Genomic DNA, 72,089 nt, shown 5'->3' with positions numbered 1-72,089 from the left:
AGAAAATTTTACTCTAACTAGATTATCTGGGTTTGATTAACGCAAATCAATGTTGATAGAAAAATATGCAAAATCACACCGCTTTGAAAACGAGTAAAATGTCTAACCAGCTCAAAAAAAAAAGAAAAAAAAATTATATATAATATATATATATATATATATATATATATATATATATATATATATATATATATATCTACACACACACACACGCACGCACACGCACACAAGAAAACACAAAAATTTTACATGCTTCCACTTCAGTTGGATAAAGACTCTCGATCTACTTATATCGATCCTAAGAAGGCAGGGGAATAATATCATTCTATAGTATTATTATTGCATTGATTACTCAAGGAGTTATGTATTTTTTTGCAAGAAATGAAAGTTTTGAGAAAATTTTCAAAGGCATAGTTTATCATTTGCAGATGAAACAAAAACCCAGCTTTAATGCTTCAAGATATTTCTATAAGATGTTAGTTGGGAATAGAAACAACCACTGTTAAAATTTGAATCAATAATTAATGAAAAGCTATGGTCATAAAGGTTCGTTTGTCACTGTTTGTACGAATTCTGGAGTTCGCAGAGATTCGTAGATGGGGCACAGATTCTTACGGCCTTCTTCGTACGAACGCTGTTTAATTCGCAAGATCAACTTAAGACCTCATAGAGAAACGAAATAATTTTTAGTTATACAATGACCCTAGAATTCATACGTTTTTCGTAAAGAATGCCTTGAGTTATTCTTTCGTCAGACTTATGGCCATCTTACGATTTTCTTTTTGTCGTAAGATGGTCGTACGTGCAACTCACGGCACTCTTAAGTAATTCGTAAGAAGATTTTACGATTTTGTACATTTTGTAGGGTTGATAAAAAGACGCTGTCGTGCCCTGTCTCGATGGCTCTCCCTCCTCCTCCTCCTCTTACTCGTAATCTTCCACCGCCTCCTCCCTGTCAATTCCGATGTCCATCTCTTGAGGTTGTTGCTCCAACTCTCCCCCTCTTGCTCCTTCCTCCTCATCTCCATCCTTTCTTTTCTTCCCCCTTTTCCCTTTGATTGCCTTCCCTTTTGGTCCCATCATTATTTAACAGAGATGGTTTCTGGTCGAACACCTAGAACAGAGTGAGGATTTGAACTTCGCGCGTCTGGCTTTACACCCCCTAAAATTCAACAGTTGCCCAAATTGTGTACCTACGCCTTACGAGTCCCTTACGAACGCCTTACAAACTCGAAGAGTTGTTCGTAAGAACATCGACTAGGCCACGAACTTGCGAACAGTCTAATACGAACGCTGGTCTCGTACGGCCTTCTTAAGAAGATCTACGAAATTGTCTACAAATCGTTCGTATCAGATCTTAATGGTATATTAGTGACCGAGCCATTAAATATTGTTTAATATACTAAATGTGTACAATAGTTAATTATAATAAGATTGTTTCTAGACTAAACCGTATATGATTAAACAGTTATGGTTCATTGAGAAAGATTGTGATATCGAGTTATATTTCAGGCTTTATTGCAATTTTTTTTACACGGTAGGATGTTTTGTGATATAACTAACCCACACATATGCATCAAAAGTTTAATGTATGTGATATATGTATCTCAACCTTCTTTTTTTTTTATAAATCACTGCCCCCTATGGTAAGCAGTACCTTTAAGAGACATGTTTTATTTTCATTGTTTCAATGCTGCATGTGACATCACGAATTCCTGTATCATTTTTGTCTAGCTACGAAGAGACATGATTTGAAACAGATTGTTAGAAATATATAACTTTTGAAGGGATCGTTCACTGAAGTTATCTACAGATATACTGTATTCACTGAATCCACATTATGTTTAAGGGTGAATTTCTTTTTAATTCTGGCAAAGATTCGACTGGCTAATATGACACCTGTGTGTCTTCACAATTATTCAATTTTATCGTCTTGTCGCAGTCAAATCCATCAGGATATACATAGTTCATGATACCTCTCATTACCATTGAATGTTTCTATGTCTACCCTTCAAACAGCATGAAGAGATTTCTCCCTTTACACTCCGCGCTCAGCCCCGGCTATACCGCCTTGCCATCATCACGTAGTCTGCTGAATCAACAAACACATACAAAATACCTGTATATGCTGTTATTTTTGCGCACAGATATTCTCGCGAATGGCGAGGTGACAGACATTGTGCGAGATGTTGTTTTCGCGAATTGACACCGATGTTGATTTTAATGTACTATTACTCTATAGCGTCTGGCGACATTTTCCCGTGTTGTTAAATTCGCGGTCCAACAGTGATTCGCAAAATTCGCGAAAATCAAACCTTCGCGAAAATAACAGCTTATACAGAGTAACACAAAACATGTATACGTAGGCAAAACTGACAAGCAGATTTTACAGTGAAGAAATCTGTAGGACTTTGGTCCCACATAATCCGGGGCTGTCAACCAAAGTCACTTAAGACGCTTTTCTATATTTTCATAGAATCATATATAGATATCATATACGATTTTGTTTTAAAGTATCGTTCCTTCCCAGTTCCAATTTCTTTGAGCCATTGTCCCCCCATAATGTCTGACTTTTATTGTGCAACCAATGATAACAAGATAACAAGAGCGTAGACAAGATAACGAGAGTTTTTGTCTGCGTTGGATCATCGCCCTTCCCAGAATTTGCCCTCATATCTTTTCAAAGTTGTGTCACTATTTTCATGTTTTGGTAGCGTTTTCCCCGCCATGTCCCTCTCTACGCACAGCGAGGCTTGACGCGGGATCGCGGGGAAAATCCCGCCCAGAATAGTCAGTAACATGATACACTGTAACTCTGGGTAGGAATTCAAAAGCTGAGAGAACAATCGGTTGGAAAAGGATATCGCTAATTTCCATTCTGTCATTAAGTAGCCGGAAACATCGCAGGGACATTGTTGGTGAATGTCTGTTAATCAGAAAAATATAGAAATAACAGTTTAGTAATGACAAAAAAGAAAGAAAAAGAAAACGACCTACTGCAAGGCCACTGTGAACTTAATAAGAGCAATTATGGTATTCATAAGATTTTAAACGATGACCAACCAAAAATCCAGCAATCATGACTCCTATCTTTAATTTTGATGATAATCTTATCGTCAAAACATCATGGCTCTGAACAAAGTTATAAAGAGTTTGTATGACCCGTATGTATGCATCTTGTCCTATCCAGTCGTTTCACGTCTTGCATAGGCCTAAACAGACGAAGAGAATTATAGAAGTTCGGGCATGAATTGAGGTAGTTACGGTATTTGCAAGTGTCGTATGTCAAATACAGGTAAATTGGAAGAAGCGATGAGTTTTGAGCACAGAAATACGAAATCCTGTGTTTGTTTGTTTGTTTATTTTATTTTATTTTTTTTTGGGGGGGGGGGTGATGTGCTCACGGGTGTTTCTGCGACATCTTTACTCCTGTGAAAATCGGTGTTGTTAATGTTATTACAAATTCAATGATTTGACGTAAAATATATGACCTTTTTTCGTTCTTTTTAACTTCATTTCAAATGAATGTTTAGTTACGACTTGCAACTTGCAAACGGCACTGTGATAAAACTTGTGACTTGATGACGTTATTATCACTACCTGTTTGAGTATATGTTGGTCGTAACTATTGAAGATATGTACTGATTCGTAATACCATGATTACTACCACTTTTATGGCCAATAGAGAATCTCAGCATGTGCCATGTACCTTATAATGATTTTCTACTATATTTCTTGAAAATAAAAACTTCAGAACTAAGGTTCTGTCAGTGACATCATCTGTAAATAATTGCTAAGACATTGGCATGCATGCCCCTTCCCCTCTCCCTACACTGGGCTTATTAAAAGTATACATCACCATGTTACTAATGATCGTTATTATTTTGATAGCAAAAGACATTCATGCAGGGAAACCAGCAAATTATACCCAGTTCCCATAGGGAAAGGTGCATTCCATTGTCTTTTGTTAGTCATAATCAGTATTTTACCAATGATTGACAGATGATGTCACTGACAGTGACAAGAAATCTGAAGAAAACAGAGTCGGAAAGTTGTTTTGATATATGACACGTATTTGGATATTCTTTTGGCCACAAAAGCGATGATGAAGGTACTATATGAACAACACAAGTCAACATGCACTTGCATTGCATAGTTCCTTTAACAGAGCAGAGCTTACCCACAATGCGCTTATAGCTTAAATCCTTATTGTTGTAACTATGGTTATCATGATTATTATGATGGCTACCACCATCATCATCGTCATTTTTATTTTCATCATCATCTCTTCCATCAGTAATTTCTTCAGTTCTTTTATGCCCTCTGATGGGCAGGCAACTCTGACAGCTCATAAATATTTTCCCGCCGTTATTACTTTGCGTTTCGTTTTCGGTACATTTTTGCTTCTTCTTTTTTTTTCCTTCCATGACAATTCCGTTCTTCAAGGGTACGCACCGGCGTCACTTTTATTCGATGGTTAAAGATTGCAGTCGCAATCGGAAGCAAGAATATCGGTCATGTTGCAACATATATTCCATCACCACATGTGGTTAGATTTTTGTTTGTCATGCGCCTTGTGGGAAGTGTAAAAAAAATGAATGATATTCATATGCAACATTTAGGTACTATTTTCATCCGAGCTTATCCTTCGAGGCACTCATGGATTTTCTGCAGGACGTTGCAGAGAATAGGTTTTTCTTTTTTCCGATCTAGCTGACTATTTCATTCCTCGCATTAGGATCTAAATGTTATCCCAGCTTTCCTCGGCTTCCACATCAGACAACACTGGCGGTTGGCAACCAAAGCTTGGTGATTTATAGGGAAACTCTACTTTTAAGAGGAAGTTGATTATGATAAATGTTATGAGATCAAACAAAGAGAGCAATGGTATACAGTTTCAATAAGATATTTAGATAAGAGGAAAGTAATACAACTGTGAACTTTCACATTGTTTCCCGAAATATGATGATGGGCCCCGTTAAGGTATGCAAACGAGAAGTGGCGAGAATGTCATGCTTTCATAATTCTACCGCTCGTCTGTACCTGGAATATCAACATCAATTAAAAGATAATTCGTTATAAATCATTACCCCTTCCCTATTCATATCTTACAAAAGTGCAACATCTCCAAACTGTAATTACTCGATGTATTTTTTGTTCTTTGTTCCCTTCAGAAAGTAAAGATAATGTATATGATTACGTAAATCATAGATATAAGGAGATGACATCACAACCTCATTTTAGTTTCAATTTTGATTTTGACCAATAGGAACATTTCTTGAAAATATGTGAAAGAAAAGATACTCAATTTAATCATGCCAACTTTTTATTCGTGGTCTAACTCTCTGGCAACACGAGGAGGAGGAGGAGGAGGAGGGCGGAGGTGGGGCTTGACCTGATATGAAGTCATCGTTTCTTGAAATAACATCCCTTGAACAACGGCGACATGTCAATTTTTGTGCTTATAGGTAACATTCACAAGAGGAGATTAAGTTCCTTTTGTCTTCGGAGAACGAAAAGGCGCCTCAAGCATTGACAGGACGGAAGAATGTCAAAGAACGTTTTCATTCAATATAGTTTGCGTTATTCTTGCTTCTTTGTAATGGAATTATAGACGCCAGCTCTGACTGTAGTTTATACTAGATGCCACCTGCGAAACGAGTTCGGCAGATGAAGGTGAAGGATTTTCCAGAGGGCCGCAATCTTTTTTCAAGATAAGATCGTGTTTCCATCATTCCTTCGGGCTGCATGGGCGTAATATGAGATAAAATTATTTTCTATTAAGTAAACTGACAATGGCGACATGAGAAACTTTAGTATACATCTATCGTGACATAGAAAATGTATTCGGATTGCAATTTAAGCCGCCCAACAACCCCGGCTTGTGGTGAAATTTAAAACAAATTTGATTTATCTCTACAAGCGTTATCCATGTCAGTGACCTTTACCCGCACTTGATCAGAAAAGTTTTGCCCTGCAGTTGAATTTTCGCGTAGGCGTAAAAAATTGAGGTAAATGCTAAATCAGTGTACGCTTCTTCTGACGTGATATCACAAATGCACAGGTACTAAGTGTTGATTTTCTTTTCCGTCTATCATTCGACGCCTAGAAGAGTCGTGATATGTATAGTCAAAATGTCCGCATGACATCACTGCAATGATGACCATTGTATTTATGACAGAACACCCGTTGTTCGTAATGCTGTACGTATACTTATCGTAGTTGAGTAACGGAATATTTGCCACTGCTCAACGAAAGTTCATTTAAGTCTTCTAAATATTTGTGATGTCGCCAAAGACGTTCACTACTGAGGAGTGCATATTATTTCAAACCAATGTAATTAATGACGATGATATGGTTCTTGATGTAAAACATCGAACGCAATATTCGAACCGGAGGACCTCCTTTGATATGCAGGTGTTCGAAAAAGTCCCTCTTTATTTGAAGCATGAATACGATTTTTTTTTTTAATACTAATACTCGGTTAAAGACAATTCTATTATTCTACGAGAATTACGTTTTTTATGTTGGTGCTAAGTTTTTGATGTTTCGTCCTTGTATCGTCGAAAAAGTCCCTCTTTATTTGAAGCATGATATGATTTCCCTTTTCAATACAATAGTACTCGGTAAAAGACAACTGAATTATTCTACGAGAATGACGTTTCTTCTGTTGGTGTAAGTTTTTGATGTATCGTCCTTGTTACTTTTCATGTCTAAATCTGACACGATGGACTCCCGAGGATGTTTATCGATAGTTTATCCTCCTTGACTGCTGGCGATTGATTCCTCCTATTCAAGAAACATTGCTAGGATCCGGGTGGGCAGGCATGTGGCGTATTCCATTACCAGCCTCCCTTTACTCCACCGGGGAGTCACACTTCTTGACTCCTTCTTGTAATCATATGGACAAAAACAGCTTTATGGTGTGATAAATCCTTGACTCCAGCCAAGGAGGTACTAAGTACACCGTTATACTGTACCTCCTTGCTCCGGCTTGTATCGAAAGCAAAAAGTATGGGTAGAGCGCCGCGTCGCGTTGACTGGAGTCCCATCACAACTCATTAAAAGCCCCCCCCCCCCCCCCCCCCCCCCCCGCCACCACCACATTTATTCCAAAGGGTGTGGAGCGCGCCGGCTTTCAAGTAAATTTTCATGTTAATGATAAGAACGATGACTGACGACAATAAGAATACCATAAGATCATACAAGTCAAAAAAAGAAAGAAAGGAAAGAAAGGAAGATGAACTAAAAAGAGAGAAACTAATTTCACACTAGTAATTATATGCACTTTTTTTTCTTTCTTTTTTTGATTAGGGAATTAACCTTCAGGAAGCAAATCTTATTTAATTTTCGGATTAACGAGCCTTCGAATCATGACCGGAAACTGGATAGGGGAGAGTTGTGAGGCCTCGGCTAACTCATGTGTACAATGTCAACGTAATGCTAGACTAAAACTGGAACCCAAAGCAGCGCCTCTCCAGTTTACAATTTGAAATGAAAGGAGTTTCTACATTGACACGCATTTTGTGGCCAAGCCAATATCCCCAAGAGGAAGAAGTTGGGGTGCTGCTTGTCGCTTGTCTACACATAAATATCGTGGACGCAGGCATAGTACAGGCAGCGATCAAGAGTTTAATGAAATATGTCAAAGGGACGAGTTTTTTGTCAGCCTATATACAACGATATAGATATTACATCCCCCACCCCACTCCAACCTCAACCCCCCCCCAAAAAAAAAAGTTCTCGACGTACAGTGCATTCACAGAGCGATGAAGAAATCCTTCTCCTCACCTTTTTTTTCCAATTTCTTCTCTTTTAGTTGATGGATATCAAATAACACTGTCATTATTATGTGTGATGGAACGTTATCGCTATTGTTTGTCGTTGTTATTTTCAAGAAAGACATCTGAAAGGCATCGCACTTCCAATGCACCCTTTTCGGCAAACTCAGGGGGGGGGGGGGGGACGAACGAAGATGGGGTTCCAGTAATTTTTTGAAAACATAGAAAATGCTCTTCCATGTTACGAAGTTCATTTTCAGGGTACTGATGCACCTGAAGGTATGGAAACAAGTGTTCGAGCTTTAACTCCAGTAGGAGCGTTCAAAGTTGTCCCCGCTCTTCACACCCCACGTAATCACCCATCCATTTGATTTAATTGTTATTTTCTATAAGATCATGATATCCCATGTTTAGATAGACGTTTTGATATCTACAAGTGCAAACGCAACCTGGACAGCAAAATCAAATATAAAATAAGATCGTCATGGCATTTTGGAGTTTCATATTATTTTTTTCTCCAGTTCATTATATCGGTCGCAACCACGTATGCAATTAGCTAGGTTGTTATCCATTCACAAGTCTCTATCAGTTTTCATTCCAAAGCATTATTGAAAAGATATCATCTACCATCGTTATCCGATTTCCTCTAAAAGTTCATAAGTGCCAAATTATTATAACATTATACATAACTTTACAGGAATGATACATATATTATCCATTCGTGTGAGTTCACTTCAAGAAGAATTTAGAGAAGAACTTGGTTATCTTTGACGTCAACGAGAAACTTGCCAGGTGACGATATTATCATAAGATCTTACGCTAATTCGCGTAAATGATTATGGTTGTGACCAATCATTATGAGGCATGTAAAATTGAAAATACCTAACTAATCTTAATTATTTCCTGTCCAAGTTCAGTGGAAACTTAATATCATTCTTGTTGTCTGATTTTTACTATATGCATTAAGGTCACTGTGGATATGTACAGGAATAGCGCTTAAAAAGGTCGCCAGTCTGTCGGTAAGCTGCTAGTACGGGATATATAAGCAACGCACCGTATCATGATTCGTTAATGAGCCATTCCCTTACTCAAATTCTCCGGTCCAATAATGTTTACAATCGTTATTATCAGTATCAACTCTCTGTCAAGTTTGTCTTTCATTGTTCCATGTGTATTTTCCCACGATGCTTGATCCAGACTCGAGGCGAACTACTTCTGAAGACTTGGCAGACCTTTTTTTTTTCAATGTCATATTATTTATCTATTTTTTTTACCCTTTTGGTGATTAAATTCACCCCAGTTTCCAGGCTATGCCAAGAGAACGGAGACTCCGTTTAAAGGACTTACGCAACACAAATGCATATTGACTTGTGTTGATTTATAATACCGTGATCATGACCTAGATAAAAGGCCATGAGAATGTCTAACCAGTTATACGCTATACTTTATGGTAATTTTCTGCTATTTTTTTCGCACATTACTTGGATACGACCATAAACGATTCCAAACCATGATTCTGTCGGTGACGTCATCTGCGAATCATTGCTACAATATTAGTAACATTAACAAAAGATATTGGAAAACACCTGGCCCTAAACTTAGCCCTTCTAGCATGTATTTCATACTACTTTGATTAACAAAAGAAATTGCATGGAAATAGGGATAGTATGCTCAGTTTGGGGAAAGGTGCAGTTATTTTTTTTTTTGGTTAATCATATTAGTAATTCATCAGCGATTGACTAGTTATGTCATCGTCAGAATCTAGGTGTGGAAGTTTTTGTTTTTGTTTGTTTGTTTGTTTGTTTGTTTTTTGTTGTTGCAGGCGAATATTTACCCAAGTAGTTTAGAAGAAAAATAGAAGACAAATTATCATAAAATATAATATGGCACATAATTAGACATTATTTTGTTCAAAGAGGTGGAATCGCTGAAAGAGAAGACACATATACCGACATACACATACACTCACACTCACACACACACACACACACACACGCACACACACACACAGAAATATATGTGTTTTCGAGGAATAAGACAGAGTAAATCTCTATATTTGTCATAGAGGAAGGAAGTTTACTTTGAAGCTTCCGATGTCACTTTTACAGACGCAATAAAAAAAAAAATGATATAGAATAATATTAAGTAATGTTATGTCCGCTATAGATTGGTTTCTTTAAGATCTCATGTTTGACAAGTGAAAAATGACTGCTTTGATTTACACATCCGCCAGACGAAAAATGAGACGAATGATTGACTTTAATGGAGGATACGACTTCCTCATCACGTCCGCTATTGCTAAACTATATGTTGTTACCATGTTCTCTCACTGTTTCTATTCTTGACGACGTTCTCTTTGAGGTACACTGTAATTTGATTGTACTCTTTATAAGTGCAGTTCCATCACCGCTGGCAATATGACTCTTACAAATAGGCCTACAGTTATCAACGAGATGAATAGTATAGTTTCATGAAAACCAAACATTAATGCATAGAAAGCTGTGTATGAAGAGCTTTCAACCAAAAGGCGCTAAATCCATTGGAAAATGATGGATTTAGCGCCTTTTAGAATCAAGCTCTCCATATTTTCACTATCTATTTAGCGTTTAACATTTTCACTGATTAGTCATGATTATCATGGTTATACAATTTGTTATTCCGATCCAAGATGCGTTATTCCGGAGGTTCGTTAATCTAAAAATGAAATAAGGCGTTATTCCGGAGGTTCGTTTTTCCGAAGGTTGCGTCATTCCGAAAATGTAACGTTCTTTATGCCGAAGATTTGTTATTCCCAAAGTGAAATAGGACTTGTCATTCCAAACACTGCCAAAGGTCCGTTAGTACGTACTTTTCTTTCCTTGTTAGAATAAAGAGCCTCATGCACGTCCGGATTTACGAACCCTCTTTTCATTTTCGCATAAGCAAACATTTAGGTATAGGGAATTTGTGTGTTTCCGAACAACGAACTGTTGGAATAACGAACCTTATTTTCATTTCGGACTAACGAACCTCCAAAATAACGATCATCATCCATAAAGCTATAAAGTATGAAAAAGACCCATGTGAGGAAATGACATCATTTCTTGATGTACATCATGTGTTTGCTTGCCAGTAGTACCGTTTAGTACCGCGGTGCACATCAAGAGTTCAACACCCACGAGTTATACAGTTGCTCACGACTCATACAGTCCACGAGTCATACAGCCCATGCGCTCGGCACTAGGTAAAATAGGTCCACGAGTTCAACACTCAGCAACAACAACAACAACAACAAAAGGCCCATGAGACCGACACATTAAGCCCTGTAATGTAATGTCCGTCTAGTGGGCCTTTTCTTTTCTTTCTTTCTTTTTTTTTTTTTTTTTTTTTTTGCCTACACCTTTAGTGTCGAACTCGTAAACAGTAGGTGCAGACCGCACGTGAGCTCGTCTGGTGACAATAATTGTCGGCCATGGTAATGATCGACCTTCATGAGATCCTGCTAACATTTGGTACAAACCGGAATCGCCACCATGACAAGGCCTAACCTTCGAACTGCTCATCAGTAGGCCTATGAAAGCCACAAACATCTTTGACGTTTTCCTCCATGTCACCTCAATAATATGACTTAAATAGGTCGTTACTTGGCAAAATGTACTCTGTGGTATAATGGAGAGCGTGAGAAATAGAGAGGGGAGGGGGGCAGAGAGAGACTGCAAAATTAAATGTCCCAATGAGCATTATATATATTTAAAAAAATGCACAACCATACACTGTGAGATTGATAAATGAAAACCAGTTGATAGTCATTGGTGACAGTGTGTAATTTGGAGTAATTGCAAGTAGACATCTGATTATAAACTGATTTTATACATTCAAGTCATTTTATGAGAAAATACCTTTTATTGTTTTAAGTATAGAATTTCATAGCTAAAAATTATTTTTCAGTTACATTCATCCAGTGCATACAATATCCTCACCTATATTGAATTTTTGCGCAATAAATTGATTAGCAATGGCAAACTATGTATAGGGATGTGCATTAGTATCATGATTTTAGTAAAATTTGAATCTATATTTTCTTCATTTCATTTCATATCAAAATGAGTAGAAGCATTAAAGTCTGAGTAATAGGCCTATGGTATATATGATATCATTTACAACTAATTTTTTTTTTCCCAAGTGTAATTATGTTACATTTTAATTGTGGATTTATCGTATAGATCCTCAAGAACTGTTGATTAATTTAGGTGTTTAGTTAAATTGTTATCTACATTTTTAGTTTGTGATATTATTCAAAACTGTAATTATTTGCAATGTTGATTAATCAGACTTTTATATTATGCATATCTACAAAGATAAATTGAATATTGTTTCATATGATTTGTGTTTAATCGACTGTTAATAAAGCGTTATATTGTATGTCACTTTACAACTTACAAATATGGAATTTCAGCTAATCAGCTGCGAAGATAATTGAATACACCATGAATTAATCAAAATTGAATTGAATTGAATTGAATCGAATTGAAAGGAGGAGGAGAGAGAGAGAGAGAGAAAGAAAGAGAGAGAGAGAGAGAAAGAAATAAGACTTTGTAATGGCTCGAACTGCTTGAGCCACTTGTGCGTTTCTTTCTCTCTCACATGCGTGAATACTGATCCCACAATCCATCAAACTGTTCCTATAGCAGGTTGCTTGGTAAATCAAAGTGAGTTCAAATTTCCGCGTCTTGGTCCCATAACAATCCATCTGAAGCCTGATTGAAAGACGGAACGCAAAATTTAAGATTTTGTCTTCTTTTTCCTGCCTCCTAGACCAAAAGGCACAAGGATCTAGAACTTGAAAAATGCTATTCAGCTGACAGTATTAGATAAAGGAGGGAATATATACAGACATAGAGAGGGGGAGGGGGGGGGGGACATGAAAATTGGGCGGGATCAAAAGAGGGTCATCATAGTCTTGGGATTTGTCAAATATTTGTAAAGACGGGTCGTGAGGTCGTGAATCGTTCTTGCTCGACCAGCTTCTGTACCTTTTATTACCTGAATAAGCACTTTTCTTCTCTTTAAAGGAAAATTCCGTTCCATGTTCAAGTGTTATCGAAACAAGAAGTATCAAAGGCATTACTGAACATGTATTTACCATTGGCAGATGAAACAAAAACCCAGCTTTAGTGCTTCAAAATAGTTTTACAATGGGATTTAGGGATAGAAACAACCAATCTCAAAATGTTAATGAGTATAATCAATTAAGTTTTATTAAATAGCCAAAATGTTAACAATAGTCAAAATAAAATTGTTTCTAGAATAGACCGTTTACAGTTACGGTATATTGAGAAAAATAGTGATATCTTCTCATATTTTAGGCTTTATTGCAAAAGTGTCATATGGTAGGATGTTTTGTGATACAACTGACCTACACATATGCAGCAAATGTGATAACTTGATTTTTTTTTAATAATCACTGCTCCCAATGGTAAATAATACCTGTCACTGCCTGAAATGTCATGAAGTTTCCAATAAGATGTGTAAAAATAATATCCGGGACACATACACACTCGATTGTAAGGGGTAATATCAACCTCCCTGCCGAGGGAACTTTTGCACATGATAATTAAGATTCAAGAATCTAGTGCACATTTTGTGTGGAATATTTGGGAAAGTTTCCATTAAAAAAAAATGACACAATACATTGACTATTCATCTTAGAAAACAAAACAAAATAAATTCTGAAATCGTTGCTTGATTATCTCATTTACAAATAAAGTCATTTCAAAATCTCTATGTCTCATTAATAAACACCGGTCATGCCAGTGTGGTGGGAGTGGGTTCAACCTATCAAGGTTGTTCCTACGGAGTTGGAATTTATTGTGAAATTTAAACATTACTCTTCTGTTGCATTTAATTGGATCTTTTGAGAGAAGTTTGCACCATATTTGTTTGTATTGTTCAAGCGGACCTGGTTGTTACTACCATGGATTTTTATCAATAAGTCTGGAGCTGTAGCTCCTCTGGAAAAGAATCTTCCTCAAATGCTCACCACAAATAGTGAGAATAATTATTGTTCCGAGGGATGGATGTAATTGTGATATTGCCTTTTTCTTCTTGACACTGAAGGAAGAGCCGTCAAGCGTGGCTGCCTGTGGGAGAGCCGATGGCATGAAGCCACGTCATCAGCAGATCAGGATTGTGATTGTGATTGGATAGATGTCTAACCGCTCGAGAACTAATGTTGTGTATTTGGAGGTTCGCTTTTTCATTCCAATCCTCAAAAAGAGCCGCTCATGACACGCCGATAATGCATTCCAATACAAACATAAAACCTTCCAAAGTACTTGCTGGGTTGTTGCCAATCTATTCAGGACTTACCTAAATATATTCTGTGTTCTCTGTAGCATGGAGGCGAGTCTCACCTCCCTGTCTGTAGTAAGTGCTCTCTACTCCCTATATATGTTACTTGGGGTCATTTAATGAGTAACGGGATCTCAGACTTAATTCTCCCATGTGGATGCATCAATCACTAAAGTAGGCCTAGACATGAATCCAGCTAACAAGGGAATGATAATCGCCGGGAACCAGGGAAGCTAGACTGAAACCTAAGTGCGCAACAATCATTCTTGAAGAGGTCAAAAGGATATAGGACACAACATGCAGGCACAAGCTGTCCTTCAACTACCATTATGCGACATCATATTATACCGATAGGATGTCCATCAGGGGTCATACGAAGTGGGATGACTACGAAGACCAATTTCAACGTCTGGTCTTCTGATGCCTCCTTAAAGAGGAAATCCACTCCAAGAATAAAGAAACACACACAAAGAGAAAATAAAATCTACTGAACATTCCAAAAATGACAGAAATCGGATCAGAAATAAGGAATATATTGATTCTGATATGTCACATTTCTTGAAAACGTTTCTTGAAAACATTTCTGACTATATACTGTATGTATATAGTACATGAGACTGTTGTTTCAGGTTATATATTAGGAGTAGGACAAGTTATTAGGTAGGGCCATGTTGGTCCTGAAATCCATCAGGTAAATTCGATTTTCCCAGATTTTTTTTTTTTTTTTTTTTTTTTTTTTGCGACTGTGGTTAATAGCACAGAGTGAAAGACTGTATAGACAACACAGTGTGAGACTGTGAGAGGCTGTGGTAGATGTAAGATCTACTGTGATAGATAACACAAATATGGGATGCTTCAGTTTGACATATACCGTGCTATACCTACCACAGTCTATTACAATGTGATATTTGTGTGGGCAGTACTGTGGGGGATTATGTGAATGTGACACACTGTGACATTTTCAGATATGTGGTAATGACACCCGTTACGACAGAATCCACTCTGTGATTTTCCTCAGTGTGACAATAACACAGCAGTACCACATGTCCGAATTTCACAGGTTACCATAGTGTGACACAACTCACTGTGTTTCACACAGCAAATGACAGTGTGTTTTACAAGGTGGCAACACTATGTCTTTTCCGTAAGAGTAGTCCTTATATATTCAAATGAGCAAGTTGATGATGTCATGCCCTCACAATTTTTCGTGTAGTCCTAAATCATATAAAATTCAGAAAAAAAAAATGTTATCTTAAGCTAATACATGTAAAAGCATATTCCCATACAAAAATATATCAGAGGTAACATTTTTTATTCTTTTTTATTTTGGGTGGTTTTAAGGCTTGTAACACATTTCTACAACTCAAATGTGAGAATTTTGTTCTTTCCGTATATGAAATAAATAGGAAACTGTGTGAGCATGACATCATCAACTTGGTGATTTGAATATTCATAACGACTGGTCAAGAAGTTTTTTCCGAAAAAAATGAAAGTCCAGAATAACCTCATTATTCTTATCTCATTTTGATCACATTTACACTGTTCTGCAGGGAATTTTGTCCCCTTTCTTACGAAATTAATGAAATCTTAAAGTGGATTTCTTCTTAAAGGACAAGTTCACCTTCATAAACATAAGGATTGAGAGAATGTAGCAATATTAGTAGAACACATCAGTGAAAGTTTGAGGAAAATTTGACAATCCGTTCAAAAGTTATGAATGTTTGAAGTTTTTTTGCAGTACCCGCTGGATGAGAAGACTACTGCAGTGTATGAATAACTTAGATGTCACATGCGTACAACAATATAAGGAAAATATAAAGAGAATTTCACAAAATTCCATCTTTTGAAAAAAGTACACATTCCCCTGACTCGTTACCGATAAATGTTATGGGTAATATTATTCCCTCTGCCTTTAGAAAGAGGCAAGTCAATTGCTCTTTTATTATGCGAAAAAAGTGAAAATATGTTGAATTTTCTTTTATATTTTCTTTGTACTGTTGTACGCATATGACTCACAAGCTGTAGTAGTCTCCTCATCCAGCGGTTCCAACACAAAAATTAAACAAATTCATAACTTTTGAACGGATTGTCAAATTTTCCTCAAACTTTCACTGATGTGTTCTACTAATATTGTTGCATTTTCTCAATCCTTATGTTTATGAAGGTGAACTTGTCCTTTAAATTGTCTGTCATAGGACAGTGCAGTTCTTCTTTCTTTCTGAGCGGAATCGTTCTTTAACATTAAGTGCCTGCTTTGATACTCATGTTCCTTGGATCAGTGTAGGGACGAACTGCTCTCGCATGATTTCATCATTCAAATAATTTTCATTTCATTCATCAAATACATTGTAAACTTTAAATTACCTTTAGAAATGCTCTTTAATATGCCATATAAGTGGTTTCTAATCATCTTGCAAAAAGTTAAAACCTGAATCCCCATCTTAACCAAAACAGAACCATGCCTTTAAATGTCCTATCAACAACGTACCAGATTTTTTACAATTCCTCCTGATTTCTATCATAATTTTGTCGAAGATGACACTGACTTTATAATCAACGCACGTACCAGCAATTTCAGCTCTAATTTCTGATGCATTATGCCTTGAAAATTCTGTGAAAGATTTGCAGCCCAAGCCTTGCAACGTGCCTGTAGAGGGCGTCCTTTCTAGCTTCCTTTCCGACGCAAGGGGAGAAGAATCTTGGAAATGTCACGTTTACACCATGAATTGGAATATTGCAATTGTTTACTTATGCGTTGTAATTTTGGATAATAACCTTAGACTTATGTTCCGTTTATACGCCTATGACCTCTGTAGCAGCCACGCGCAACTCATTCACGTTTTGTATACCTCCAATAAGAAGATGCAAGTAGCAAACAATTCTTCCATATATAGTCATAACCACAGTCAGGCAAGGTCTCTGAATTCATGGACTAACCACACATACACACACACACACACACACACACACACACACACACACACACACAAACCCGTCAATTTTCGAAATATTTCTTACCAAATTGTAATTTATACAACGTCATCCAACTTCACGATCAACATAGTACAAAGGACTCTGTACTTGACATTGAAAATCTTAATCACCTCAATCGAAAAAGAAAAGTTATTGCCTGATACCTTGTATTTCTGTGAAAACAAAACACCAAAACCCTGCAGACAGCCGTCAATTAACTGGTGTGATATTGTCTGAACTGCTGAGTCATTCTTCAGCACAACTATTGAATAATCTTTGAAAGTCTCTGTGTCTAAAAGGAAGATATAAGATTTAATATTGCATGAGACCATTTAGCAGCCTACGAAGGCAACACAGACGTAAACATTGGAGCAAAACGGCACCAAAAGGATGGACTGAGAGATCATATGAATGCTGGCCAATTATCAATATATATATATATATATATATATATATATATATATATATATATGGATTAAAAAGCCACGATGAAACAATTCCCCATCCCCCTCCCCCTCCTCCCCCCCCCGTCTTGATATGCTTACGCCTCTACACGGAGCATGCTATTGATAGCGTTACGTCATGTCTGTGGAAATACACATTATACAAGTCAAAGAATACAGATTTCCTCAAACAACTGGAAACGGTACAGAAGGATTGGACTTCCTTTCTTTTTTATTTATCTATTGTGTATGTGTGTGTGTGTGTGTGTGTGTGTGTGTGTGCCGATAAAACAAGGAAAGATATACATCTGTATCTACGTCACGTGACGTGATCGAGACAACCGTTGTTCCGAAACCCCGAAGAGACGCCATGTTCATGACGTTGGATGGCTTTCTGACCTCGACACTGTCGCTACTTTCTTAACATTTTGTCTAACTTCGCTTACAGGGATGGTATAGTACTCCATGTAGTGGAGATGAAGATTTGATTATAACTTTTGCGAGATACCAAGAACTCACTTATGAAATAGTACAGAGTATAAATACCATTCTAGGAAGTACTTAAGTCAAGTTTATTTGATGAATATCGGTATTGAAATGGCTGAGAAAAAAAAACAATAACAAAAATAAAGTAAATCAAAGCAATCTCCCAAAAAGTTGGGTCCCAACTTTTATTAGTATCGTTTTGTTTTTGATGTCTCAGCCATTTCAAAAAAGATTTTCATTAGATAAACGTTGAATTTCTCTTGCAATTACATGCTCATTCGAAATTTCTCATTATCTCTCGAAAAAGTTTAAAACCTGAAGCCACGTCTGAACCAAAATTGTACCATCCCTTTAAATGACTGCCGATGCAAAACGTTGATTCCATCGTGTTATTATATATACAATTATATATTTTTGAAAGTAAATGCATTTGTGATATGAAGAAACATCCTTACCTTTTCTGCGTGCTCTAATACTGTAAAGGATCAAGAACTGTGACATTTCGTTGGGAAGTTGTACACCGTCTTCACCTTAAGGGTCGCCCTCAAAGTGCAAACACGTCATTGGATCTGGAATCGGCATCTAAATCATCGATGACTGGACACGCTCTCGTGAACCTTAACGAAAATCATCTTTTTATGCCACAGTATTTGGAGTACGAAAAATATGAAATACGCCATCACAGCATACATAAAACGATGAACCCTTTCATCTGTCGTTGATAATCAAACATATTAACGGTTATCGCCATATTTTGACAGCAAAAGCATGAAAATGCAAGCTGCCGTTTGCATACCTGAAATTCTTACAAAACAATTATGAAGACAGCTGAGAGAACAACCACAACAATAACAAAGAAAACCCTATGGAATGAGCCATTACAAGGAGTGTAATGGCAAAACACTTCACAAAAACATCAATAATTTAAGATTTTTGTCTCTATCATGTCAGATCATTTTCAAAATTACATTGCATGTAGGGCCTACTTTCTATTCGCTACCTATAAATCATAGATTCATTGTTATGGAAAAGAAAATTCTTGCCCGCTCATACTGCACTTAGGGGATGGTACAGTATTGGTGGAGATGAGAATTGGGCTTTTCATTTTTGCAAGATACCAAGTATAGTACAGAGCATACCATTTTAAGAGGAATTCAAAGTTTATTTGATGAAAATCGGGTTTGGAAAGACTGAAACATCCAAAAACAAAGTAAAACAAAGCGATTGCAATAAAGTGTGGGTCCCGCACTTTATTAGAATCTCTCTTTTTTGGATATCTTAGCCATTTCAAAACCAATTTTCATCAAATAAATGTTGAATTCCTCATCGAATTACATGCTCTTTCATATTTCATTAGAGGTTTCTCATTATCTCACCAAAAAAATATTAGAAACCTGAAATTAGGTCTGAACCAAAACTGTGCAATCCCTTTAACTAAATAAAGTAAAAACCATACATGTACCTTCATCCACGAGGCTGTAAAGTTTGGAAGTTTGCTACGCGATATCAGCCCTTTGCGGTGCCAGAAATGTTGGGCAGTGCGTACAACGCATTGGTTTCTGTGGCAACTGGCACTCAAAGTATACATAATGGGTTAAACGGGGAGATCCAACTTATGTTTCTCGAAGAGCGATAAAGCTTGGAGGATGTGGGAGTGACTGTGTCAAGCCGAGGCAGAGCTACACTGTAAAAACATCGGTGTTAGATTTAACACCACGGGTGTTAAATCTAACACCGATCAAACTTCAATAAAGGACCACACCCACAGGTGTTAAAAATGCACTGTGATGGTGTTGAAAAGTGTTCACCTGACACTTCGTGGTGTTAATTTGACACTGTACCTGGTGTTAATTCAAAAATGACACCACATGGTGTTGATTTGATATTTGCTGGTGTTAATATCAATGGTTTAACACCCGTCCAGCTTCAATAAGGGACCACACCAGCTGGTGTTACTTTGGTGTAAATTTATTTTCACATTTTTTCAAAAATCTAGTATCTTAATGTAAAATTCTTGATCGTCTTGTTTAAATTAAAAATCAACAATAAGTGCAGTTACTAAGAAACTCTTCAAAAAACAGTTTAAAATTTGGAAATGACACCCGTAGGTGTTAATTTAACACCATAAATGAGCACCGAAAATTTAACACCAGCTCGGTGTTCACTATTTAACACCGGACTTTTTGCAGTGTAGGAACTCACCTTGTGTTAAAGGACGAGTTCACCTTCATATACATGTGGAATGAGTGAATGCATATATATTAGAACACATCAGTGAAAGTTTAGGGAAAATCGGACAATCCGTTCACAAGTTATGAATTTGTAAAATGTCTGCGCAGTCACTGCTGGATGAGAAGATCACTATAAGTATATGATGTCACATGCGTACAACGACGCAAGGAAAATTTAAAGAGAATTTCATAAATTCTTATTTTTCGAAAAAAAAGTGCACATTTCCTTGACTTGTCGCTGACGTATGTTAAAGATGATATTATTCCCTCTGCCTTCTTAAAGAGGCAAGTCAAGTTTTCTTTTATTATGCGAGAAAAGTGAAAATATGGTGAATTTTCTGTTTTCTTTATATCGTTGCACACATGTGACATCACAAGCTATAGTAGTCTTGTCATCCAACGGTGACTGAGTAGAAACTTTAAAAATTCATAACTTTTGAACGGGTTGTCCATTGATCGTGTGCATTAAAAAAACAAAAAAACAAAAAAAACAAACAAAAAACGACAAAAAATCAGTGTTTCTGTCATTGAAGTCTGAAACATGATGTTATTCCTGGTTGAACAACTTCAGACTAATGATCAGTTAGATATATCACGATTTGAGCCTCGGACATAATTGCGTTTGAATGAGAAACTGGAAATTTCAAAATTTTATGTACAAACTATATGTCAAGTTGTGAGGGGATGACATGGTCTCTTTGCCATTTGCTTATTCATATTGACCATTCAAGAACTGTTTCCTCAAAAAATTAGCAAAACTTCAAAGTGTCATACGTTCCTTATTTTTCATCCGATTTTTATAAAAATTTTACTGTTGAACTCGTTATATTTTACTTTCTTATCAGAATAACTTATATTTGGACTGGATTTTCCCTTTTTAATCCTTCCAAAATACCAAAAAATGTAGACCTCAAGATGTATCCTCTGTGGAATATCTGCCATATCTAAGTCTTGAAAATTAGGCTCGACACTTCATCGATAACACCAACTGCACTTATAGTTTTCACTATTCTAGTTTTCACTAATGTATTGATAATCACTCTAGACTCACTGCATGACTTTGTACCACTTGCACCATAAAACAGAGCACACAGTGTTCTTTCATTCCCAGTTTTCAGCGAAAAATAGAATTAAAATAATTGACAATAATGTAATTCAATTCAAATGGTTGCATTGGTTACATTTTTTATTCTGTGCCTGAATCAAATCAGATATACTAATTATTGCGCATTGAAACAATAATAATGAAACAATCTTAGACTTTGCATACTGAAACAATATGATGAAACAATTTTAGGTAAGAGTGACATGAGTGAACAATTGTTGTATTTTAGAATAATCTGTCTACAATCATGGTTTATTGAGAAAATTAGTGATATCTCCTTATATTTGTGGCTTCAATGCAAACTCTTCGTAAGGTAGGATGCCTTGTGATAAAGCTATATATATGCATCAAATGTGATAACAAAACAAAAATATTGTAATCACTGCTTCAAATGGTAAACAGTGTATGATAACAGACATATAAATATTTTAAGTATACAAATACATATAGCACATACTAGAACTTCAAACACATGGATACCAAGAAGATAGGTTTGGGGGAGGAACTTTACGGATTTTTGTAATTTCACAGATGTTGAATTTACAGCATGGTTCCTGTAAGTGGGCTGCAAGACTATATTGACATTAATTTTTGTTTTTTTATTCTTCTTACACCACGATGTAAATGACTGTATAGTCCAGGTCAAAGGCATACAGTGTACTACAATGTAAATAGTTCACCTGAACATTATTTTCTTTACATCACACTTGAATTTATTTTACATGTGGTTTTTGTCTTCGAGTTCTTACAAGTATGTGTGGCTTTGTTTTGTTTTTGCTTTGTTACAACCTCTACTGGCACTTCCGTGTAAGGAGACAGTGAGTGCAGTGAGTAATCAAGTAAAATGTGATTATGATCTTCTCCAGGAGCCAAGGTCCAACTTAATTAATGCATGTTATGAACATGTGTCGAGGCAAGTGTTGCCCAAAGCTCATAATGAATACACTGAAAAGACACGCATGTATCCTTAAAGTGCAATTCCACATCCATGTTCAATTAGGCCTTTTAAAAGAAAAAAGAAGACAACAAAAACAAACCAACAAAACAAATGACCAGAATGGTAAAGGTTCCATCTTCTTATTGACCTACAAATAAAAATTCACTTATAATCCTATATTCACACTAAAAAAGAAGATTTACTTTTTGCATCCTGGTTTTTGTTTTGTTTTGTTTTGTTTTGTTTTTTTTTTTGGGGGGGGGGTGGGAATTATTGAGCAATAACATACACAGGCCTACATGTATTTTGATACTATAGTGCAGAAATCAATGGCAGGGTTGTGAGTTAAAAGCATAATGACACTAATTTTTGCATATGGTTGCAACCAACATCATTTCTTGAAATCATGTGAAACTTTGAATTTCCACAACTTTATAATGCTCAGTGTGGTGCTTATGAAAATCTTACCATTCTGCCTGTGTGATTCAAGATGATTTTTTTTTTCACTCTATTTATTAAAACCAACTTGAATATCAAGTTGCATGATGTCTCAATTTCTACTAGATGTGCACAGTAGCTGTTTTCTGCAAGCTATTATAATTTCCCTCAAATTTCCAAATTCCAGTCATGACTAAATTCTCAGCTCCTGGCTGTGGAAATCAGAATTCATTGTTCGAGTTGGCTTCGGACGTTGACGCTTTCTTCCCGCAGGTTTATGGGATGCAGTGCCTGATTCATCACATCCAAAGTAAGACGTCCTGTGACTGCACATGGAACGTCTTGATGATTATCTCAAATAGGAATTGTCACTTTTACGCTGCGATGAACCTAGATCTATCTGTTTTGAGACTCCTCCGAGATGTTTCGGTGAAGAGAGTTTCTACTTTTAAAGTTCCAACAACACTCTTTGAATGATAACTAAGTATATACTGAACTGACCAAAACACAGAAGACTTGAAAGTTTTATAAACGCAAGGAGACAGATGAAATACAATGGATACAACGAAAGAAAAAGAAAATGAAAATGATTACACACTAGAGTAACAGCAAAATATCAAGTACAATGATGCCCCAGACATAAAAGTTATAATAGTATCTAAGCATTACTGTTACAATAATTTTCATAACTACTGTATTTGATTTAGTACAGTATGAGATATCTAAAATTGCACTGTATTAACTATCAATATGCCAATGAGAGATAATTATGGATTCACATTTTGTACATGATCACGATTCGGATCACGACGTCCGCATTCCACATACAACAAAGAAGGGATACTGTAATAATGAAGATTTGGTAACACAGCTATTACCTCGTAATCCATAGCTTGCTGTAAAGTTAGCTACATATGTACATTGTATAGCATATCACTCAAGAGAATATGGCATGTATGGGACTACATATTACAGATATGCTTTAACATGCTCATGGACCCTCAAGCTCCTTCGACTTTTTCTTCATCAATGTTATGACAGAGAGGCTGGTTAATTTGCAGACATGAATTTATTCAAAGCATAAAGAAGTAGACAGCAAAATATCGTGGAGAATCGAATCATTGCTCCTAGCATGCATCCTGTACTAGTATTTCTCCAGGTTTGTTTGTGCTATGGCAAAAAAATATTGTGATAACTGTAGAGTGTGCACATTGCGTCTACAAATATGACTATGATATACAGTGCAGGTAAGATGCACTTCTTCAAAAAGCTATGATGTTCTCAGTCATTCATTATGCCTTCAACGGTACATTCCATGCAAGGGCAAAGCTATACAAAGAAGCTGTAAGTTCATGTGTTTTGCATTTTTAGTGTTTGGGGAAGAAATGAGACTTTCATCCAATACTTCAATTTTCCAAGAATATCACAAAGTCCACTTTTATTCTTTTAATATATACGCAAATACTGCTACATAACTGTAACATCTTATCTCTCTTTCAGAAAAATATCAATGCCACATATGTCAGTAGAATTGGAAAAGAAAGTCACTTTCATTAAGACCACTGTCTTTCAGTCAAATACTGTACATCACTAGCAGGAAATTTAATGTAATTTGGTTTAAATTTTGTCAGTCCGCTAGAACAAAAAACAAAAAACAAACCAGAAACAAATATATATATATATATATATATATATATATATATATATAGAGCCAATTCCTTCTGTAAACTTTTGTCATGATTTCAATCAGTTTCTCTCAAAGTTAATTTTCCACGACAAAAAGCTACAGTGTGCTGTAGCTCCATGGTGCAACCCTCTAGCCATGCACAAATGAAGAAGAAGGAGTAGAAGAAGAAGATGAAGAAGAAGAAGAAGAAGAAGAAGAAGAAGAGAGAAAAAAAAAATGGGGCAAACATAGGCATTCTCTTACCTCTCTCATATCAGCAAAATCTCATGGCAGGACTGGAGAGAAATGTTTTGCACACCTGTTACCCCGTTTCTCATATCAAAACAGCCCTGGAGATCTTCAGATAGTGCACCCCCTTTTTTCTTTTCAATTTTTTGGAGATTTGCAGTGATCTGACCCGTGTTGGGTACTACTGACTTTGCATCTGTTGGGTGTAACACTATGCAACAGATCTGACACAATCTACTGGATCATTTACAGTGGCAAACTTCCACTCTCTAAGAAAAACAACTCTAAAAACATGTAAAAGCTTAGCGACGACATATCATATTTTCATGCAATCTCACATGGAATTCTTACTACTGTGCTTAACTTGTTTCATTGCCTACTCATGTTACTACAAATACCAACGGATTGGATCCTGGGGATAAGATATCAGCCGTCTTTCTTTTCCCTACATTGCTAACATGACCAAAGGGAGGGTCAGGTAACATTCAATCATTCCCCAGTTCCAAGAACGTGTTCTATTTATGCCCATTGCATCTTCCGTTTCCAGTCGTATTTCTGCTGACTCTCCCACGGAGTGGAGCGGCGTATGTGGTGATGAATTCCCCTACCATGGCCTGGCCCCCATGACGTTGATGGCGATGAAACAAGCTCTGCCTTTGTGGAGCCGGATGCCCTCAAATCTGCCCCAAATTGGAGGTGGCATTCTTTGACCCTTTCGGATTGCCTGGCTCCTCAGTGAGTGAAAACCCAGGTAAGAGGAAGCAGGGAAGGAAATGAGATCGGTCCTGGGGTAGAGATCCAGGCAGGTGTTGTGCTGATGTCAGATGCTTGAGATGCTGGGAGAGATAGAGAGAGGGGGAGTGTGTGTGGAGCGGAGAAGGGGACAGCATCATTTGCCGATGCGCTGCACCATCCATTCTTGCTGGCAGAGAGGGCATCTGTTGTTCTGCTTCACCCAAAGCGACATGCAGCAGTTGTGGAAGGAATGGTTGCATTCGCCCCATACCACTGCAGAAAGAAAGAGAGACAGAGAACAAACAACATAGAATGTTACTGAAGTACATCTAACCTTAAAGAAAACCTTCCAGTAGGAAAGACCAGAAAGCTTTCCAAAAAGTATAAAGTGTACGGAATGCAGAGTAATATTTTTATGGTGTACACATGTTGACGGTAACAATATTCAGTTGCTTTAAAGAACACCTGTCTTTAGTTTAAAAAGAAAAAGACAATTTCATAATTTGTTAGTGAAAAATAACTACAAACTTTTATGGCACATCAACAAAACAAGAGGGACAAAAGGTTAAAGAAATATGCCATTATACTTTGAGAAGAGAAAAATTTACTTTGATTTCACGAATGAGGAAACCGAAACTAGGTCCCAAAAGCAAGAGAATAAACATTGAATAAAAAGAATACAGTCAAACTGAAAAGATGTTAAAAGAAAGAGAAAAGTAACAAATGAAGTTTTTGGATAAAGATGACGTGATGAGTGAGAGTGAAGACAGAACCAATGAAGACAGGGGCAATGATAACTTTTGAAACAAACAAAGCACTTTGAACCTAACCATCCCCCTACGACCCCCATTGTATGTACTGTAGGTACAAAGTGAAAGGGGAGATCGTGTAAAAATGCAAAATAAACATTAGCCCGGGGAAACCCCCATCCAAATTGACAGAGCAGACCAGGGAAAGTCTTGTGCACAGCCTGGGAACCAGCGGGGAATACCTGAGCCTCCAAGCATGGTGTAACAGGACGAGCAATGTCAACATCAAGTTGACAACATCCCCATAGAGTTGAGGAGACTGGTTTCACTTACAGGGATTAGTGCCAATTGGTGAAGAAAGGACATAATTTCTATGACAACAGCAAAAAAAGTGCCAGCCGAGCATTTTTTAACAGAATCAAACAAGTACATGTAGCATGAAGTATAGGCTACTGTATGTATTGTCCTTCAAGGATGTCACGAAATCAGGTGAGAATTGTGAGGTGTGACCACCTTATATTGCTTTGGAAGTATCCTGACTGTACATATTACATTTCTATTCCTATTGTTCAGGAAAATCCTTGTTATTTTTTTCTAGGTAAATGTTTAAACCATCACTCATTCTATTAATATCTCATTTTCTAATTTCAACATATCTCTATTCATTTGGTTTTTGCTTGTAAGGATCTGTATAAAGTAAACACACAGTGCAGTATGTAATTCTACATCATGTGTAATCAGGGCAGCGAGACCTGCACGAAAATTTTGGAATTATCCTAATATGGATATGTAATACAGTGTATCTACCCCCCCCCCCCCCAACGAAGCAAAGAATGGTCAGCATGGAAGAGATACATTAAGATGTTATTAGAATGACCATTTTAATTGACCTGTGGGAATAAAATGCAAACTAACTGTCCCCCATTGCAATTCTGAACTATCCTTTTACCTGAAAGGGGGGGGGGTGGTGGTTAGCTCACATTTCTGATTTTATTATTTTTTTTAGAGTAGCTCATATGCAGCTCATCATACTTTCTCTTATATATCAGCTCCCTATTGCTTTGACATATCACCTGTCATTCACAACCAAACTTCATAGGAACCCTTTCTTGCAACCTATGTACTGTACTTGCCCTTATATATAGTTCAATCTCAAAATATCTTGCAGACAGACAGACACGCAAGAATGTGCACAGTGAACTTGCATTTTCATACTTACAATTCAAAAGTAACTTGACATTTCCTCAGAGATCAAAGGTTAGATCTTTTTGAGGGGCTTTCAGGGCTCAGTGTTTAAACATGTTTTACACTGGAAAAAAAACACATCTCTGATATTTGATTTATGGCACTCTTAAAAAGTATCCTCATGGAAAACCCAGAAAACGAATAATGAATTTAATTAGGGTCAGATTACCAACTTTGGGGGAAAAAACCTGTTTTTGTGGATCTGCAGTCAAAGACTCTGGCTAGACAAGGAAAGGGGCCTAATAAAACATGAAACTTTATGGCTACTGAATTGTTTATCCTGAAGCTACTCATGACATAGAATTAGAAGGGTTTGACAATCGCTGAAGAACTTATTCATAAACATGTTTTGAAGCAATTCCTCTCTAATTGAGTTACTGACATCTTCAGTGACAGGTGGAATCTGACAACTGATCATAAACATTTTGAAAACAGTTTCCTGCTTATCAAGTTATTTTTGTAAATTGAAAAGCAAACTTGAATCATGCATCTCTCAAACACACATCTCAAATCACATGATCAGTCATGTGGGTGAGTGTTTGCAGTTAGAATGGTATGATCTCCATAACTATCTCTCTACATGTCCAGCTCTGTCTCAACTCTTTCTTCCTTCTTGCACACACATGGTTGTACACTGACCCAAACTTCGAGAACTTAAAAATTGCGAAGTTTGGCTGCCGGTGTGGATGTATGACTAAAGATCGTGCAGACTTCACAATCTTAAACTTCGCAATCTTTTGCACGTGTGACAGCGGCTACTGACTACACTTTCAATAGGAGATTGGAAATCATTGAATGTTTGATAGCAATTGTACTTCGGGAAAAATTCATTCCTGTAATCAATGTTCAAATGTTGCTTGAAGCAGTTGCAATTTGGTATTGGAAAGTGATGTACTGTAGACAAGCAAAATTTGATAATTGTGGAGAAGTAATAGTTTCTGAGGTAACCTTTGTACATGAGCAGATACAGGACATTCCGACCAAGTTTGTGCCATTGAGTACACATTGAAAACCGGGATAGATCTTCAGGACAGCCGCATTACAGAGTCATTCATGTAGTGTGTAGTGATGGCAGGCTTGAGGGAGTCAAATTCAGCCGCAGCCCAATTTTTCAGTGTGAATGGGGTAAAAAATCACACTTATCACATTGGTAAGCCATGGGGTTAGTGACATACTACTGCAGCTTTTGTATGATTGTTTGCAGTTTGTGCGGTTTATAGGGAGACTCATTCAAGACTCTGGAAGCTCTGTAACTCTGAACATATTTGCAATACATCAGGAGAAGGTTGGGTTACAAACGAGGGCTTAAGGATGTCTGACTCCCCCTTAGCACTTGATCCATTGTAACTCAACATAAAGGGAAACTAATGTGAGGTGTTTGCCATGTAGAGAAAATATTTTACGAGGTGCTTGTGAAGAATTCATACCAACAGGTACAACTATGTGTCAATAGATAAAAGGGGATAGGGAATGGGATATCCAAACTTCTGCAGGGGACATGTTTTCATCGGAGGATTAAGATAATGAATGATTATCTGCAATTTCTATCAACTGCTGTGACAACAAATCACTCTGCCATTACAATGACAAGTATAAAGCATAAACTGGCAATGGCGTTTAAACTGACGAGACATCAAATGTTAATTCATGAAGCTTTCATGAATCATACAATACAGAGGTTTTGGAACCTCACAAGGCAAATGCCAATGGATGTCTAGCCCGCATAACATTATCTCAATCTGTGATTACAGTGTTTTTCAAAGTAAGTTCACTGACGTTTTGACTTTTGACCTTGTCTGACTTCACCAATATTTGAACTTGACTAGCATCTTTAGGTCAAATGTACCTATGGTGTAAGTTTGGTGGTCATAGCTCAAATTTGTGGAAAGTTCTTGAGAGTACACACAATACTGTATTTTTATAAAATGGGTTCAAGAATGTAGCCAATAGGAAGCGCTGAAATGAGTCACGTGTGCTTTGGTTACTCAGTCCCATTGCACTGCGTGTTAAATCCTATTGCCGATCGTCTGTGCGCGCGGCGGCTCCTTTGAATTGCATGCATACGCGCTGTCAATCCTGTAAACAACTTCTAGTTCGGACTGCCGGCCGGCCGGCCTTTCTTCCCTTATGCATAACATGTGTGGCGTACGTATCATACGTACAGTGTACAGTAGACCAAGCGTTGTGGGACCGGACGCGTACATGGAGTCACTTTGATGGGCAAATCCAACGATTTAGCAGGTTAATTCTCACGCCGTTTTCAGAGTATGTTGTCTAGTAGGCCTATATGAGGAGTCTATATCAAGTCTTTAAGGTAAAGGGTGCATATTCTATGTAAAATAAGTAAGTTTTCATGCGGGAACTTAAGTGTCCGGAAACCCAACCCCCATCATACTTATATGTGCGGGATTTCCGAGTGCGACGTGCGTAAATGTTTGGGACGAACATCTTCGGACGTCTTGACCCACAAAGGTACGTGAAAAACGCTGAAAAATGCTGTTAGTTTTCGAATTTTCGACCCATTTTATAAAACAAATGATGCACAGGATTATTTCGTGGCGTTAGTGGAGGCGTATAGCTCACTCTCGGGTATTTACAATGTAGTGCAACATGCACTCGGCTTCACCTCGTGCATGTTTCACAATTGTAAATACCCTCGAGTGCACTATATGCCTTCACTAACGCACTCTATCCTGTGCATCATTTGTATAAAATTACAGGGCATTTCAGGGCAAGTTCATTGACCTTTTGACCTTTGACCTTGTCAGACTGCACCCATATACAAACCTTTGGTATTGCATGTTTTATTGAATCATATCACAAACTAATGCTACAGTCACACATGGGCGGGTCACAAAACGGATTTAATCCGCGTGAAAATGAGCCAGATTAGTCCCGGAATGGAGGTTAATTCATGCTACTGTACAGTCACACACAGCTGGATTTGGAACCGGGTCCACAAGGAATTAAAACCCTATTGATCCGGTTTGAGCCATAGAGACCCGTATTGACCCATATCGAATCGTATAAAAATCTGCTTTAAATCCTTGACTGAATCCTTTTTAACCCCTATCGACCCGTGTCAACCTGCTTCGACTCGTACCGACCCGGATGTAAACCTTGTCATCAGCCGTTGCATGAAGGCAATGCGGTATATGGCAAGGGTCCATACGATTTTATGCTGCGGGTTGCAGTGGGTCAATGCGAGTCAATGCGGTTCGAACCAGGTCAATTCAGATATCAATACGAAATTGAAATCCGTGTGAAAATTTTGAACATGACCAAAAATTTTTCACCGCCGTATCGTAGCCCCCGGAATCCATCAGGAATTGACACAGGTTACGATGCGGGTCAATGCGGGTCTCTACGGCTCGAACCGGGTCGATACGGTTTTAATTCCTTATGGACCCGGTTCGAACAACATACGAGACTGAACAGGCCAAAGGTTGAGAGAGGCACAAAGGAAGGCAGAGGAGAGGAAGGGATGGAGGAAACTGGTTGCTAAGTCTTCTGTGGCGCCCCAACGGTCTTCTCGACTACGGGATATGTAAGATGTGAGCATTCCTGTTCAAATGAACATGGTTTTGATAACAAAACTTGAGTCACAGCGAAGTAAACATTCAGGCAACAACATTAGCTGCTCTATGTTTGTTATTGTTAATTTGTTCAGTTATAACAAAATTTTGCTGTAATTTTGCCAGTCCAGAGGACTTTGTTACTAATTAGAGTCCACTGTAAAATGAACTACCATGCAATATACAGAATATACCACAGTATTTCAACCTCAGTGCAAACGCACCTAACACTCAATACACAGTTATCCTTGAATTCCAAGCACCGAACTACTTCAAGTAAACAAAATACTTTAAATTGTTCACACTTCCTCAACAAAAGTCTCATGAAGAGTAAAGAGATTTGTGCTTTTGATTTAATGTGATGGCAGCCAGTTATTACCACTAGTAAGAGTGATTTCATTTGCTTACTTCTCACTTTAAACATCCATGCTGAATACTTATGAAATATTAAACAACAGTCACGGCATTCTGCACATTACACTTGAGGATCTGTCATCCGGCGGTGTTCATTGACAAAATCTGCTAATGCTTATCAACCATACGCACTTCAAAAACAAGAAATTTCCGCTATCCCTGCAGACAGCGATCATTCATGTTTAATGACACACGTGACCATATCTATAGGATGCTTGGAATCATTGGTCCTTATTGTAACCTCTGTTTTTTTTTCTTCTTTTTTTTTTTCATTTTTTTTTTTGTTTTGTCTTAAATCTCCAGGAATAGACACCGGCATGTTCACCCTCCCTGCCAACCCATGACACGCTGACACACAGGTTTGGACCAGCATGGCACTAATCTACCAACAATGTCACAGGAAGTCTGCTCACACTGAAAATGGCTGAGTAATCATTACTCAAATGGAGAGAAAAAAAATGACAACATGGATCCATATCCTGTCTCCGGCAGACGAAGACAGTTTTTCCTTCGTAGATGGACATAAAATGGATAATGCCATTCTCGGCTCATACTGCTCATATGCATGTCCTTCCTAACGGCAAAATATCTGAAGGATCATAATTTGCATACAAAGAACATTATTTCATTCATCATTATACTTACATTAAAAACAATGATTTACATATAGTAGTTGATGACAACCTTCGTAATTTGCCTTAAAAAAAAAATATGGTGGATCACTACTGAGTCGAGCATGCATGGATAATATGCTTAACACATTGAGGATGGGCTAATTTTGCTACAACACGCATTTCCCACACACCCCTGCCCTAGCATACTCGCGACTCATCCGCGATCGGGTTGATGGAAAGCAAATAAATCCTGTTTACGCAATCAATTTTCTCTAATCAAGATTTTTTTTTTTGCGTTGTTTCAAGCGCTTTGTGTCAGATAAGTTGTCAAGTGAAAATCAAGGACAATTCCTGTGGAGATAAGATATATTTCTCCCTCCACTTGGAGGACAAAGACAGATAATATGACCCTGCTCCTGAATATATCTTTGCTAGCAGCTGAACTACAGTAGACCTCGCCTAAGTCGACATCGCATAAGTCGACAACTCGCTTAAGTCGACACAATAAAAAAGTCCCGATTTTTGCCTTTGTTATTCCTTGAAAATTTCCTCGTCTTAGTCGACATTTATAAGTCGACAACTCGCGTAAGTCGACCTGATTTTTCAGTGCCAACTGAGCTGAAATACGTGTTAATTCCCTCGTATAAGTCGACATAATTTTTCGCTCAAAATCTTATCGCCATTCTCTGAAAAAGAATTGCTTTCCCGCTCCGATTCGCTGCATTTCTACTCAGTAATTTGCTAGTGTACGTCGCGGTAGCGTTCGCGCCATGCGTCCATTGTCTTGTATGCCAGAATAGAAAAGGCATACACTCATTTACACCTGGAGTATTACATGTAGTACCCAAGGCAGTTCACTTTACCCCTTTTCTCCCTCTCGTTTTTCTCAAAACGCAAAAAAATTGTACACTTAACTATGTCCCAGTAGGTATTCATTATCCGAGCATGAAATGTTTTTGTAAATCCAAATATTCTGACGTTAATTATTCCGAAGCGGTATTAAAACCTGGGCCCTTTCTAGAAAATTTATTACAATGCAACTAATAATGCAACTTTTAAAAAAAAATCACAACGCAACTTTTGCATTTAAACGCAAGTGCGTTGTTGAAAAGACTTGCGTCTGATAATCATATCAAAACTAGAAAATAATTGTACGAACCTGAAACTCAGTTGCGTTTAGACGCAACTCTAAAAATCAAATGCAAGTTCATCAAATCACACACAACGATGTATTTAAACGCAAGAGCGTTGCAGAGAAGACTTGCTATTTTTGTACAAAACTAGAAACTGCGTTTAAAAACATCTCTATACATCTACGGAAGTGCGTTATCGTTGAAAAGACTTGCATTACTTTTTTTATTTCGTAAGCAAAATTAGAAATTAAACGCAATTCTGAAAATCGAATGTAAGTCCATCAAATCACACGTAACGCTGTATTTAAACGCGAGAGCGGTGCAGAGAAGACTTGCGGTTTTTGTAGGGAACTATAAGAAACTGCGTTTAAACGCAACTCTAAACATCTACGGAGTTGTGTTATTGTTTAAGACTTGCATTATTTTTTTCATTTCGTAAGCAAAGTAAGAAATCAAACGCAACTCTGAAAATCAAATGCAAGTCCATCAAATCACACGGAACGCTGAAAAGACTTGCGTTTGATAATCATACGAAACTAGAAAATTGTAGGGAACTTTTTAAAACTCAATTGCGTTTAAACGCAACTCTAAAAATCAAATGCAAGTCCATCAAATCACACATAGCCCTGTATTTAAACGCAAGAGCGTTGCAGAAAAGACTTGCGGTTTTTGTACGAAACTATAAGAAACTGCGTTCAAACGTATCTCTAAACATCTGCGGAAGTGTGTTATTTAAAAGATTTGCATTATTTTTCATTTCGTATGGAAAATTAAAAATTAAACGCAATTCTGAAAATCAAATGTAAGTCCATCAAATCACACGGAACGCTGAAAAGACTTGCGTTTGATAATCATACGAAACTAGAAAATTGTATGAAATTTAAACTCAATTGCGTTTAAACGCAACTCTAAAAATCAAATGCAAGGCCGTCAAATCACAAGCAACGCTGTATTCAAAAAGCAAAAGCGTTGCAGAAAAGACTTGCGGGTTTTGTCCGAAACTAGAAACTGCGTTTAAACGCATAAGAATTTACGGAAGTGAGTTATGGTTGAAAAGACTTGCATCAATTTTTATTTCGTAACGGAACTTTCGCCGTGACCGAATTGAAAGACATCGCAACATTCACGCGTTTCAAACTACCGAAACGCATGCTGCTTCACAAAATGTCAATGAAAAAATGACAACGAAGTATTGTTAAAGTTCGCTATGCCGAAGGTTTCAATCTCAGTCCAAAGTTAGATTAGTCCGACAATGGAAAGAGGTTTGTTTTTACGAAAGTTATAGTAGTCCGAAAGATGTCGTTTTCAAACAAACTCAGTTTCTTCTTTTTATTTCAGACGGGCCCGCGCCGTACAGAGCAGTAATGTTACGAATCGGAGCGCGAGAACAATTCATTTTCAGAGTATGGCAATACAAATTTTAAACAGAACAAATATGGCGATTTAGGGAAGGAAAATCACACATACATGTATTTCAACTCGGTCGGCACTGAAAAATTATCTCGACAGAATCATGCAAAATCACACGCATATCTTCGCAGCAACGCACTTGACTTTAAATCGCAAAGTTTAATGCAATTTTGGGGAATTTGCGTTTGATATTTCGAATCAAGTTTAAAAAGTAAAGTGTCTAGAAACGGGCCTAGGTTTCCGATCCCGCTCTCTCAAAATCTCTCTAGAGATTTGGAAATTGTGAGTTGTCGTTACTAACCCGCGCGAGATTTATGCATGAACTAAAACATTATTGTTGCTGATGTCAGTAGGCATGTTTTGGCGGCAAAATGAATAAGATTTGGGTAGCGATCCGCATCGTGATCCAAATCTATACTCTGTACAGGGGAAATTAGTTATAAGTCGACAAAATGTCGACTTACGCGTAAGTCGACATTCGCGTAAGTCGACATGTTTTGCTCAGTCCCGATTATGTCGACTTACGCGAGGTTGACTGTATATATCTAAAACAGAAAGTGATGAAGCTATGTACTTGTAAATGTTGTTATGTGTCATTCCTGATGCACAATCAGCTTCAATGCCAACGATAAACTTTTTGTTCAAAGGAATAGTATAGTATTGGTGGAGATGAGGATTTGACTTTTAACTTTTTGCAAGATACCAAGAAACCACTTATGAAATAATACTGAACATACCGTTCTATGAGGAATTCAAAGTTTATTAGATGAAAAACGGTTTTGGAATGGCTGAGACATCCAAAAAGAAAGTGAAACAAAGTGATCCTAAAAGGTGGGTCCCATCTTTTATCAGGATTGCTCTGTTTTGGATATCTCAGCCATTTCAAAACCAATTTTCATCAAATAAACATTGAATCCCTCTTGAAATTACACTAATTGTACATGCTCTTTCATATCTCATCAGAGGTTTCTCATTATCTCACCAAAAAATTGTTAGAAACCCGAAGTTAAGTCTCAACCAAAACTGTACGATCCCTTTAAGTTGTATCAGGGAAGTACAGAGATTCCCTCTCTCCCGCTTTGAGACCATTTTCTCAACATCTTCTGCTCTCCCACCCGAGTTTGAATTTCTATCACTCTAGCTGTGTGTCTCCCACTCAAGACATCAACATTACTTTTGTCATACATGTTCATGATATCTAGCACAAGAGAACATTTATAACCCTACAACTTCCAGGGCCGTCAAGCAAGACCTGGACCCCAATCGCAAGTGACGTTGTGCTTTGAACTCATAATGTGCGTTACAGGCATGTACAATATTGTGTGCATGATGGCACAATCAGTCTCCAGTTTGCTGGGGGGGGGGGGGGGAGGGGTCCAGGTGGGAGAATCTCCCTTTTAAGAGGTGCTTGGGGTTGCACAGAGCCTCTGAAAGTGTGTTCAATGAGATGGGGAATCCCATATGTTTTCCTGTAGCACACATTCATGTTGCCTATTTGTCAAGGCCCTCACACTGTTGTCAATGCTGATAAAAGCGAGCAAAGCGAGTGTGTCATGGAAGCTGTCATATTGCAAGGGCCCCTTTTGAGATCACTTTGGATGTGATTATTATTCGAGTGAGTCATGAGAAAAGCTAAAACTATAAAGCGCACTCCTCCTACTCTATAATTCAACACCGACTGAATCGTTGAGTTACCCAAATTTACCAAATAAGTTGCTACAATATACATTCAGCCATGGAACTACAACTGTACTGATAAGGCCTTGTCACACTAGAGCGTATTGAGCAAGCAAATGCCTAACAAATTTGAAAATTTGATGATACTTTCACATCCATTGCTAATACCAGAATACATGTAGTTGACCACATGTTTGAAGTTCTTTGTGTTCATTACATGTAGGATTTGCAGAGGTTATACGCTGGGGATGATTTTTTTTTCTTTAGGACACGCCCCAAAATTATTGGCTAGTATTCGTAGGAATTTACAGAGATAAGCTGGAGCCACTTTTTTTTTTATATTGTACAAAGGAAAAGAGTTTGACTGCAAAACAAATTAAGCATCATTTTCAAACACTTTAAGGTAAGTCCATCATCAAATGGAACAAAATAAAACTTTTTGAAAAAAGGGAATATTTTTAAAGGTTTTGATAAATATATCCCACATATTCCTATTATTTTCTTTTTTTTTCAAAGATTTGATAGCAAATATCTCAACTTGACAAGAATGGAGTTAGCTTGTTCTGCAATCAAATTCTTCAAACTTGTAGTCAAATACTGGAAGGTCATGATTGTGATGCTAAAAACTCAATGCTCACACAAAGCACAGGACAGACACATAAAAACAAGAACAAACTTATCCCAACTACCAATGAAAGTTTGTTTGTTTTCTCGCTTCATTCAAGAGCAAAAATGAGAACCTGTATTGAGAACTGCAGCTGGAACTAACCTTTTCAAAGCACAGGATAACGAAAAGAAATGAACAGCTCCATGTATTAGAGCAAGACGCAAGATATGTAGACTTTACGGGAGTGAGTTTCTGTTTTTGCTTATCTCTTTTTGTAAATCCGAAATGTACAGTGAATGTATATGAACAAGAAATGTGTACACCTTACTGTGCTTTATGTGCCAATTGCCACAGCTGCTGTAACACTGCCTTCACCAACTGACGCTAACATCTAGAAACTATGTCAACCTATTGAGGTTAAAACCTAATCCCCTTAATCCCCGTAGTGTTAATGCGGCCTTACATGTACATATATTACAGACTGAGGCATATCGTTACGCCCATGTACAGTGTAGGCTGTCCAACACAGAAGAAATTCAACTTTTGGGGATTATCTGAACGTTCATGCAAAAAAAAAAGCTTTCAAAGAGCAAAATATTTAAAGGGATGGTATAGTTTTTGTTGGGATGGGGCTTCAGGTTTCCAACTTCTTTGGTGAGATAATGAGAAACCTCTTAAGAAATATGAAAGAACATGTAATTCTAAAAGGGATTCCAAGTTTATTTAATGAAAATTGGTTTTGAAATGGTTGAGATATTAAACCAAAGGGATCCTAATAAAAGGTGGGTCCCACCTTTTATATTAGGATCACTTTGTATTACTTTTTTGTTGTTGATATCTTTAATAGCCATTCAAAACCAATTCTAATCAAAGAAACTTCTGATTCCTCTTGGAATTATATATATGCTCTTTCATATTTCATAACAGGTTTCCCATTATCTCACAAAAGAAGTTGGAAATCTGAAGTCCCATCGCAACCAAAACTATACCATCCTTTAATACCTAATCCCCTAATCCCTGTTGTGTCAAGGTGGCCTTCTGGAGGCCTATAAAAGACTGAGACATATTGTCAGGTCTATGTGAGCTGTCCAACTTACAAAAGAATCAACCTAAGGGGGATTACCTGAATGCTTATATGAAAAAAAAAAAATTGTAAAGTTTTCTAACAGCAAGTTTGAGCAGGGAGGTGTCTCATTGGCCTGGTTTAAAGGGACTGTATTGTATTGGTGGAGATGAGAATTGGGCTTGTAACTTTTTGTGAGAAAGCAAAAAGCCACTTATGAAACAGTACAAAGCATACCAGTTTAGGAGGAATTCAAAGTTTATTTGATTAAAATTGGTATTGGAATAGCTGAGACATCCAAAAACAAAGTAAAACAAAGCGATCCTAATACTAGTAAAAGGTGGGTCCCGCTTTTTATTAGGACTGCTCTTTTTTGGATATCTCAGCCATTTTAAAATCAATTTTCATCAAATAAATGTTGAGTCCCTCTTGGAATCACATGCTCTTTCATATTTCATGAGAGGTTTCTCATTATCTCACCAAAAACACATTAGAAACCTGAAGTTAGGTCTCAACCAAAATTACCTTTAAGCTAGGTGCCTGGGCTTATAAAGAGGAGAACAGTGGGAAATCCCATCCCTGCTCAGGAAAGGAGAATAAAACGTCTCTGTTCCAATTTTGACTACTGACAATGCCACGGCAGATATGCCTGACATCATCTCAGCATGAACACAATTGGATTATAGGAAAATTGACCCCCAATGAGAAAGCTGTATCTTCAGCATTCAAGCAATGACTTCTGAACATATTGCATGTATTTCAAACTCTCACATAAAGAGAGGAGTGGCCATTACACACCCATGCATCTCATGAGGTGACTATCTAGTCTCGCTTCTAGACCATCTGCCTGTACTATTTTGCTTCCCAGGATATTAACAGGATCTCTTACACGTAATGGCGAAAGAAGTACTGTATACGCCGAATATTGCGCGAGGTTTTTATTTTTGTGATTTTCGCGAGTCTAGAGCTATTCGCGAAATTAAAGACACGCCAAACTAATGACTCTGATCCCGATATGAATGTGATGCACACATATACATTTCTCCATTCAGTACATTACTCCACGATCGCGAAGTTACGTGTAACCACTCACGAAATTGTTGGAAAGTCCCGAATCGTAAAAATTTAGACTCGCTGAAAATATGGCATTTCCAGCAACAAGTAAGGGTCTGGAAACCAGACTAATAAATATCAAACAATGTTTTCTTCAGTCTTGTACGTAATAAAAGCATGCTGTTGCCAATTTTATTTTGTTTCTGATGTGTGTGCTTTAGGAAAAAAAAATGGAAAAAGGCCATCCCAGCTTTTTAATTTTTTCTCCTATATTGCAGCTGTAGAAAAGACTCAAGTCTATCAGTTGCCTGTTAATGTGACAGATAAAGTGCAGTCTCATGTAGAATGTGTCCCCAAAGGATGAAATATCATACATCAAGTTAACAGCCTCTGGGTTAAAAAATTTTGATATTTTTGTGGATTTTTGTTGCTAAGAATTATCCTGCGCATTAGGTAATTTTGCTTGAAACAAAAGATCTTTGAGAGGTTCAAGCATTCATGAAAAGAGTAGGGTCAAGCAAATGGTGGTTAGCTTGTATATATCATCAGACAATAATTTCATGTAAAATCCAAAATCACAAATACAATATACCTGTCATGAAACTGATATCATAGCAAAATAACATGCACATTATATGAGGGGATTTCATAATTATCATCTTGTACAATTGTACATACAGTTGTAGTACAATGTATGTCTTAAACTGGCTAGGATGCCAATTGTGTCCGATATATTTAAATGAATTTCAAAGGAAACAATCATATCCTTCATATCAACACAGTCTTGAGTAGCAATGATTACTGAGCAATGATCTTTCTAGAAGGAATAGATTACATGCATTTTCTAATTTAGTTACAAAAAACAACATACAATGTACAATATTTATAATACTCGTAGTACTTAAGAAACTACAGAAATCCACAGATCTAATAATTTCCTGTTTTTGTCTGATTGTAATGAGATGTTCATTGTTCCTTGTTTGCTTTTAATATTCCTTTGATCAAAGTCGAAAAAACCAATTACTAGTATTTGGTTTCTCTTCAATGGGCAACATACATACATGTACATACGAAAGCACAGGTACAACATAGAAAGCTCTGACTGTACAAGGGGCATTACAACCAAAAAAGCTCTCTGAAAGTCTGCCCCATCCCCTCCTCATAGGCATCAATTATTTACCATCTGTAAATGAAACAAACCCCTAGCTATCACACTTCAAAATAGTTCTAAATTGTGAGTTACGGATAGAAACAACTATTGCAAAAATCTTTAATAATCATCATAATATTTGTTATGTATTGTTAAATACAACATGTGAACAACAGTTAATGATAAAATTGTTTCTGGACCAAACCATCTACAGTTATGGTTTAGTAAGAAAAATAGTGATATCTCCTTATATTTTAGACTTAATTGCAAATTTTTTATATGGTATGATGTTTTGTGATACATGTACATTGTACAACTGAACTACATACAATATATAAATGCGTTAACTTGAATATTCTTTAAATCACTGCTCCCAATGGTAAACTACACCTTTAACAATAACATACTAAACTAGAGGAGCACTCTGGGAGCACAGACCTCTGCCAAGCATGCAAATCATTTTCACCACTGATCTTGTTCTTCCATAGAGATATCGGTGATTTCCATCCATACATACTTATAGCATTGTGTGCTGAAAGTCACCTGATTTCCTAATATAGAAGCCTTTGTTACGTCATAAACTCTCAGCTGCACGGCGCGCCTCGCCCTAGCAGAAACTTAGAGCACGCACTTTAGTGCACGCAGGCAAACCTCAAATACGCGCAGCCTGAACTCCCAAATTCATTGACCCTTGATATACCTGCCAAAATCTAAAAAAATCCTTCATACATTCCCCAAAAATTTTCGGATCACTACCAAAAGTTAATCGTTTGTTACTTGTGTCATTCTCAACCGTTCCTGCAAGTTTCACCCCAATCCGTTAACTACTTTTTGAGTTATTTTGCACACAGACAAACTAACTAACTAACGAACACACACACAAACCAACGGTAATGAAAACATAACCTCCCCCCTTGGCGGAGGTAATGAAAGCCACCAGCCATAAAGATTACCTTTGGCAGGAAGAACATAAACATGCACATGTTAATACTTTCAATTAGCTTTATAGATTTTGAATACTAGTACACACAGGCATGGGAATCAAGATTGTTCAGCATTCTCACAAAGTTCATCTCACATCAAATGACATGGGTCATACATGTTGGTCAATGGAAAGTTGTGCAAAGTGTTGAGAACCTGTGCTATGATACTGAAAAAAATAAACCAACCCTGACAAACCAAACATTACCAGCAAAGACAATGAAATGATGTCAAAAAACAAAAAGACTGAAAGATGATTTCATAAGATTTGGTAAGGCTGAATATGATGGTATTCAGTTTAAAGAAAAAAAGAAAGAGAAATATCTTTTTCAATAATCTCTAATTTTATGATAATGTTGAATGATGGTACGAGATTTGATTTTCATTGGTTCCAGACATATATCGTTATGACATTCACTTTTGATGATGACTGATCAAACAAACTTCAACTACTTTTAAATAAAAGGTGTTCTTTCTAGTGCTAAGCTTTACTATGAAAAAAAGTCAGAAAAAAAAGTGCTTCTCATCATCCTCAAGGGCACAGCATATATTCTTTTTTTTTCAGGTCATAACTGAACATTGAAAAGGAAAAATATATACACCTGTATTATTAGTTTTATTAAACCTGCTGACCTCTTCTCTTGTATGTGACTAGACAAGTCATTAAAGGCCCGGTAGGTGGTGGGACATGGGTGGCCTCATTGAATCAATCTTCATTCATTGCCCACCAGGGTACATCAAACAACGATGAATAGCGCCCGTCAGCAAATAATGCCCATTGAAGCATATTCTCATCGGGAACGGTCTTTAATTCCAGTCCAGATTCTTCAGCTCCATGTGTGTACGTTACATGGAGACCGGGGCTAAAGCTGTACTCAATTTGATGCGGAATTCCCCACACTGCCGGGTCTTTAACTCTTTATGTGCCATGGTGGAAACCCCCTGTGTGCCACGTTATTCTGAGACACATGCTTTGAGAAAGAATTCTGTTTTTCCAATTTGTATAACTTCTACAAATTTCTATTAAGCTGGACATTATAGTGAGCAAAGTTAAAGAGGAATGCCAAACTTTGCTTCCATATACAATGTATAACAATTCTATTTCAATATTTCTTTTGCATTACCAGTTGCTACATTCCTGTAAAGGCATGACTTTTGCACATAAAATAGTGACAGAAACTTAGAATGTACACGCAAATTTAGTTGGGGACACCACTTGATAGTCAATCACCAAATAGAATGCAAGCCTACATGTATGTGAGAGGAACAAAAGCGCGAGAAACGCTTTGATTGTACCGCGGGATTAGCGATTTATTGATCGGTTTTGTCGGCTTTGTTTGTTGAGCAGAATATGCCAAGTTGGCACGCTGTCGACTGAGTCGGATGTGTGAACGTGGCACATAAAGAGTTAAATCCCAACAAGTCCAAGAGTTACACCATACATTGTACTTCTGAGGTTTGGTGCTGTATTCCATGATCATAATCACTACTAATCATTGTTAAAGATTTAAGTGGTAGATTTTAAAAGAAGGCATTTTAATGATGGAGTCCTTTGTTGCTAACTCCTTTAACTCCTTCTGCTATCCTTCACAATTTCTCTGATCTACATTTCTCTGGTGCTGCATTCATGCAACTCAGACAAAATATCAAAATGTGTATCACCTAGAAGTTCATCTTTCCTCTCTCTCCCCCTCCCCCCCCCCCCCCAACTGATCTAAATTTCTCTGGTGCTGCATTCCACAATATGTATGTACTATTAAAGTTTCATCTTTCCTCTTCCTTGCCCCCCCCCCCCCAACTTATCTAAATTTCTCTGGTGCTGCATCCATGCCACTCAGACACAACATATACTGTATAAGCTGTTATTTTCATGAGGGTTTAATTTTCGCAAATTTCATGAATTACAGGTGGATTGCAAATTGAACATCACAGGAAAATGTCTCCATGTGCCCTGTTAATAGTGCATTAACGTACATTATATTCATAAGCGTCGGCGTCAATTCGCGAAAACAACATCTCGCCAAAATGTCTGTGTCCTCGTCATTCGCGAAAATATCTGTACACGAAAATGACAGCGTATACAGTACCTCCTAAAGGTTCATCTTTCCTCTCCCTCCCCTGCTCATAAAAAAAAACAAAAACATATCCCAAACAATTAATAAACCTACAGTGGAACGAAATATCCAAATGATCATGGGGGGGGGGGGGTAGTCAAGAAGAATTCATGTTTTTCATCACTAAAACCACAGATTAGTACTTTGAGCTAAAATGAAAAATAGGTGACATCCACTATTCAATACAGGGGTTATTATCCTCAGATGGGATTTGGTAAACTTTCATGCTATCACAATACAGCCTAAACAATAATATTCTCAACTTGGAAAAAAATGTGGTGCTTTGTCATGAAATGTGTGAACCGAGCTGATATGTTTTTTCCATGTTTTTTTATTCACTACTGTGATACATGTAGAATGTGCAAAAAACAAACTGCTGATAAAAACATCTCTCATTATAGTTACGTTCAGACGGCAGGCCCTAACCTCGAGGTTAGGAAACCTCAAGGTTTAGCTCTTGCCCCCTAACTACGACGTGTGTCCACACGACGAATCTTAACCTCGAGGTTACGAAACCTCGAGGTTAAGCTTCTGCCCCCCGTAACTACGAGTGGGTCCCACTCGATGTTAAAACCACAAAACCGGAAGTTTCAGCCCACACTGCTAACAAGGCGTCTATTTATTCTTTAGTCCAACCCTGTCGGACTCGCTTACAGGTACTCTTTTTCTCTGTCATGGTATGCAGAGATAGCACTGCACTGATGACTTTATGCCTTTATGAAGATATTCGTCGAAAACATTTTTTTTAGCGTCGGAGAAGAATATAGAATACAGTAGCGAGTTCGACGTGTTCAGTTTCAGAGATCAAGCGCATGGGAAGAAAAGATGATGTTGTTGTGTCGTGCGTCATAGGTTTTTCACGTGTAGTGTATTTGTGGTGTACGTTTGGGAGGTTGACCCGGAAGCAGAGGGAAATTGTGGGGGCTGGAGTTTACGGCGAGGTCACTCTTAACTTCGAGTTCGTTGTTTTTTGTGTCCACACGGTGCTTAACTACGAGTGGGGACCCCCCGCGGCTCGTGGTTAGAGCGCTAACCATAAGATTTCTCGTGGCTCGAAACATCGAGCAAACCTCGAGGTTTGCTAACTACGAGTGCGTCTTCACGGTCCCTAACTACAAGCTCTAACCTCGAAGTTTCCTAACTTCGAGGTTAAGGGCTCCCGTCTGAACGTAACTTATGTCACTCCCAAAATAATCCCAGGGTGGAAAAAGGTGTTTTTCTTTCCCCTAAAGAGGGTACAATGGGAATTGTGTACATAGTGAGAAAGATTACTGATGTGGATTTGAACTTGACTTGTATTGTTACTTTCGGAATCATATTGTGATTTGTGGGCAAAGATCTTTACATTCAGTTATGGAATGTGGTAGTAAAACTGGTAGAAATGGAGGCAGGAAATGGCTCAAAAGGCATCATTACAGATCACTGATTTTAAAAATCTACTTGAACATCACATTGCATCTGCCTGGGACTTTCAAAGTGTTACATGCATGCATTATTTGTTCACTTGTCCATTATTATACACAAAGTACAACAAGATACTTCGTATTTATTGTGCAAAACTTGCGGGGAACAAAGAATGACTTACTATCAGTTTTCAACTGCCCGAACCTGGTGTGAAGTTTGCTTGGCTGGGTCCCGAACATTTGCGTAGGGTACATCTTAATCGATTGTCTCGTAATCCCTTTAACGCAGCACACACACAGCCAAAGAATCATGCTTGACTGGAGTTGACCATTATTGATGTGTGTAAGTTTTGGTGCACATACAATTGTATGCACTGATGAGCAATTCTATTCTACCAGGCCTGCACTAGTTGTGATTTTTTAACCTATTCCATACTGAATTCTGAAATCCCCATACACTTAATCAGAGGCTACCAAGTCCCTGTATGGAACAGGTTAATGTACTATGGTTGGCAGCCAACAAAGATTGATTCAACTGAAGAACCATAATAACTGACAATTGAATTGATCTTCATTCCCTGCGCCAACCAGGATATTTTCAACCACAGTAGTCCTTTCTTTTCAGCCACTTGTCAGCGAATATGTGCATTGACAGTGCTCAGCTCAAGCTTACTGGTTGACTCCAGCGGAGATTCTTTGGGTGTGAATCCATATCATGTACTAATATTACAGAGAGATTAGTGATAAAGCTGTACACAATTCATTACAAGGATTTTCAAACATATCCCAGTGGGGCCAGCCTTTCCTCTCCATGGTATCCCACACTCCTGGGTCTTTAACCCACTGACTACGCAAACTGGGTGGATCTGTATAAAGTCTATGAGAATTGGAGAACTTGCTCTGGATTTGGTTGAGAGCTGCATGCTCAACCCACATGCCATTGCATAGAGTGAGATAAGTGGACACAACTTACATTTCGGCTTGATTTACCGTTTGCGGTTTGCGGTTGGTGAAGAGATAGCCCATGACAATTTAATGTGATCAGAAACACGTTTCACAAACGTGACAATCGCAGATAAGGGCTAGTTCACCCACATTGATTACAAATGAGATATTCATCCATGTGATTAGAAATGTGATGCTTTTTGTTGTCTGAAAGTGGACCTGGCTGACAGATATCGGAGCTGGATTGACAGCAATATATCCTAATCATGAGGAGATTAGGAGACCAAGGACAATCAAGGTGCTTTCACTTCCAAAGCCATATCCACTAATTGTGTAAGCCAACAGTGGACAAAAGAGATCTATTTTACAATATATTACAATGTATGTCAATACAGTGTTAATATCACACATCATTATCCATAAATACACAGTACATCTACCAGTATATCATACACTATGTATGATGTCAATATGACACACTTTGAAGATCATCACGCCTAAGTAACTTTAAAAGGAAAGTCAATCGCTGGAATCCAGTTTGCATACTTGTTGCTATATCAGTAAAGCCTCGGACAGGCTTTAAAGAGAAGCAGTCCTGAGATTTTCACTGTACTGATAATTAAGAAGAGTAAAAAATATAACCTTTCACCAATTTATACGCGTGGACATCAAAAATTGTCTCCATACGCCATTTAAAAAAAATAATTCCTGCAAGCGATCGTGTAAGAGCCTGCCAAAAGGTGCAACATCATTGATGCCCTACTCTCAAGTTGACAGCCGTGCCTCAGAAAACCAATTTAAGTGTTCAAAATGATCATATCTGATTTTTTCATAAAATGTGACAATATGTGGTTTTATTATTTCAAACAAAATATTTCAAGCTTATTTTTATATACAATTAATATAAAAATAAATAGTAAACATGTATTTATAAATAACTAGGGATGACGAGCAGAACACCGCTAGAAAGAGTTGTGCATCGATGACGTATGACTCTCCGCCAAGACTTGCTCATTTGCAGAGTCACACTTTTTTAACCGAAATGTACGAGCTTATTTGGTGATTTGAAAGTTTGTTTTTGACGAAAGTAGTTCATTGGAGGTACCAACAACAACATATTTTTTTTTTTAAATTTCGTGAGGACTGCGTCCCTTTAAGGTTGGCCAGTTGGCAAAACAACCTCTGCTTAAAAGACATGCATAAAATTTTAATATGTTACGAAAACCAGCTTATTCTGCAAGCTTGCCAATAGCTTAATCTGCAAGCTTGCAACGAGCTTGCTGCAAACTTTCCAAAAGCTTATTCTGCAAAGCCTGCCACGAGCTTGCTGCAAACTTTCCAAAAGCTTATTCTGCAAAGCCTGCCACGAGCTTGCAACAAGCTTGCCACTAGCCAGTCTGCAAACTTGCCACAAGTTAACCACTAGCTTATTCTGCAAGCTTGCCATGAACTTCATGTAGCAAGCAAGCTTGCCAATAGCTTGTACACTTGTACTGCAAGCTTGCTACTACAGTACATGTAGAGCTCTTATTCTACAGAGCTCTTATTCTACAGGCTTGCCAATAGCTTATTCTGCATGCTTGCCACGAGTTTGCTGCAAACTTGCCAATAGCTTATTCTGCAAACTTGCCATGAGCTTACTGCAAGCTTGCCACTAGCTAATTGTGCAAGATTGCCACTAGCTTGTTCTGCAAGCTTGCCACTACCTCATTCTGCGAGCTTTGCCACAAGCTTGTTGCAAGCTTGCCCCTAGCTTATTTTGCAAGCTTGCCAATATCTTATTCTACAAGCTTGCTATGAGCTTGCAGCAAGCTCGCCACTAGCTTATTATGCATGCTTGCCACAAGCTTATTCTGCAAGCTTGCCACTAGCTTATTCTGCAAACTTGCCACTACCTTTAATATTCTGCAAGTTTGCCATGAGCTTGCTGGAAGTTTGCCACTAGCTCATTCTGCAAGCTTGCCACTAGATTATTCTGCAAGCTTGCCACTAGACTAATTCTGCAAGCTTGCCACTAGCTTATTCTGAAAGCCTGCCACTACCTTACTCTGTGAGCTTGCCACGAGCTTGTTGCAAGCTTGCCAATAGCTTATTCTGCATGCTTGCCATAACATTGCCACTAACTTCTGCAGGCTTGCCACAAGCTTGCTGCAAGCTCGCCACTAGCTTATTCTGCAAGCTTGCCACATTTCCACATGGAAATGGCAAGCTTGCCAAATTTCAGAAAAGGAGGAATGAAGACCAAATCTATGCAGCCTTTAGTGTCTTTAAAACACACACCCACACACACAAAATTCCACTGTAAGTACATTGGCTTCCTCATACCAGAAGCTTTGGAAAGGTTTTTAAACATGGCAAGGATCTTATTGCACAGTTTCAGCACAAACTCACATATAGATAAACTAAATCTTCCAATATAGATTTGTCTACACTTAAAAAAAAAGGAATAAAAAGGTAGCACGTCAGTTTTATAAAAACTAGTTTACTGCGGTTGAATTCCTCTACTAAGAAATGGGCACCACTTGGAGACAGGAAGAACTGCCTATAAATTATGAGGAAGTCATATTGTATAAAGTTAAATCACACACGAACTAGAAACAACTGTTGTTGGACAAACAATTGCCAGAGCTGGATTTCACAGACCATTGCAACCTGTGTCAGTGGCAGCATAAATCTTGACGGTAAATCTCTCATAACGATGAAGCAAACATGATGTGATTTATGCTGTAAGTTGAAACCCACAGAAATATCCCTTGAATCTGAATTACAGGGTTATCTTTCTCTGGCATCTATGATCGATGTATTTTCTTCTTTTCTTTTATCTGCGGATGAATAAACTTCTTGGATGGAATGTACTGAAAAAAGACTTTTCAGAGGGAAGCATTGCTGAACACCCTGCCTACAGGTGGCAGCATTGCAAAATCTAATTGTAGGTATGCCCATTAACACTGTGTTCATAGCAGAATTATATTGCAGCTTATAAAACCACCCTGCCCCTCCCTCTCAAACAAAATGAAATAAAGCAAAACAGAATATGAAGAAAGAAATACTGTAAGTAAATAGAGTGTGATGTGTGAAGTTTTTAAATAAAATGCATAGGAATATGAAATTCTGAGGCTTAGGTAATTATTACTCATATGGTAATAAACCAGTTGAGATTCAGCCTATAAGCACACAGAATAGATTTGAAGCTCCCATCAAGGGGGCAGGGGAGGGGGGGGGGGGGGGGGGAGGGGGTAATGGGGCGTTGGAACGAAAATGGGCATTTTAAAGGGCCATATCATACTGGAATCGTGTGTGCTCACTCAAAGCAGAGATGCTAATTTGAACAATATGATTACTGGTAACGGATGAAAAAGGTATACACCTTGTAGCATATCCTGTGCAGGAAATGGTTGTATTTTGTTGATAATTACATTAATAAAGAGGAATGACAACCTTTATTGTTACTTCTACACCTATCAATCACCAAATGATAATACAAGGAAACAAGCTACATGGATAGGAAAGTTATAATGATAATAAATGAAAAATAAAAAAGAAACAGTAATATTGTTCATGACAACAATGCTACATTTGTACTTCATTATGTAGCTCATGCCTTTTATTATGTTTTGACCTACTTTTTATAGAAGATGGCAGGCGAAAAGAAAATATAACCTAAAATGTAAATGCACTGGGCAAAAGCTGAAATTTGAAATGTGTGTCAAGTTTTGTGTACAAAATACAGTGTATACTATAAAATACAATGTTAGGGTCTCTGAAAAGTACACCTGCTGCATAACTAGTAAGATTCTGTCGAGAAATCATACACGTAAACTACATAAGTCACCCTGATGATTAAATCAGGAATGATAATCCATTTCCCTTAACATTGTCCTTCTTCCAGAACACTGATATTATACTGATAGGCCAAGTGTTAGGAAGCGAGAGTTAACCTCCACCTACACTGTGCATTCAAGCCAAAAGGTGTGATGATTTATTGCACGCAATGCCAAAGAGCAAGGGGGGGGGGGGGGGGGGCTGTCAAAGCCCCATGACTTGTCTTGTACCTTCTGCTCCATGAAAGAGGTGTAAAGTAAAGAGCGTGAGACACAGATACCAGTAGTTCTAAACAGACGCAGAAGGAGATCACAGACAGAGACTAAGAAGAATGAGAGAGAGAGAGAGAGAGAGAGCCTGTATTCACGCTTTGCTTGGTACAGAGATTGTGACACTCTGGTCTCTACCATGTGTCATTGTAAAACCAGAAAGTTGCACATGCATGAAAATTTTGTGATTTTCGCGAGGAGCCAAGACTTGCAAATGTAAAATAGACACGAGAGAGTTTTGTCCACACAATGCACTGAATGCCAGTCGCCAATTTGCGAAAGTTTCATGGAGCAGAAGAGGCCGTCGGATCCAATTCGCAAAAGTTTCATGCCGCGAATGTTTCTGGTTTAAACGGTTTACAGTATCATACAATTATTGCCTCTTCAGAGGTGTAATATATAAAACACTTGACATCTCTGTTGGAGTTATATTTTCCTGTAGTGCGCAACAGTGAGAGAAAATATTGTTTCAAGAGGAAAATATAACTTCCAAGGAATTGTCAAGTGTGTATATCAAAACAATTAACAAGACACAAGTATATGATCTACACAAATGCACATCCTTTCATTCTAGTCCCACTGACAGCCAGCCAATTCTTGAAATAAATTTCCAAATGTGACACCACTGCTTGCAATATGATTTCGATCCTCGCTGCATTAGTCGCGTGATTGCGTGATGACAAATCACTGACCAGTATTTGCTTCAATCTATAGACCATTTTACATAAATTAATGCTGACTGAAGTTAACACACGTCGCCTGTTCACATTGGTTGTCATCACTGAAGTGTCTTGAGACCACAGCATACATACACAAGAGACCCGGGGGTCACGCGCTCACCTGAGTATCGCAATTTCACCTTCCATGCATTCTTGCACACTCTTACCTGAGAACATTGAAAACTTAGGTCTGCATATGGATCCCCCCCCCCCCCCCCCCCAACTCCAGGTTGGGGGGGGGGGGGGGGAGGTGGCAGCCCTGGATCTACAATGAACAAACTTGGAACTAAAGTCATCAATGTACAAACTCATGGTATTAACTTTGCTTTATCATTTCTGGTTCTAGAGTAGAAGATTTTAAATATTCCTTAATGTGGGGGGGGGAGGGGGGGTAGGCCCCATATGGGCCCCCAAGAGGGACATGGTGCCCACTCTAGGGATGCTACCTGCTAAGTTTGGTCAAAATTCATCATGAGGTTTTCAAGAAGAAGATGAACATGTACAATTCAGTCCCTATTAGGACCCATCTCCATCCCCTCTTCTGGGTCCCAAGGGGGGGGGGGGGGGGGCACCCTGATTCCGCAAATCCCATGAACAAACTTGAATCTACAGTCATCAATGTGCTAACTCATATTATTATCTAAGCCCTATCACTTCTGGTTCTAGAGAAGATTTTAAAAGATTCCTCAATTTTAGGGGATTTGGGCCCCCCTGGGGGCCCCCCCACCAGCAATTTCGTACAAAGCCACCCCAAAATTTTATTCTTACGTCAAAATCAGGAGCAACAAAATCACCAGCTGAAAATTAATTTTGTAACAAAATTATTAGCGGGGAAGTGATATGGTAACAGAACCACAAATGGCCTTTTTTACGATCAGTGGTGTAACTTTTGTACTCGGAGGGTCAAAATTTCAAACAAAATATTTTTTCATTATTCTGTTTGATTCCTGTTGGAAAGTATTCAAATTTTTGAAAAAATAACATTTCAGACCTTAAAGCTGAAGAGTTATTGGTGTAATTTAAGGAAAACCCTGGCACCTGAAGTAAATTTAAGCAAAATTTTGTTTTCATGAATTGCACCATAATGACAAAACTCTGTAGTCAAACTTCACCATGCAAAGTTTATATGGTTAACAACAATATATAGTTTGTGAATCAAAACTATTTGGGGGTTGAATATAAAGTGAATTAAAAAAAAAATACAGGAGATTTATAAATTTTTGGTAAAAATACCAATTGACATGCAATTTTTAAGATTTTAACTATTTATTGGAGGGCAAGCCAGGTCAAACTCTATACTATAACAAGTCTTTAAGAAGGGCTTCCTTCCTATGTAGGTTAAATGAAATTCCAATCATTTCTTTAAATCTTGGATTTTTCACACATGGATGTTTCGGAGGTGACAGTTAACATAATAGAATGTTTCGGAGGTGACATTAATATTAATACTCAGTTTTTTTTAGAATAAGTGACAATAACACAAAACTTCTTCTTTTTATCAATGTTTTTAATAATTATAACTCGAGAACAAGAAATTAACTCCTGTTTCAAGCAGATAAACCACACAGAACAAGTGTTTTTTTACACTTCATTAATTAGCATGGGTACCGGTAGTTTGCCATCCATTTGGACGAAGGTTGTAAGCCAAATATTGTAATCTGAAGAAACATGGCATTCCATTTTCTACCTTAAATTGAGATAAGGGTGTGAGATCATTTTAGTAATGTTTCTTTGCTCTCAGAACATTTTATTCCACAACACCAGGGAAGAATCACTTCGTTTCGGAGGTGACATTCAATGTTAACATTGTGTTGAAATATTCATTTACAGTAAGAATATGACGGACATAAGCTAGATATTGTAACCTGAAAAAACATGGCATTCCATTTTCTACCTTAAACTGAAATGAGGGTGTAAGATCATTTTGGTAATGTTTCTTTGCTCTCAGAACATTTTATTCCACAACACCAGGGAAGAATAACTTTGTTTCGGAGGTGACATTCAATGTTAACATTGTGTTCAAGTATTCATATAGTATGTCCCCCCCCCCCCCCCCCCCCCCCAAATTTACAATTAGACTTTTGCATTGATAGCACCCAATATGATTAAATCAGCTAAAATCTACTTTGGGGTCTTAAATCATAACATCTTAGCTCTATTTTGCAGAAAGCCCCAGTCAATTTGGTTAAGTGGTCTCAAAGAAATGTGGATTGTTATAAAGGATGTCAGGAGTCTGATTCTTCCAAGTTTAGCACTTGGATGCTCTTGGAACTGCATATTAATGTGTAAACACAATATACAGAACTTGGAGGGAAGGGATTCCTGACATGCTCTACAAAAATCCTCATTTCTCTTTGACCTCTGAAGCAAATTGAATGGGGTTTTCTGCAAGGTGTGGGCAATGAGTTAATGTCATAGTTTCAATCCCTCAAATTGTATTTTAGATTGATTCACTATCTTTAAAGTTATCGTTGCGGAGGGTCCCATTGTAATTTTTTGGTGGGGACATAGGTTATGAATGCCAAAAGCAAAAATTCTTATTTGACTTGTATTATGTTTTTGTCTGCACATGGTATTATAAATAGATTAATTCAAGGATGTTCATGAATTCTTCATCATTCTTGATAGCCACCATACAAATGTTATAATACTGGTGAAAGGTGTTAGGTTCATCTGGGATAAATTTTCTATATACCAGATTCATTTAAACTGTTGACATTACTAAAATATATTTTATGTATCTTTCTGAATTGCTTGAAAATTACCTGCAAATCATATATATTAGTCACTTTTGAGAGTAAAAAGTATAAGATAAGAAAAAATCATTTTATTGTTTTGGAGGTGACACAACACTGAGACAACCCAACTTCTCAGGTGTTAACTAATAATATATTGTGAACATTCATGTCTTTCCTCATGGCTTTAATTTTCAAATATAAGCTCTTTCTTTCAGTTCTTACTTGTTATTTTGTTTAGTTATTCTCTTTCATGATAGTGGATACCAGCTCATATTTTGTTTTAGATTGTAATTCATACTAATCTTTAGCAAGTTTTTACAGTTTGGTTAAGACAACAGTTTGTGTTTCCCAGCTGAAGAGAGCAGCATAATGCTTTTGTGTAAACTTATGGGGATTTTTTTTTTTTGTTTTTTTTTTTTTTTGTTCAGTTATTTTCCCCATCAACTACACAGAAGGTCCCGGACACAAACTGGTCTCAAATAACCCTATATGGGACCGAAAAAGGACAAGTTCACCTCAATAGACACGAGGGTTGAGTAAATACAGCAATATTAGTAAAACACATCAGTGAGAGTTTGAGGAAAATAAGGCAATCCGTTCCAGAGTTATGAATTTTTGAAGTTTCTGCTCAGTCAAAGCTGAATGAGAAGACTTCTATAGCTTGTGATGTCACATGTGTACAAGGATATAGAGAAAGTATCAAGAAAATTCAACATATTTTCACTTTTCTTGCATAACAAAAGAACACTTGACTTCTCTCTTTTGGAAGGCAGGGTGAATAACATTGCCCTAACATACATCAGTAGCAAGTTGAAGAAATGTGCACTTTTTTCAAAAAGTAAAGTTTTGTGAAATTCACTTATATTTTCTTTATATCGTTGTATGCATGTGACATCATACACTGTCGTAGTCGTCTCATCCAGCAGTGATTGCATAGATACTTAAAAAAACCCATAACTTTTGAATGGATTGTCCAATTTCCCAAACTTTCAATGATGTGTTCTACTAATGTTGTTGCATTCACTCAATCCACATGTATATGAAGGTGGACTTGTCCTTTAAGAAACCATTTTCTTTTCCTTTAAATTCCAAATTCTAATTCTAAGATAAAACATAATAACAAAACAAGGTAAACACGTCATCAAAATTATATTAAGATAGAACTACAAATCTTGTTTTTGGATCTTTCCCTTTCCAGTCCTGGTGACTTGTTCCTCTGTTCACTTTAGTTGTCAGATAACTTCAATAATCTTAAAAAAATACAATGTCATAAACAGTTGGTTCAACTTGGAAAATGTAATAATTATTGTCATAGTATTAAAAAAATAATAACATAATTTTGTTTATGATTACGTTGTACATGGAAAAACAACAACTATTAACAGAATTCAAGAACAAGTTGTGCACCAGCTATAGGCATGTGGCCTTTTTGTGGAGTTTGATTATTTTATGATTTTTTTAAGATTGTGGACTAGGGCATGCATGAACTGCCACATGTATCACTTTGGTATCAAGGGAATTCTGGTGAGCAAGGTATACAAAAGTCACTTCTATTGTGATGATTTTGTAGATATTAAATGTATTTGAAAATGTTGATAGATAGTGAAAAGGAACTGAAGTCTTGCCTTTCACTATCACATAACAATATGGTGTTAACAAACAATGTCACCTCCGAAACACAAGAAAAAGCAACCTACATGGAAAGCTGTGATTGGTAAATCTTCACAACTAAATTGCTTAAATTGAAAATCAAGCTTCTAAGATGAAAGCATCTATATGTTTACTTAACTAAAGCAGGAGAATTGATCTTGATTACAATATTATATATACAACAGAAGGGTGTATTTTGTGCATTCTCTTTGTTAAAAAAGTGAAAAAATGTAAATTTGCCCTAAAACCTACAGTATAGTAATAAAAATAAGAGTGAGAGTGTGTTAGTTGATTTCTCCACTTTGAGACTTATGTTACTAAAATAAATGAAACCATTGGTGTACATGATATGGTTTCTCTTCAATAGAAATGAGCAAAAACTCTTGTTAACAGTGTTTTGTCACCTCCGAAACAGTAATTCTTAGTTTTTATTAGATATTTTATTAATATCTAGAAAATTCTTGCTTCCTGTTGCCATATTACTATTTTCATCCAAAAGAGATTCCTGTCAATTGGACAGAATCAAACAAAATTGCTCTGTCTTCGAGAAATTATCAAATATAATACGCTTGTTGTTTCGGAGGTGACGAATGTTTCGGAGGTGACAAGTGTTAACGGAAAATTGTAAATTGCTCCGAAATGAAAACAACAGGCTATATTTCTACTACCTTCCTTCAGAGATAAAGTGAGGGGATATGTTACATTTTTGTAAATGTAATGTATAACTGACGTCAAGAATAAAAAAATCAAATACATAAATCTGTTGTCTCGGAGGTGACAGAAAAGTTAACGGAAAAGTTGCATAAATTTATAAACACTCACCAAAAAATGATAAGCTATTTGAATCAAATAATCTTTGGATCGAAGTTAAGTCAGATTGATTACTATTCTGTTTTGATGGAAATTACCAAAGTTGAATTTTATAATTGTGAGCAAGAGCTAACTCAAAAGAGGGGTTAATTGTTAACGGAAAATGTCACCTCCGAAACATAAAGTTTGGACAATTTCAGTCTTTAAAGAAGACAAAGCAGAACCTGGTAAACATAATAGTTCTTAATGTTAGATACCTGTCTATCACCACAACAACAAAAATAATGAAAAGCAATAAACAATTTAATATGCTAGGTCTGACAAAAAAACCATGTCAGAGTGCATACACCAAAAGTGTTGGATTTCAAGCATGTAAGTGCATGCCACATCTGAAAGAAAAAGAGAGGAAAGTTCATTAAGGTACCCAAGGTAGACACTGTGGGTGGTAAGTTTATGAGAAAAAATAATGCATATCTGTCAGTGTACAAGAAAGTTATACACCAATTAGTGCCAAAACCGTGTTTTACACCACTGATTGTAAAAATGGCCAAATGGTTCTTTTTGGTGTACCATAGCGAAAAAAGGAACAGTTGCCGTTACTGTGCTTGGTGTAAACGGGCCTTAAAGGGAGGCTCCATAAAGCAATCAGTTAGGGTTCATATTTCTCTTGTCCAGACATGAAGAGCTTAAGTTTCAAGGAATCCTTAGAACTGCAGAAGTGGGGAAACTTGTGTGCTTTGCACACAAAATCATTTTCTTTCAATATTGCTTTAAGAATGGTACACGTGTATGTACATGTAGATATGATCTTAAGACTTTTTCCCCTGAACACAATGGCGTGATGAAAGATGGAATAAAAGGCTTTTTACAGAGAAAATTGGTAGACATGATTTGTTTGATATGATACGCATCCGACTGAATAGGGGCACACCTCGAAATTACATTGTGCTGCACAAGTACAAGTTCACAGCAAACTTGGCTCTTACCAACGCACTCTTCCTGTTTGTTTTCTGTCTGGCATCGAAGGCAGGCATCTGTTTCATGGGATAAAAGGAGAGAGAAAGAGGTTGAGTTGAGCGTGAATATTGTTAAATCAAAGCAGTTGCCGTCTCAAAGGTAGGTAAACATTCAGGCTTGAGCAAATACCACACGTCTTGTAAGATCTCCTTTGTCACATACAATTTCTATTAAGTCAGTAGTAAGAGACGCTGTCTCCGCCACTGAACATTGGACACTTAATAGTGAGTATTGCTTTCAACAGCTAGGGATGCGAACATTTTCATACATAGGATGCTCTTTGACCTAATGTACGATATGAATGGGGTCGGAACAGTGAATTACTCTATACATGAACCTACTACAGTGGCGGATCCAGAGGGGGGGCGCAACCGGTGCATGCCCCCCTTTATTTTTTGTTAAAAGCAAAAGAAATAAAAAGAAAAAATAATGAAATGAAACCTGGAAGTGGCACCAGAAAAATAAGTTGTGCCCACCCCCCCCCCCCCCTTTACAGAATTCTTAGATTTGCCCCTGTACTATGTATGTATGCAATGAGCAAAGATCTGTGGCTGTAACTGAGCACACAAAATGCAGAATGATTTAAGTTCAAACAGATTTAATCATCTGTGCCTTTGGTAAAATCACATTACTTGTACCCCTTTTCCAACACAGTTCTAACATCCCTAGATACAGTTTCCACAGGATCTATCTGGTTCATGTACAGCCCGTTGTCAGTTGGTTAATAACGAAAGGGCAAACGATCTTAAGTAGCAACAAGATTCTTGGTGTACGTGTACATTTCTTTTGCATGATCATCATTATCAATGAGAACAACAACAACAACAACAACAACAAGGTTGCCGTCCTCTAAGATTGGACGATAAGGGGATCTGTCATGCATAGAGAGAAGCAATAACTTATACTTAAGTAATACATGTAGCTAGCAATGACAGGACGATAGTTTTAAGCTCCCTTTGGAGGAATATGTACATTTGTACATGCTGCAGATAATAGGAGGATGCATTGCAATGCCTACAGCTGGGTACATAGAGTGCTTCAAACTGAACCCTAATCTACAACAACCACAACAGCTCGCTTCAATGGGTAGCCACGCACGGCCACTACATATGCTGGTGCCCTGCACAATTTCATTTACAATATTTGTCAACACACTTTTGGCTGGAATTTGCACAACTCTCTTGCACTCTAAATACAATTTTGTGCACTGCATTGATGGGTTCACTTTTCTCTCTAGATTTTGTGTACTGGATATCTTCCTTTAGTGCATTTTATGATGTCCTTCACCAGGTGAAGAACTGGTTTCAAAGACAAAATCTTTGATAACAATGGTATGATCTGCTGGATGACATTGGCATGATATGCCAACTGACTGATCACTATCAAACCACTTTCAAATGTCAACACATTTCAACTACACAACCTCCAGAAAGGTCATAATGATGACCTCAACCATTGTATTGCATAAATTATAAAATGATATGGAGCAGGTCCTAATCAAATAATTGGTAGACAGCATACACTGTACATGTGACCAGGTATCCATTTTGTGTAATACCTGGTACCTAATTTTGCTTATGAACAACGATCATAGGTACATTGTACATACTGTACCGGTCATGAGCACTTTCATGTCACGATGGTGACAGGGTGCTATTTTGTAGCTTTATTAAATTTACAAATGTAGTGTGCAAAAATGGATCGTGTGGAAAGTAAAATGTCTACATTTGACATTCTTTCAACTGAAGATGTCTGCTTCATTCATTTTATAAAACAAATAACACACATCATTTTGTTTACAGTGCATTGAATAGTGTAAATTGCCCACACTCCGTAGGGCCTACCTTTGCAATAGTACGGTACAAACACCCTGGGCTATTGCCCTAGGCTTGTTAGCTTGTTCCAAAGGTACCTTGCAGGCTGGGGAGGCTTGCCCCCCCCCCCCCACATTTTTTTTTTTTTTGCACCATAACACAAAGGAATACATAAGGTGTCACCACTTTGGGCTCCCACTTTTTTTTCCCCCGGAAGTGCATACAGTAAGTGGCACTAAAAAGAAAAAGATAAAAACCTTAAGTGTGAGCATGGTAAGGCTTTATTTTGCGCTGAAGTTTTTTTTTTTTTTTTTTTTTGCTTGCCAGCTGAAGAAACCTTGAAGTGGCATCAAAAGTTGCGCTGAAGACTTTTTTTTTCTTTTTTTTGCTTGCCAACTGAAGAAACCCGGAAGTGGAATGAGAAAGATAAACTGAAGACATTTGCTTGTTACATAGCTCATGAAACCTGGAAGTGCCCCCCCCCCCCCTCCCCCCCTTTGAAAATGTGGCTCCGGCAGGGCCTTGTGTAAGTAATTTTAATGCCCTTCCTGATGTATACTGTGTAATAAAAACACAGCCACGCTTGAATGAATACGGTGTTAAACAAATTTGTACAAAGCACATGTATGCACATGCATGCCATCAATCATGGATGGACATGATACTTTGATAGGCAGTCTGCAGGAAACTTGACACTACATGTAGACACTGTACATACAATGTAAACATAGCTGGCTCATACAGTTGTAACATCAAGGTTGGCAGTGAGTGATAACAGTAAAAGCCAGACACAGTAACAGTGACACATTGCTAAACTAGAGAGGGCGCTAGAGCACATAGAGCACCAATGCTACCTTGCAGTCTAGCACCATAATAGCGAAGCAGCCTACAATTGTAAGCCCCATCACTTTTTCATACCACATAGATACTGAAAGAGATCGTCATAATAATATTTAAATAAGCCATACCACCTTGTTCAGAAACAGTAGGAGTGGTTAATGAGGGCGAATGTCTAGATACAAAATACACCACACTTGGAGGCTGGACACACTTTCTTTGGGGGGACGACAATGTACAATTGTTTCTGCACAGAGACAGAAAATACGTGAAATTTATGAGTGAAGAAACCACAGTCTCTTTCTTTTGAAAAAAAAAAGAAAGAAAAGAAAAAAATCTCGCTAATTTCAGGATTGGAGTAAAATAAGTTGGTTTTCACTGAAAAAGTCTGAGACTGGTCACATTAGACAAACATAAATGTCAGCATGAATAAATATTTAATGATGATGATAATGGTGATAAAATTTCAACACCACTTGCTGTGCTTAACACTGTAAACTGTAGCTCACTATAGTAGTGATAGTGTCATTTGATTTACAAGTAAAACACACATGATTTTTAAATCTTTAGATAAGAAATACACTCAAAAATCTTATCAATATCATATGAGAATGAAGTAAAAATCCGTGCAGAACAGTGCAGAATGATCTGTTCTCCGATATATTTTGGTACCGGGTACAGGATTATGCTTTTACCTGTATTATTGTAAATGTATCTGAGATTATTGGAAACACAGAAACCATGCAAGCATCCTTGTGACCATTTCTCTGAATAAAGTTATCATTTTTACTATTTAGAAAGCAAAGAGGGAGTCACTTGTGGAAGCATTTTATTGATTACAGCTCACTATGCAGGTTTTGGTGTTGATACAATGTAGGGCTGTGAAAAATACAGCTCATTAACACTTTGTTACACTGACTTCCGTTGCAATTAAGCGATGTTTTATGCAGGAGTGATTCCCAATGATCAGGGCCTCATTTCATAAGGAGCTTGTACAAAAGGAACTCTTGCTGAAATGCCGAATGTCAGTTATGACAGGAATCCTGCTTCCTGATCAACTGACTGGTCATTGCTACAGGAAGTTGACCTTCTACTGTTCTAGCAAGAGCTGCAATCCTATCATTGTACGTGCAACTTTTAATTATGAAATGGTAGTCCAGGCTAGGCTCCATAGAAAGTGCACCTAACCTTGTTTTTTGATATATACAATGTTTTTTGATGGTTTCTTGTCAATTCGAGGGTGCTGATTCCAAATCCGATTGATGCCACTCGCGTAACCTTGAGCATTTTCGGCAAAATGCAAAAATCCAAAATGGCCGCCAGATATGCTAATTTGGCCATGATAATCCCAGTTATGTCAATTTTATGACCAATTATTCCCTTAAAGTTTTTTAAATTGTTGTTCCTTGAGTAATTCTACTTGCACTTGCAAGAAATTTTTCATTTGAAGAGGTTCATTTAGTATTTTAAGCTTATTTTCAATCCAAAATGGCCGCTACTCCTATACTCATGTACTATATGAATGGCAAAAAATATGCATAGAAATAGAAGGCGAATTTTCAGTCACATACCTACGCTTTTATCAAATTTTGCATGTGCCATGCAAATCTGATGAGTGCCACTAGCAAAACAAGCAAACAAACAAGCAAACAAACAGAAAATGTATTGTTTTTAGGCTTATTATATTCTTCTTAATGCAAAACTTCAAAATGGATGCCACTCATTATACCCCTGCACAATATGAACGGCAAAGTGTACATGGAAAAAAAAAATCTTTTTTTTTTCTGTCACCCGGGTACACTGTTTATCAATTTGTGTGCTGATTATAAATCAGAGGATTGTTACTAACAAAAGCTGTTTTATTCTTTGATGCAAACATCCAGATTTACTACCTCAATCTGAATTCTTCCCAAGAAATTTGGAAAAACCCACCAAAGCTTGAATTGACGCCAAGATCAAGATCGTTTATCAGGAATTATTAGACATGAACAATTTGATACTTACTTGCCCTGATATGTTGAACATCATAATATTCACGCTGAATTAAAAGGCTGAATCCTAGATGATGACACAATGAAATTTCCAATTACCTGCCCTGTTCTACATTATCTAAAAGCGATATTATACAAACTTTTCAGTCCCCTCACCCGAGATAGAACATGAGGCAGGGGAAAGTGGTAAAAAGGGACCACCTCACTTCCTGTTGTCAAATCTCTGAAATGAAAACAATGCCCAAAAGTTTTTCATGTTAACCCAGATATATGGTAGATGAATTCTACCTCCATTTTTTTTTCTGAGTGAATGTGTTTGCGTATACATTGTATGATGTCAAGGGAGACTCTGAGATCTGTACAGTGCTGCCTCATTCTGAAAGTAGTGTTATAACAACTTCACACTGCTTGTCTTTAATCTTCAGCACTCAGAGACTCCAACTCTCCAGCTTTCAACGGGAGATCTCCCGCCCCCGTTTTGCACAATCTCCCGTTCTCCCGCTTGAGATTTAATTTCTCCTGCCCTGGATATGTGTCTCCCACTTGAAATGATTTCTTACTTTGTGTGTTCGTATATTGAAAAATAAGCCTTAGATAGCACAAGAGAACATTAAGAACCCCATTAGAGCTTCCAGAGCTCAAGCGGGCCCTGGACCCCGGCTGCAGGAAACTTCACGCTCGTAATATGCGCTTCGCGCACATCAAGTTGGAGTCTCCCGTTTGCTAGGGGTTTCAGGCGGGAGAATCTCCAGATCAGAAGGTACTTGGGATTGGAGTCTCTGTGCACTTGCAGATTCAGGATTGCTCTAGGTAACCAGACCAGCAGTGTTAGGACTCTGAATGATGGCCTCCTTAATGGTGGCTGTAAACTAACTCCACTAGAGCTCTTTTTACCATATACATGGTGACATAACATTCCCTTCACTTAGGAAGTTTCCAGATGATCTTGCCTTTGCGTCTCATAGAAAGTCCTTGGATGGCATGAGCCGAGTACTGACCCATCTCAAGACAATAGAGGAGTTCTTCACGTTCTTGAGACTTTGCCCCAACCTTTATAAGATTATAATCTGACCCATGCCCTCCATCTTAGTAACCATCTTGCCAATGCTATGTTCAAGGTAGTCCTCTATGGCAAGCCTTCCAAGCATAGGCTAAGGAAGTCTATCCTCCTTCACTGGCACTCGATCACTCTCCCTCACGCTGGAAGGAAAGGATGGCAAGTGTCACCAGTGCTGTCAACGCATACCCTGACCTTCCAAACGCGATAGAATGGGGGCATTTCATGAAGCGTTTTGTCTGACAAATTTGTCTGACAAATTTGCTCTCAGCCAATCAGATGCAAGGATTTTAGTAGCTTATAACAGTTAGTCAAAAAGAAAAGATCTGACAAAACGCTTCATGAAATGCCCCCTTGAACAATCTGCCATCAATGCGTCTGAAATCCCACAAGCCTATAGATTTCCCTCCCGTAACTAGACAGCTTTGACCCCAAAACCGGTTGGTGAAGATGCTGGTCTCATGTCATCTCTCACACCACCTAAGTTACCTACAACACTGTCTCTGGCCTGGCAACAAAGCCATAGGGCTTCAACGGGTGGTGATCAAGCAAGTCTTCATGTCTTCATTCTGTTTCTATGGCAAATAATCGCCCTCTGACCCCTGAGGAAGTGCTGAACATCACCAGATGTGGTTGCAATTAAAGGAATTGCAGGACTAATAGGCCTCTTTACCCTGAGAATTCTGCAAATTTGAGGCTGATGTTACCTGCTGCCAAACGTCCAATTAAAGGGTTCTTTAAAGACAATAAAAATGAAAGTTTTAGTTTCAAGACAAGACTGAATGAGATCATGATGTCAAAGTGTATATTATCAACACCTGAGAACTGTGAGAGAACTGAAAGAGGTATCTCACATTGCTACTTGGTTGATGTTTAATGAATAGTTTGTACGGTATTGCGTTTAGACAGTTTCGTTTATGCCTTCACCAGCTTTTGTGGTTGTTTTAATTCAAGAAGAAAATCAAGTTTGCTCTATAATATCAAGGCGGTACTTCTAAATTATATCATACCAAAGTGATGGAGGTTATGATCCATTTCAAACTCGCCCCCCCCCCCCCCCCCAACTCCTTGCTGGAAAAAAAATCTACAATGTAAAGGGTTTTTAGTTGTGTCATTAATGTCCGGTATGTTTTTGTCTTCAACTATGTATCTCTGCACTTCCTGTATAGGATTTTTTTCTGTACTTTGTTAACATGGTTTTAGGGGAATGTATATTAGAAGCCTGCTTTCTAGCTTCCCCTCCATTTTCAACATTATTTGATAAATACCATGCATCTAGGCTTCTTAATATATTGTGTTAGTATTACATTTTCATATTCAACCTGCGTGTAGAATAATGATGGTATATTGATTTCTTGCGAGACGTTTGGTGAACTTATATTCGTTGTTGAGACAAAATGAAATAGACAAGAAATTGTGTTAAACATAGTAAGGTTTATGAATATTAAATGCTCAAATATACATGTAGGCCCTCTATATTGTAAGTGACACCCAACATATTTGTATTACACATGCAACACTTTATGACAGCGTAGGTACGGGACTGGAAATACAGTAGATTTGTTCTATATTCTATGCATTGTGTTTTGCCATTCATATAGTACATAAGCATAGGAATGGCGACCATTTTGAATAAAAAATGAGCTTTAAATACTAAATGAACCTATATGAAAGGAAAAATCTCTCGCAAATGCAGATGGAGTAACTCCAGGAACAGAAATGTACAAAGTTTGGTGGAATAATTTGTCATAATAATGCACATTATTATGTTTATCACGGCCGAATTAGCATATCTGGCGGCCATTTTGGATTTTTGCATTTTACCGAAAATGCTCAAGGTTACGCGAGTGGCATCAATCGGATTTGGAATCAGCACCCTCGAATTGACAAGAAACCATCAAAAAACATTGTATATATCAAAAAACAAGGTTGGGTGCCTTCTAGCCTGGACTATGGGGCCCATATGATTGGACATTGTTGGGTCAGCACTGTACATATCAAATTTACCATAATTAACTTGTGTAGTTAGTAAATAATGACAGGCAACCCCTAACAATAAGAGGATATCATAATGGCAGTGTATACAGCCACACGCATGTGTCTTTACAATTCAGCCACACTCATGTGATTACATACATCTATGGGCCATGCAGCTGGATACAGTCACATCGTGACATCGATGTGCACTTGGACCAGGAACTACACATTTTGTATAATACTCCACAGATCAGTTGTAGCTCCATGTTTATATTATCACACAAAATGCTATCATTTAAAAGAAAATAACCCAATTTTTCTTTCATATAACTTTATTTTCTCAAAAATAATTACCACTTCATTTGTCTTTTCTCATTTTTCTGGTCTCGTTTACTTGTTACAAATATTTCTTGTGTTGAACCTGTTGATGACGAGGCCCGAGTATACCAAGGCAAGTGTCTAGATGGGAAATGTGTGTTGTAGCAAATTCAGCCCATCCTCAATGGGTTAACTGCACTTCAAAATATCTGCAAATGTGTTTAGCTGTCCTGTTTGCAGGCTTCGTTCGATATGCAATCATTAAGGGACTCAGAATTAATTTAAAGTTCACCAAATAATCATAACTCTGCTTTTCATTTCACATCCACATGTTTAATAAAAAAAAAGACTGTGAGAATGGAGTGAAACCCATTGACCAATGGAGAGTAAAGAAAATATAATCATTTAGAACTTCACGAGGTACATATTGTAGTGAATGTATATTGTGTGTTGATGTAGCTGTCTCTAAAGCTTCTCTAGCCATGAGATTCCAACTATGAGATGTTAAACTGTACAGCCTAGTCCCATATGCATGTGGCTGGATGGTAGACACACGCCTGTGGCTGTTTAAACACTGCCTATTGTATCATAAATTTGGGAAGGATATATTGGCATGCGCACCAAGGTTCAACTGTGTGCAAAAGCATGTACAGGTTTCTACACGTAGCAGGCGGTCAAATTGTGAACGGCGTTGTGGTTGAAATATGGGTGGCTTGCGTTAAACACAACGTTGTAGGAGTAGGCCCCTACCTCTCCACTCACTATTATGCAAAGAATAAAATGAAGCCAACGTACCCATAACTTGAACCCTACAAATCGCACAAGTGTCACATTCCACGTCCCAGCTCCACATGGCCACAATGTTCCACTTCTTCAATGTGAAAAGTTTCTGTTCTGATTTTGTATTAGACGCCGAATCCCCATCGTTTGGAGTCGTCTGTGCATGAGCGACTTCTGTTGTTTGGGACATGGTCTCCGATCGACACAGCCGTTGCGCTGGACTGCAGAACTACCGGTGATAAATACACGTAGTTCAAAATTCTGAATGGATGCCTGTAGAATTATCCTTGCCGTTGGCTCATGCCTCATGAATTGGCTAGGAGTCCGGAGTGGTGTTGTGCAACTGCAGAGAAATCAGCAGGTAGACCTCTAGCCTCTAGAATGAAAAAACAAACAAAGTCATGAAGTTTATCTTTACTTCTTAACCCATTCCCTACAGGAACCTGGTGGCCTGTGTATTATGGGGATTTCAGAATTCAGTATGGAACAGGTTAAGTTCTAGTTCATGGGTTATCTAGAGTAATTGTGGCAGTATATACATATGCTGCCGTGAGCCTGTTCGAGGCAGATACAACATATTCGGTAATATACTGCTAAACACAGCGACACATTCTATACAAGACTACAGAATGCACGTACATGTACATGCAAACCACAAAAATACTTTGACACTACACTACTAATATTCGAAACAAACAAACAAACAAACAAACAAACTGATAATACAAATGTATGAGCACAATCTCCGACAAAAGTTAAATTTTCTAACCTCAATGACAACATATCACATCCAAAATTTTATTTTCAGTACTACTACTTCTTAACATAGACACAGATAAGAAACAAGGGTCTAAGAAACTGGATTTTTTGTTGTTTTCCTCACGTTCACGGATTATGAATGAAAACACGTCCTAACGTACAGTACAACTTTCGTGAGCCAATGTGGGCAGTAATCTTTCTGGAAGTGGATGTTACCATAAAAAAAATCAGAAAGATATGAGAAAGACATTAACAACATCGTCAGAATTTCAATCTGTTTGAAGTCGGTGCATGTGCGCCAGCTACTTTCATATCATGAATCATGACAAGTGCTTACGCAATGTTCATGAGCCATGTGAAGGCGTTTCAAGTAATAGCTGATTTCTGAAGATCGCGAAGAACGCGTGTACCGTATTGCATACTAAATGTTTCAGGATTGTTAAGAATGGTACATCATGCCGCAAAATATGAAATGGTTGAAAATAATTTGCCCGATTTGTTTACAGTGTGTGAAAAACCCTTCCCTGCAGCAATTCGGGTAAACTTAGTTTTTTACTCTATTCTAAAATTAAGAAGTTAAAGTTCTCTTCCTTAACAAACTCAAAGCAGGTCTACAAATTGTATCATAGTATCAATCTTAGACCAGCCAGCTCAGGCAGGGTTCTTATTGATGGATCTAACAAGTTAGATCTAAAGTTCAATTATACACCTAACAGGTAAATGTTAGAGTTAGAGTAATAATCCTGAAGGAAATTACCGCATGCAAGGGAAAAATCTACAACCAGTAAAAGCCGAAAAGGATCTTGGAGTGATAATTGACTGCCAGCTGAATTTCCATCAACATGTGTCATCAGCGGTTAGTAAGCAAATAATCAATGTTGGTGAAGGTGATGGGACAAACTATCACTTCCGAGGCGATCTGGATGTAGCTATCTTTCCGAAGCGCAGCTGAGGAAAGATAGCGTACCCATTCAGATCACTGAGGACGTGATAGTTTGTCTCATTGCCTGAAACTAAAAGTTGATTATTTGTTTTATATTCCACATCTAGGGTCCTAGAAATTCCCATTTTATTTCACATCTGAAACCGTTTTAGCTGTCTTTAGGTATCCTTAGTGCTTAGGCTACGTGTGTGCGTAGATGACAAGACAATGAATTTGCTGCGCGCACCGCGCGGCACCGAAGTGAAAGAGCGTTGCGCTGTGTACTATCAAGTGACCTACATAGGTCACATGATAGTCCACAGTGCAACGCACTTTTATTTTGCGCGTACTCATCTTGCGTTACGACTGTGTGGACAGTGTGGAGATCAGCGAAACAAAAGGGAATATCAACATAGAGTGTAACAAATTTTTCTTCTCAGGTGATGTGATGGGCAAAACTACGCTTCATCACGTGATCAGCTCTGGACCAATCCTATTGCAACATTCTTAGTATGTGGAATATACATATAATAAGGGATACTGTAAAAGTGGTTTCTTTTGCGTACATCGCGTTTCCATCGGTGCCGACTTTTTCGCGTGTGTTGAAATTCGCGGTCGGCAAAATCTGTGAATTCACAGTTGGCAAAAACTGTTTTATTTTGCACATGAAACCCCAAAATATTATTCAATTATTCTTTTATTTATTGAATAGAAATTAAAATCAAATGCAGGCTTACCTGAAATCCCGTTTCTCAAGTACTTTATAATATGCTTGTACTTACTGCGCGGTATCGCTGTGTGTGTGTTGGCCATCAATACACTCAATGCGCGGAATCTTCGTGTGTGCATGTGCGCAATAGCGATGTAACAAGCGGCGAGTTTAAAACATTTTCGCGTGATGTTAAATTCGCGGTTCAACCTCAAAGCGCGAAAATAAAACCACCGCGAAAGAAAACACTTTTACAGTATCAACTACTGGGAGTAATAATTAAAGAATACTTTCTCACAACTGGATAAGACAACTCTACCAATTTTGTTCTTGAAAGACCCTACTTCGACCACACCTAGAATATGGGAATGTTCTATGGCACAACAGGTACAAAGAAGATGTGATGATAATTGAAAGTGTCAAGCGGAAGGCAACCAAATTGGTTCGTGAAATCAAGGACCTCCCATACCAAGAAAGACTTAAGCATCTGAATATGTGCTCTCTGTGCTCTATTCTGCAGAAGAAGAGGAGACATGATTGCTGTTCATCAAATCATGCATGGACTTGTCAACAGCTCACAGGACCACTTCTTCTCCCAACCTACAAGTAGAACCACAAGCATGACAAGAGGGCACTGTTTCAAGATCCAAAGAGAACATTGCAGACTGGATGTCAGAAGCAAGTCTTTCAGCAGACGTATAAATTTTACAGGACTGGAACAGCTTGCCGGAACATAGGTGGTCTAGTGCTAGTGGTCTTGTCAACAACTGAAAAATTCAAACTAGAAATGTCGCTATGGCGACTGGTATGCCTCCGCCATAATGCATGATTCTCCTAATACTGGTCTAAATAGTACATGTGGACAATGTGTATCATTACATTTTCACAAAATTGGCAAAATATTGAAATGACAAGTATGTCACAAATGTGTTGAATGTTCACCTCCCTTGACCTAGGTTTAATTGGATGAATAGGAGAGCATGTATTTGGGATTTAAGGACTTTAACTTGACTTTGACCCATTCATACGTTTATGCATTGAGTAATTTTCAAGGTATGGAGAAAAAGTGCAATTTCTGTATTGAATAGTAAATTGTCACCATTTTCATCTGGCCTTTGACCCTAAAATTCATAAGATAATCACTGTCAGGCAGAACATGCATGTACGTTTCAAGATAACTTGAGCCACTTCCGAGATATGGAGGAAAAACGTAGTTCAGCACTTTAACTTGATCTTTGACCTTTTGATCTTTGAAGCAAAAAAAAGAAAAAAAAAAGTTTCCAGAGAATCTCTATTGGGTTATACATGCATACATCAAGTGTAAAAAGAAAAAAATAATAATCCTGTTGGCATTGCATAAACATGACCGAAATGGTAAAATTTTGAAGTGTTGCCCTTGACCTTTGACCCCTGACCTTTGACCCCATGAACCCTAAATTCTCTAGATAATCACTGCAAGTCAGTACAAGACTATGTATATAAACTAGCTATGTTCCATGAAGATACCTTGAACAATTTCCAAGATATTTTTACTTGACCTTTTGACCTTTGACCTTTGACTTCATGACCCAAACTTTCACCAGAGAATCTCAATCGGGTAATACTGTAAAACATGATACATTCGCGGCATGAATTTTTCGCGAATTGGAACCGGCAGCCTTTTTCGTGGCATGAAATTTTCGCGAAGTGCCACTGGCGTTCAATGCATAATAGTGTAAACAAGGACTTTCATGTGCATTTTAATTTCGCGAATCTTGGCGCTCGCGAAATTCGCGAAATTAAAGTGCACGCGAAAATTCCTCGTTTTACAGTACATGTACAATTGTATACACTAAATTTCAAGAAAATATCTTCTGGCATTGCATGGATATGGTGGAAATAGTGAAACTGTATGTATTTGACCTTGACCTTTTGACCTTTGACCTTGAGCATGTGCACTCAAAAGTTGATAGGCACAACTTCACCCCCTAATACACATACATGCGAAGTTACATTAGGATACCTCAAAAGGTTTTGATAGTTACCCTGTCTACGGACGGACGGACGGACGGACGGACAACCTGAAAACATAATGCCCCCGGCACCACTTCGTGGCGGAGGCATAAAAATAATAATACATGTATTGACAAATATTGGTAGGAGCATCATTTTGATCTCCCATGACTCCACTCCTGCGGATGCGCTGCGCATGTCGTACAGTTTAGGCCTACAGGCCAAATAACACTGAATAAGATTAGAAGCAGTGCAGTGATTGTTGGGAGTTATTTTAAGGCAGTGTATCAGAGACTCCAACTCTCCCGCTTTCGACGGGAGATCTCCCGCCGAAAGCCCATTTTTGCACAATCTCCCGTTCTCCCACTTGAGATTTGATTTCTCCCGCCCTGGCTCTCTGTGTCTCCCGTTGGAAAGGATTTCTTACTTATTGCTATATGTATCGTATGTTGAAAAATAAGTCTTAGATAGCACAAGAGAGCATCTAGAACCCTAGACTGGACCCCGGCCGCAAGGAATTTCGCGCTTCGCGCACATCAACTTGGAATCTCCCGTTTGCTAGGGGTTCCAGGCGGGAGAATCTCCAGATCAGAAGGTGCTTGGGGTTGGAGTCTCTGCTGGTGTACAACCACACGCATGTGTCTTTACCATTCAGCCACACGAGTGTGGCTGTAGCCATGGCCAGAGTTGCTGGATACAGCCACACTCGTGGATGCGTGTGTACATGTACATACCACACACACGGAGAAGCTCCATTGATTGCGTAGCGGGGAACAGGCTGTGTGTGGCCACTTCAACACGCGATCAGCCTTCGTTCGTGTTCCCCGCTACGCAATAAAGCCCCCCGTGTGTGCAACATGTACACACACGTCCACATGATGCGTGTGGTTGTACGAATACACTTCCTTATTCTAATTTACAGGACAGACAATGGCAATGCATTCTTCCTGTTCCAGATGATGATGACGACGATGATGATGATGATGTCGATGACGATGATGATGATGTCGATGATGATGATGAAGCTGATAAGATGTAAAATTTTAAATTCATCTCTAGACTCTACACTAACTGTTAGTGTTACAGCTATTTTTACACAATCGCGATAGTGATAAAGTTAGTAAAATTACACTGCAGCAATGAATGACATCATGGCCCATGCACTTATCAGACTGGAAACAGTAAACTTAATCCTCGTCAGAGACAGTGTCACAGAGTCATATTTTTACATTATCAATTTATCTGGGTTTAAATTATTTTACTTCTGTAACCAACAATGTTACACAAAATTACAATATTATTGATGTGCTCTACACTAGATCTACATGATGTACGTACCGTGTTCACGGTCCTTGTCGATCTTGCTCACTCACTGTATAAAGTGGGCCTAGAGTCTATGTTTATAGACACTATGTCGTCAATATTGCATTGCACTGCACTCTGCTCTGCGCTGCAGTGCGTGTAAGTGCCAGCAGTTAATACACGGACAGCACCACAGCACAATATACAGCAGCTAGGACTAAGGGCCCACCCAAAGGGCTAGCTCCTTGGGGAAAGTGAGCAGGCTTTTATTTATATATCAAATGCTTTGGTTTATAATTTTCTGTTTTAACAAATTTTTAAGCCTCTAAAATTCTGCATATAAATATTGTGATGCTAGTGTAATTATTTGTTAATCATCACACTCAATATGAGACGTTTCATTTTATTATATCTAGCTAGAAAATAACTGTCTTGTAATCAGTACAAATCGTACAATACGGAAGGATTGTTGCCTGACAACATCAAACCGATAGCAGACACCTCATCACGGAAAGTTTACCTGGCAAGTCTTCTCTTTTCAGCCGATTTGAAGCAATAGTTCGTCACCGGCGACAATTTAAATCATGGTAAAACCCTATTACAACAGTCTCCTTCAAATAATACCCGTGAATATAGATGAATGAATTGTTATTGTGATTGTGAGAAAATCCTAAATGCTAGCGGTTACGTGTTTTTGGATACCTCAGCTCTGACTCTGTGTAGTGCGTGCATAGTGTCAGACGTGTGGCGGTAAATTTATGCAATGCAATGTAGGCCAATGTGGCGGTGTTTGTACTACTGTACTGTATAGGTCTACGCCAATATTTTCGCGTACAGATATTTTCGCGAATCGCGGTATCAGTGGCATTTTCGCGTGTTGTTAAATTCGCGATTGATACTAGTAACGTACGTTAGTAGTCATTGGTAGTAGGGTCTACTGCCAAGCCCGAGAAACACGTTCAAACACTTGCCAACGTACTCGTAACGTTTTTCCATTTGCATTGTGACTTCCCAAACATGACAATAGAAAAGACACAGTAGAAGATTTATAAAATGAAACAATACGGGAACTTGCAGTGAGACACTCACACACGGCATT

At 37.9% G+C, this 72,089-nt stretch overlaps 1 protein-coding gene across 1 annotated transcript; it reads right to left on the bottom strand.

Moving 5' to 3' along the window:
* Positions 1 to 24,629: 24,629 nt before the first annotated feature.
* Positions 24,630 to 71,100, bottom strand: LOC139741987 (RING-box protein 2-like). The gene is made up of 4 exons (XM_071652551.1): positions 71,027 to 71,100; positions 65,322 to 65,682; positions 56,502 to 56,549; positions 24,630 to 25,647 (listed from the first exon to the last, which is right to left on the bottom strand). The coding sequence occupies exons 2-4, from the start codon at positions 65,494 to 65,496 to the stop codon at positions 25,529 to 25,531; spliced, it is 342 nt and encodes a 113-aa protein (XP_071508652.1). The 5' UTR covers positions 65,497 to 65,682; positions 71,027 to 71,100; the 3' UTR covers positions 24,630 to 25,528.
* Positions 71,101 to 72,089: the final 989 nt, after the last annotated feature.

The sequence above is a fragment of the Diadema antillarum genome, unplaced genomic scaffold (genome assembly GCF_040938485.1).
Source record: "Diadema antillarum isolate AM-2024a unplaced genomic scaffold, OU_Dant_1.0 seq00000971_RagTag, whole genome shotgun sequence".
Lineage (NCBI taxonomy): Eukaryota > Metazoa > Echinodermata > Echinoidea > Diadematoida > Diadematidae > Diadema > Diadema antillarum.
The sequence above is the reverse complement of the archived record's forward strand: the minus strand, read 5'-3'. Positions and strand labels throughout refer to the sequence as shown.

Coding starts and splice junctions, on each gene's coding strand:
- LOC139741987 (XM_071652551.1), bottom strand. CDS start 65,496: ATGTCCCAAACAACAGAAGTCGCTCATGCACAGACGACTCCAAACGAT. Junction 56,550..65,321: donor TTGTAGGGTTCAAGTTATGG/GTACGTTGGCTT, acceptor CCCATGAAACAG/ATGCCTGCCTTCGATGCCAG. Junction 25,648..56,501: donor CAAACAGGAAGAGTGCGTTG/GTAAGAGCCAAG, acceptor TTCTTTCTGCAG/TGGTATGGGGCGAATGCAAC.